Here is a 72,089-nt window from a genome sequence, read left to right as displayed (position 1 = left end):
GTGCGCAGTAAACCACCAGACAAGATACGCAGATTGCGACGAAGGTGTAATTTATCATTTCCCTGTCGCATGCGGTAAATGTTATATTGGACAGACAGGCAGGTGCGTCAATGAAAGAGCTAGAGAACACGCAAATTCATTAGGAGCAACTGCCACATCAAGTTTCCTGGCTCTTCATTGCCGCCAGCCTAAGCACCCATGCATGGCCAACCTCGACAACATCTCGATCCTTGGAAGAAAAAAAGATAGGCTGGCCAGGGAAATCATCGAAGCTGTAGCCATCCACAAGAAAGGAAAGGACTGCGTAAGCACCCCGTCAATTGCACTTTCAACCAAAGAAAAAACGTTCCTCCATGAAGTTTTGCCCTGTCCCATGAACCGGCCAAATTATACGCCCGTCCTGTTCGGCACCGTGTTTGTGCTTTTTGTTTTTTTATCTCCCACATCATGTTTTAGGTTTTTAGCCCTGTTTTAGTCGTGTTATTGTTGGCATTTTGGTTTTAATTCAACTTTAGGTTTTTAGCCCTGTTTTAGCCGTGTTAGTGTTGGCATTTTTTGGTTTTTATTCAACTCTCGTCTCACCTGAAGGCGAAGGAGCTTTTCATGATTTCGCAGCCTCATGGCCATCTTCATGTTAAGCTTCTAGCTTTGTTTTGGCGTGATTTCTTGCCGTTTTTTTATTCATATATTCTTTCAGTTGTTTCGTGTTTTGTTTTTATGACGCGGCTTTTGCTCTTTCACTTATCCTGTGACTACTGTTAGAACTGATTCTCGATCATGCTTTGGTTCCCATCACGTGCGCACAGTTTTGCAACGCGGCCTAAGATTGTGGGGGGCTCAGTGATTTCGCTTTCCCGGTAACGGCTGTTTCGTCATCTGTTCTAAGGATTGTTGTTACATTTGCTTTTGGTGCGGCCTTATTTGGCCATGCGCTTTGCCTTCTCTCCATCCTTCTCTCCACTTTTACTACTGTATATATTTCCGCGCGTTCCGCGCCTTTTCATTAAAGTTGTTGGTCAGCAGTGTGTTCCGTGTTCCACATGTTTCTGCTGGCCCAAATCATGGATTCATACCAACTGGCCCAGAAAAATGCCATTTTGCAAACACATACTTCTCGTCAAACCGGGAATTTTACCGACAAGTGAAAGGAACACCAATGGGAGCATCCATCTCTGTCGTTATGGCCAATTTAACAATGGAACACGTCGAACAACGAGCCCTCAACTCTTTCCACCCAAAACGAAAGATTTTCCTCAGGTATGTCGACGACTGTTTCGCCATCATCAAAAAATCTGAGACTCACAATTTCCTTCGTCATTTAAACTCCGTAGAACCTGACATTCAGTTCACACTAGAGGTGGAACAAGAAAACTCCCTGCCGTTTTTGGACGTCCTCGTGTCCCGAAACGACAATACCCTTCAATTCTCCGTATACCGCAAACCAAACCACTCAGGCCGGTATCTCCACTTCTCTTCGAACCACCCGACAGTCCATAAAGCATCTCATGGTGAAGACGCTGTTTAGAAGAGTTGAGACACACTGCAGCACAGAACTTGACAGAAAAAAGAACAACGTACGATATTCAAAGAACTCGTCATTAACGGCTACCCAAAAGACTTTATTCAAAAAAACCATTCGACGTCAAACACACAACATTCGTCAAGAAATCAACGCACAAATACAAACGTCACCATTAAAATACGTCCCTTTACATTATGTCGAAGGTGTCAGCGAAACCATCGCCCGAATCCTAAACAAATCGGGTCTCCAGGTTGGCACAAGCCCACAAACAATGTTGCGCTTTGCCTAACTGTTCCCAAAGACCGGCCGCCGAGATAAAGAGCCCAAGGCATTGTTTACCAAATTCCATTCGCCGACTGCGACGCAAGCTACATCGGCGAAACCAAAAATTTTAAAGAAAGAATTCGGCAACATAAGAACGACGTCCGTGAATTCGCAAGAGAGCGCAATCCAGTAGCCGAACATTCCGGGGACCCCGCCCAAAGAATCAACTTGGAAGAACCCCGCTTCCTCGGAACCGTAACAAATTACCACAAGAGGCTCCTTCTGGAATCCTGGCATATTCAAACCACCCCGAACTATATTAACCGCACAAAAGGAAACCGGCCCCCAGTATATGCCCAGGGAACTTCGCTCTTCAACGCAATGGATAAAAGTCGCCATTCAGCACCTCCCTGCAGTGCGCCAGCGTGACTAACAGCCTAAACCCCCTCCCCCTCCCCCGCGCCTTTCGCGACACAGCTGTCGTTCTTTTCACCCCCTCCCTTCCATACTTAAAAGACGCTAGCTACTGCCCTCAGTCACTCCTGATGTAGGAGCCGAGTCGGCTTCGAAACGTGGGGTTAAAGTTAAAACTTTGGTTGGAGATGTGCAGTTTATTATAAGTCTTCAAACCAAACCAGACAGGCAAATCTGTCAAAATGTTTAGTTTTCAATCTATCCGTGCGGACTTCGGGCTAGAAGCTATGCAGCTTGCCAAAAAGAACACCAAGACCATGCAAGGCATCTCGGTGTCCAAGACACACCTGGAATTCGCCAAGAAATGCAAGGAAACCAAGGTTGTACCCCAGAGCCTACGACTACGACGCCTGGTTCCCACACCAGAAGGACGAAACATCATCAACAAGGCAGAACAGCCCCTAGTGACGGCACGGATACATGAGTGCCGTAGCGTGATTAGGAAGAAAGAAATCGACGCCTTCTTCGCCCGCCGACAACTCGAGCGCAAGGTGCCCAACCTAGTGACGTCTATCGAGGCATTTGCCACAGAAACCGCATCATCAGAAGAAGGCAAACACCGCACCAAGCAGACAGAGTAGTTGTCGAAACTTCAATGCCGGCCCGAACAACCCCCACCGGACCATTCTGACCTGGTCGCCAACTTCTCTTCCAGGAAGTTCACAACCGCCGAAACGTCAATTCTAGCCAAGGGACTCAAATTCAACCTCCAGGTTAACAGACCTCTCCTTCCAGCAATCGTATCTGCGCTTGAAGTCGGTATCCGGCAACTACAACCTGGTGTACGAGATGAGGTCAGGCTCAAAACAATAGGTATACTCAATTCAGTGCAAGCACACCGAAAAGAATCAAACCTAAACCCGGACGAAAGGCAAGCCCTGCAAGACCTCAAGACAGACACCAACATAGTGATCCTTCCAGCGGACAATGGCAACACAACAGTCTTTCTGGACAGACGGGACTACGCACAGAAAATATCCACCTTACTCAGCAGTCAAGAATACGCAAAATTGAAGAAGGACCCCACAACCACTACCCAAGCAAGGCTATACAAAACATTGAAAGAAGTATTCGAAAAATACCCCACCTTCCGAAACCTCTACCTTCAGTTATTGAGCACCAACGGATCGGCTCCAGCATTCTACGGCTTGCCCAAAGTCCACAAACCGGGGATCCATTTGCGCCCGATTGTCGACTTCCGGTGTTCCCCTCTCCGCTCGTGGTCAGAATACCTTCACAAACTAATATCCCCAATCGCAGGAAAAACAGCCACCCATATCCGTCATTCCAGTCACTTCATCGAACTGGTGACCCAAGCCACCCTTGAGGCCTACGAATGCCTTGTCTCCTTCGACTTGGTGCCCCTTTTCACAAACCTCCCCGTGAAGCTTGCGGTGGCCGCTACCCGTGACGTCCTACAACTCGACGACACACTCAGCGCACGAAACCCGCTGAGTGTAAATGATGTGTGCCGCCTCCTGGAGTTGTGCCTATCAAACACATACTTCTCGTCGAACGGGGAATTTTACCGACAAGTGAAAGGAGCACCAATGGGAGCATCCATCCCTGTCGTCATGGCCAATTTAACAATGGAACACGTCGAGCAACGAGCCCTCAACTCATTCCACCCGAAACCAAAGATTTTCCTCAGGTATGTCGACGACTGTTTCGCCATCACCAAAAAATCTGAGACTCAAAATTTCCTTCGTCATTTAAACTCCGTAGAACCTGACATTCAGTTCACGCTAGAGGTGAAACAAGAAAACTCCCTGCCGTTTTTGGACGTCCTCGTGTCCCGAAACGACAATACCCTTCAATTCTCCTTATACCGCAAACCAACCCACTCAGGCCGGTATCTCCACTTCTCTTCGAACCACCCGACAGTCCATAAAGCATCTCATGGTGAAGACGCTGTTTAGAAGAGTTGAGACACACTGCAGCACAGAACTTGACAGAAAAAAGAACAACGCACGATATTCAAAGAACTCGTCTTGAACGGCTACCCAAAATATTTTATTCAAAAAACCATTCGACGTCAAAAACACCACATTCGTCAAGGAATCAACGCACAAAGACCAACGCCACCACCAAAATACGTCACTTTACCTTATGTCGAAGGCGTCAGCGAAACCACCGCCCGAATCCTGAAAAAAATCGGGTCTCCAGTTTGGGCACAAGCCCACAAACACTGTTGCGCTTTGCCTACCTGTTCCCAAAGACCGGCCGCCGAGATAAAGAGCCCAAGGCATTGTCTACCAAGTTCCATGCGCCGACTGCGACGCAAGCTACATCGGCGAAACCGAAAATTTCAAAGATAGAATTCGGCAACATAAGAACGACGTCCGCAAATTCGCAAGAGAGCGCAATCCAGTAGCCGAACATTCCGGGGACTCCGCCCATAGAATCAACTTGGAAGAAACCCGCATCCTCGGAACCGAAACAAATTACCACAAGAGGCTCCTTCTGGAATCCTGGCATATCCAAACCACCCCGAACAATATTAACCGCACAAAAGAAAACCTGCCCTCAGTATATGCCCAGGGACTTCGCTCTTCAACTCAACGAATAAAAGTCGCCATTCAGCACCTCCCTGCAGTGCGCCAGCGTGACTAACAGCCTAAATCCCCCTCCCCCTCCCCGGCGCCTTTCGCTACACAGCTGTTGTTCTTTTCACCCCCTTCCCCTCTCCCTTCCATACGCTAGCTACTGCCCTCAGTCACCCCTGACGAAGGAGCCGAGTCGGCTTCGAAACGTTGGGTTAAAGTTAAAATTTTTGTTGGAGATGTGCAGTTTATTATAAGTCTTCAAACCCAACCAGACAGGCAAATCTGTCAAAATGTTTAGTTTTCTGAGTAGAGGCTCATGCAGGTTGAGCGGTCACGGACATGGTGAGCAGCGAAACACTAAATCGACTTGTCGAGGACACTGGAAACGGTCCTGATCTACAGTCGGTTATACGATACATAACAGCCGACGGTAACCTAGCCGGCAGCATGAAACCATTTGCTCCTGAATTTTCCCTGGTTGAAGGCATTGTGTTAAAAGGCACTAAAGTAGTCATCCTAAAAAGTATGCGGGCGGAAATGCTTCAACGAATTCATGAGGGACATTTGGGCTTGAATAAGTGTAAAGCAAGAGCTCGCCGGCTAGTGTTTTGGCCTGGGCTGAACTCCGATATCGAAACGATATTAAAAGGTTGTACTGTCTGCCGGAAATATGCGTACCAACTACAACGCGAGCCATTTCTGATGCGCCCAGCACCACATTATGCCTGGTACAGAGTCGGCGTCGATATCTTCCAGCACGGCGGTAGTTCCTACTTGTGTGTGTATGATGCCCTATCGAACTTTCAGAAGTTGAAATACCAAGTGACACAACAACTCGCACTGTCATTGACAAACTGAATGGAATTTTTTCCAGTTACGGGATCCCTGTGAAAGTTTGCAGCGACAACGGTCCCCAGTTCTCCTTTCATGAATTTGCTGTTTTTGCATCCAGGTACGAGTTCAAGCACATTACGTCGAGGCCTGTATTTCCACAGTCTAATGGACTTTCCGAGAAAGGTGTTCAAACCATTAACAAAATTTTGGAAGAAACGCAAGAGACACGGGAAGACTTCTCGCTGGGACTGCTTTCCTACCGTTTGGACTGCGTTGGAGGACGGCCGTTCGCTGGGTGCGCTCCTGCAAGGAAAGAGACTTCAGCCAACAGCCAAAAACAATGGTCTGCAAACGCAAGCCGCTGGATACCGGTGCAAAATCTCTACCGTGCCTCCGGAAAAGAGAAGTGGTTGGGTTTCGTGACGAACAGTGGACTCGCAAAGCGCAAGTGTTGGGGCCGGTAGCGCTACGGTCATACCTGGTCCTTACCGAAGAAAAGCTGGTTCGCTGCAACCGCAAGCATCTAAATACGACGTTGGAACCCTCCGAGGGCAACACACTCGGAAGGGACGAATCCGAGAGTGAGTGCGAGACGTCGACGAGCAGGCGTCCAGTGTTTTTATTTCCTTCGTTCCGAGCCATTGTTGTCTCAAGAAAAGCGAGTCTGTAAGCAGCTCTTCTCACTTTCCTGCCATTTCTTGTTTCTTTTTCGTTTTATGACTTTTTTTCATTTAAAGATAATAAAATGATACAATGCAGGCTTCTGAAAAGATTATCGGGCTAGCAAAAGGCGTTTCCGATGTTGAAGGGAGAGTTTCTGCGTGTCCTTGGCTGACTCCTGAGGCTCGTTTGACTACACACTTCTTGTCTCTAGATCTGCCTCATTTACTCCAGTGGAGCGTCAGCGGACGGCGTATGCAATCATTGTTGACTACGCTCTAGGGACAGACACGTCGCCTGTACGTACCGCAACATAACTGAACCTGGATCATAAGAGAACCGCGTAAAATCGACACTGAACATAGAAGTAATGTCACTGAAGAGAGGATGGGCGCTGTGGGGTCGATTTTGCGCTGCCCCCGTATGATTCAAATATGAACCAACCGGCTCAAACAGTTATTTTAGTCAATAAGTCAACCTTTTATTTCGTTCGCTTGAGGCGTGTGTACCTGATGGCGCTAGTGAAAGCGAACGATGAGCGGTCATTTGCGTATCGTCTTCTTGAAGGCGTAAATGAGGCGCATTCACGATGCTCCAGTTCGCCACGATATTTTCTCCAACTAGAATTTGATGACTCTAGACAAAGGTGGTAAATATTGAAACAGCGCGCTTCGTTTGCTTCTTAAGGACTATTAGGAATTGACTCCAGCTGGTATTAGGATTGGCACCAGAAGGTCTCGAGGATTGCCACCAAGACAGAATCTCTCGCCAGGTGTCTGCGGAGAGCATTTAACGCGCTCGCCCGGTCGTTGCTGTGTGGGACAAGCGGGGAGCAGGGTTCTCCGAAAATACATTTAAAAAGTCGCTGTCGCCGGCAGCCAAGTGGTTCCGGCTGTCTTCCGATTTTCCCCGACGTCTCCACCGACCCGAGTACTACTGGTTTCACAGGCACAGCACCAGCATGGGAACGGATCGCCACAGTGGCTCGTCTGCAGGCTTCGCCGGCCATCGCTAATGGCAGAACCACTGGGGATTATCTCCCGACTGGAGGTTCCGGCTTTGCGCCTCGGCTTCTTCGAAGTTCACCGACCGGCGGAGAGCGGGCCGTCCAGCTGAAGTCTCCGGCCAGCCCGGCGGGGTCCTGGCCGCATACCCCTCTCCCTAGTGCTCACCTTATGCCAGGGCCGTGTCGATGTGTGAGGAGGTATCTCTTTGTGTGTGATAGTGAAAGCTTTGTCCACACCCACCATGGCGAGGGCGTCCCCAACCTGGGGAACTTAGGGAAGACGCAGTGTATAAAACTGGACTGCAGATGCAGCTGAAGCAGCTCACTTCTGAACTCAAAAGCTTGTAAATATGTAAAATAAACCAAGTCTCCTTTCTCCTCTAACGAACTCTTCACTCAGCGGCAGTCCTGTCCGGGACGGAGCGGGCGTCATCTTGACAGAGGTTGTATCGAGAAGCGACTCCGATCCCCACCTTCAACAACTGGTGGCAGCGGTGGGATTGATAAGGTGACATCGTTCTACACGTACGGGTGAGCGCTTTGTCTTTGTTTTATGATTCACCAGGCTTTAAACTCTGGGTAAAATGTTTGAACTGCTGGTAATCGGGTGTCTAGTAGCACAGTGTAGTTTGCACAGAACCATAGAACTATAGTGAGTGGGAAAAGCCACCACTTGCGGCAGCGATCATGGATTTCAGTAAGGTTGATAAGGAAGAGCTGTTGCTGATGTGTGAAGAGTTGGATGTGGAAGTGGAGAAAGGGATGAGGAAAGGGGCAATTATAACAGCAATCAATAATAGCGATGCGGAGGAAGAAGGGATGCAAATTGCGTGGGAAATGGCAAAAAAAGAGCCAGAACGGCGAAAAAAGAGAGGATGAAAAAAAAAGAAAAGCAAGCTGCAGAACAGGTACAACTGAAAATGATGGAGCTCTAATTCGAAAGCCAGAGTCTGGCAGCCCAAAACGGGGGAGAAAGCATTAGTGATAAATTAAACAGGGTAGAGTCTCACCGTACAGGCAATTGGATGTATCCCTACAAGATGGGCGAAGACATCGGTCTGTACCTAATTAACTATGAAACGGCGTGCCAAAAGATCAAAATCGCAGAAAATTTGTGGTCACAACGCCTGCTAGGTCTTTTACCCTGTGAGGCGGCTAACGTGATCGCCAGGCTTAGCGAACAGAATGCGGAAAATTACGAAAAAGTGATATCAGCTCTACTGAAGAAATACCGCCTTTCAGATGAGGCATTTCATCAGCGTTTTAGGTAGGCAACAAAAAAGAAAGCAATTAAGATTATGCGGAGTTTGCGTACATATTGAAAAGCAACCTTGTAGAATGGCTTAAGGGGGCAGGCGTGTACGAAAGCAAGGACAAGATAGTTGAGTGCGTCTGTCTTGAGCAGTTTTTCCTCAGCATTCCACCATCCGTAAACCTCTGGGTGCAGGACAAAGAAAATGTAGAGACAGTCGAGCGAGCAACTCAACTCGCAGACGAATTCTCGACGCGGAGAAAGGCGAATGCGGAGGAAAGCCAGTCAGAAAGAGGAACTACCTCAAGAAAGTATTTATCTTCTAGATGGCCGTCTCTGAATGGAAACGTGGGGCTGGGTGTAACACAAAAAAAAGGTCACCGAAAAACCTCCAGGGAAGAGCGGCAGTCAAACGAAGGACGAAGGGGTAGAAAATGCGCGGAAAAAGGAGTTCGAGGCCAGGCAACCGTTGTGGTGTTATAACTGCCAAGAAACAGGGCACATCGCTGCAAGATGTAGAAACCAGCGAATGGTGTTCTCGTACGTAAACGGTAGTGATGAAAACCTAGAACTGCTTCGCCCCTACCTTCATGATAGGGGTAAATGGCAAGCCTTATAAGGTGCTCAGGGACAGTGCGGCTTCGTTGGATGTAGTGCACCCATCCTATGGTACGTCTGAGGATTTCACGGGAGAAGTAACGTGGATTAAACAGGTGCTGGAGGAGCACAGTGTTTGCTTACCTATGGCAAGGGTTAAGATTTCAGGTCCGTTTGGAAAACTGGTGACGGAGACAGTCGTCTCGAAGACAATTGCGCTTGAATATCCTTAACAGTTCTCAAACCGATCTGACCGGCTGTTGCGTGAGCGAGGACAGCTCTTTGGAAAAGGAAAAGTGCAGGCAATAACTCGCTCTAAAACCCGCCAGCTCACCGCACAGTTTACACAGGACCTGGGACAGGGAGAGCCGGAAATCGTAGCAGAACCTGAAGTCATGGAGCCAAACCTAGTGGCTGAACAAGGGGTCGAGGTTGTCCCTAGACCAGGCGACATCAACGCAGCTGCGGCGCTAAGAAAAGCGCAGGAAATACAGAACGCGGGAGCGTCAGTATTGGTCCCCACTTCGCGCAGTTTTGAGCGGCTTTTGGAAATAGACAGAGAGATGCTGAAGACAGAGCAAAAGAACGACCCTAGTTTGAGGCGCCTGCATGCTATCGCGGAAGAGGGCATAGCGAGGCGTAACATCACGATACTCGAAAAAGGCGGACTGGTGTACAGGCACTACAGAGATCGCAAAGGCAAGACGTTTGATCAGCTATTAATTCCGGAAAAATATCGGGCGGACCTTCTGAGCTTGTGTCATGGGAACAGCTGGTCGGGACACTTGGGGATGAACAAAACAAAAGAGCGACTTTTCATTTCACTTGTTTCATTCCATTGCATTTCATTTCATATATTAATACCATCAGGGCCGTTTGGCATTACAGAGGAGGGTGATTAAAATGATAAAAGATTAAACAAAAGCAAGCAACGCAACAAAAAATAAAAAAAATACAAGTAGATTGGGCTCTTAATTATACAATGTTAGCTAGTGCATTTTTAAAGTGATGATTGTCTTCAATGCCGGCGATAAGTCCGGGAAGGCGGTTCCAATCCTGTGATGAGTGGGGAATGAAACTGTGGGAACAGGCATTAGTACGGCAAGAAATAATACCAACTTTGTGAAAGTGGTCAACGCGGGCAGAATGATAGGACGGATTAGAGATCAGTTCATTGCGCAGGTGGGTGTTATGAAATTATATTTTGTGAAAAAGACAGAGGCGAGGATTATAGCGGCGAGAGGCAAGTGACGGTAGACTTAAGGTTTGTTTCATAATAGAGATACTGGCAGTCCGAATGTAGTTATGAAGAATGAATCGAGTAGAATTATTCTGAACAAGTTCGAGTGAGTTAGCGTACCACAGCCGGATCCCATACAGAGGAGGCATACTCAAGTTTAGGGTGGACTAATGTTTTGTAAAGCAGCAATTTTACTGATACTGGGGCAGAAGAAAAATTACGTCGCAGATATCCGAGCATTCGATTGGCTTTAGATATTATATGGTTAATATAAAGGGACCGTGTTGGATCTGACGTAATATGTACGCCAAGGTAGCGGTAAGATGTTACTGACTAAATGATAGTGTTATTAAGAAGGTAAGCAGCTGGACTTGAATCTCTACGGGATACGCGCAAGACTACATTTATTGATATTAAGTGACACGAGCCAGTGTTTGCACCAATCCAAAATAGCGTTGAGATCAGCTTGTAACATATTGACATCCTGGTCACTAGTAATTTCTCTGAGCACAATGGGGTACTACTGGCCAGCCTGCTTCAAAGACGTTGAGCAGTATGTGAAGTCGTGTGACGCATTTCGACGAGTCGGGAAACCAGGAGACAAATGAAAAGATCCCCTGAAGTTGGCTCCACTGATCACCGAGCCTTTTCGACGGTTAGTGATAGACACGGTAGGGCCCCTACCACAGTCTAAATCGGGATACAGATATCTCCTTACCATGTTGTGTCCAGCAACAAAATTCCCGAAGCAGTCCCCCTCAAAGAACTAAACCCTTAAGAGATAGTGGACGCTTTACTCAGCACCTTTGCACGAATCGGTTTTCCCGCGGAGATTCAGGCGGATCAGGGAACCGTGTTCACCAGCGCCTTAACAACCACCTTTTTGAAGAGGTGTGGAATCAAGCTAATACACAGTTCAGCATATCACCCCCAGTCGAACAGTGTCGAGAGAATGCACTCCGTGCTCAAAAGGGCTCTACGCGCGTTGTGCTATGAACGGAAAAAAAGACTGGGAGAGCTGTTTGCCGGCAGCACTGTTCGCGCTCAGAACAGCTCCCCATGAAGCGACCGGATTCACCCCGGCTGAACTTGTGTATGGGAGAGCCCTACGTTCTCCTCTCCGGATTTTGCGAGAATTCTGGGAGGGAACAGGAGAAAGCAAAACTGTAGTGAGCTATGTGTTGGAATAGCTCGACCGACTAAATTCTACGCGTACTCTAGTAGAGAAAAACTTGAAAGCGGCAGAGCACGGGGCAAAAGTCTACTATGATTTAAACGTAAGGCAACGAACATTTCAAACGGGCGATAAGGTTATGATTTTGCGATCATCCAGGAAAAACAAAATGGAAGTGCAGTGAGAGGGGCCGGTGGAAGTTCGGCAAAGGCTGTCAGAAACAAAATACGTCCTGAAAAAACCCGGCAAGAGAATTGAGGTTACCATCTACCACTGCAATTTGATCAAACCTTATGTAGGCAAGGAGGAGGTGGTAAACATTATGTTAAACGTAACCGAGCAAGTACAGGCTGATCTACCTGAATTAGGAATATACAGCGATGCGGATTGCAGCATCCAGGACATTCTTAATTACGCGCTCTGCGAGGACTGATGTTCTGAAAGAAGAACAGGTAGATGGAACTTAAGGGTCTTTTGGGGGAATTAAAAGCGATGTTTAGCAGTCGGCCAGGGAAAACTGACCTGATCACTCATGAGATCGAGCTGACCTCCTCCGAACCAATAAGGTCAAAAGCTTATCGAGTGTCACCACGTCAACGGCAGATCATGGAGGCAGAGATTAAGCGAATGCTCGAAATCTGGGTAATCGAACCAACTGGAAGTGATTACACTTCCCCTATGATCCTCGTCGAAGTGCCAGGTAAAGAGCCTCGTCCATGCTTGGACTATCGAAAACTCAACGCAATCACCAGAGACCGGCTCTATCCGATTCTAAATATTGAAGAGAGAGTGGAGCGCGTAAGTGGAGCACAGTTCATCTCTACGTTAGATCTGGTGAGGGGATATTGGCAGGTCCCTCTCTCAGTCGCCTCGAGCCGCTATGCCGCCTTCATTTCACCCATTGGGACGTTCAGACCACTCGTTTTAAGTTTCGGCCTCAAGAACGCACCATATAGCTTCTCAAAATTATTGGATATTGTACTTAAAGAAATGCATAGCTATGCAGTCCCCTACTTAGACGATATAGCCATTTTTTTCAAATAGCTGGGAAGAGCATATCGTGCACCTGAGGAGCATGTTGGCAATGTTGCTGGACGCTGGCCTTACAATAAAGTCGGAAAAGTGTAATTTTTTTGTTCACAGGTGACCTACCTGGTACATATTGTAGGCCGTGGAAGTAGGCAGCCATCGGAACTAAAAATTAAGCTCATAGCTGACTTTCCAACGCCTGGAACAAAGAAAGACATCCGCTCTTTTCTGGGGCTCGTTGGGTATCGTCGGAGGTATTATCAGAGGTACATTCCTCGCTGTTCTCAACGAGCGAGTCCATTGACAGATGCGCTCCGAAAGGGAGAGCCCGAAAAGGTTTTTTGGTGTTGAGGCGAAGGTGAGCGCCTTTCAAGAGCTAAAGAGAGTACTCATTTCAGGGCCCGCATTGCGGACGCCTGACTACAAAAAAGAGTTTGTAGTTCAGTGCGATGCTAGTTATACGGGGATGGGCGTTGTATTGAGTCAGGTCGGAAAAGACAACGAACAGCATCCCATCCTGTACGCAAGCCGGAAACTGACGCTAAGGGAGGAAGCTTACAGCGCCTCAGAAAATGAATGCGCATGCTTAGTCTGGGCAGCACAAAAACTGTCATGCTACCTATACGGATCGAAATTGGTTTTTGAGACGGATCACTGCCCACTCACGTGGCTGCGGCAGATGTCTCAAAAGAACGGACGCTTGCTGCGGTGGAGCCTCATCCTTCAGGAATACAACTTCTCTGTGAGGTGTAAGAAAGGTAAAATGAATGGCAATGCCGATGGTTTAAGCAGGCTATTCTGAAGTGCTTAAGGTAAAACGGTCCTCCAGCTTTTATTAGTGTGTGTATTACGTTTTCTTTTTTTTAATGTAGTTGTCTACTCTGATCTATTTCATGCACTGCTCTGACTTGGTTGTTGCCCAAAGGTCCATGATACGTTGACTTAGATGGCGGAACCACTCGGAGGCAAAATTGGATATTTAATTACCTTATCTGTTGGGATAAGCCTGGTGGATCAGGAGCAGAGACTGAGTGATTGCGCGTCGTGTGGAGCCTTGTTGCTGGGGCCGAACCGGCCTCTGCTTGCCATTGTGGGAGGTTTGGGGGTTGTTTTTGGGCTCGCAGAAGTTAGCCTGTCCTCCCATTCCCAAGACCAGCCCATCTCTCCTCGGCAAGAGATTGCTACCACTGGCCGCTCGAGATTTTCCTGGCCGCGGAGGAGTTATTAGGAATTGACGCCAGCTGGTATTAGGATTGGCGCCAGCAGGTCTCGATGATTGCCACCAAGACAGAATCTCTTGCCAGGTGTCTGCGGGGTGCATTTACCGCGCTCGCCCGGTCGTTGCTGTGTGGGACAAGCAGGGAGCAGGGTTCTGAGAAAACCCCTTTAAGAGGTCGCTTTCGCCTGCAGCGAAGTGGTTCCGGCTGTCTTCCGATTTTCCCCATCCTCTCCACCGACCCGACTAATCCTGGCTTCACGGGCACAGCACCAGCGTGGGAACAGATCGCCACAGTGGCTCGTCTGCAGGCTTCGACGGCCATCGCTAATGGCAGAACTACTGGGGATTATCTCCCGACGGGACGCTCCGGCTTTGCGCCTCGGCTTCTTCAAAGTTCACCAACCGGCGGAGAGCGGACCGACCACCTGACGTCTCCAGCCAGCCCGGCGGGGTCCTGGCCGCATACCCCTCTCCCTAGGGCTCAACTTATGCCAGGGGCGTGTCCATGTGTGTGGAGGTGTCTGTTGGTGTGTGATAGTGAAAGTTTTGTCCACATGAACCACGGCGAGGGCGTCCCCTACCTGGGGAATTTAGGGAAGACGCAGTGTATAAAACTGGACTGCAGATGCAGCTGAAGCAGCCCACTTCTGAACTCAAAAGCTTGTAAATATGTAAAATAAACCAAGTCTTCTTTCTCCTCTAACGAACTCTTCACTCAGCGGCAGTCCTGCCCGGGACGGAGCGGGCGTCATCTTGATAGAGGTTGTGTCGAGAAGCGACTCCGAACCCCACTTTCAACAGGACGTAAAGGTACGATTAAATGTTCTGGGCAGTTAACACTGGGCCACGATCCGCGGCGTACTGTATTACTCCGCTAGCCAGTCGCAAAAGTGAACGAAATCAGCTTTTTAATGTTTCACTTTATTAAACAAGCCAGATATCAGAATTCTAGAGCTTATAACTTTTTCTCGAGGTCAGCTTCTTGTTTAGGTGACTAGAGAAGTTTTAACAACGGACTACTTTTCTTGTCGTGAAGGGATTCTGTTCGCCGGTCCTTAATGTGGACGGAGCTTCACTGCAGACTTAAGTTGTATCCGACTCTAGTAATCTTCATTAGCTGTCGAGACTTAAGCCAGTATCTCCGTCTGGTCTGCTAACTTCCTCAACTTGGCGGCAAACGACGGCTCACAGTTTGGAAGTCTCACAGCGCACCCTGTCAAGCAGTCTGCGTGGCAGTTCTCCTGGATCCGTTCGCACCATGGTGAGACAAGAATGCGACAAACGCGTCAAGATGAAGCAGAAGCAAGCAGGCGGCGTTGTTTTCCTGAGCACACCGTTTAGACGGCGCTTTTCGTTGCCCTGGTGGGAACCACGATGCGCACTCTTTACACTGCAGCGGCTCGTGGGTGCCGCTCGCTCATCAGCCCCGCGGCCGCGCGCGCTTTCGCGAGTTTCCGCAATGCAGAGTTACGTATGGCGACAGTCAGAGCATGACAAGTCATCTCTTTCTCAAAGCGCGCGCGAAATGAATCCGAGTACGCTCGATAGAAGACAAAGAGTAGACTAAAAGAACAAAAAAAAAGAAAAGACAGAAGGAAAGATGTGCACGTGAGTGAGAGAGCGAGAAAGAGAAAAATAGAAAGACAAAAAGCCTGCATGTGTTCATTTGGCCACCGGCCGCGCCGTGCTGAATTAATAATAATAATAATCATTGGTTTTTGGGGGAAAGGAAATTACGCAGTATCTGTCTCATATATCGTTGGACACCTGAACCGCGCCGTAAGGGAAGAGATAGAGGAGGGGGTGAAAGAAGAAAGGAAGAAGAGGTGCCGTAGTGGAGGGCTCCGGAATAATTTCGACCACCTGGGGATCTTTAACGTGCGCTGACATCGCACAGCACACGGGCGCCTTAGCGTTTTTCCTCCATAAAAACGCAGCCGCCGTGGTCGGGTTCGAACCCGGGAACTCCGGATCAGTAGTCGAGTGCCCTAACCACTGAGCCACCGCACTAATAGCGCTTGCGACGCTTGCAACTTGCGAGCGCTTGCGACGCGAGTGACCACTCAGCGGCCGCCATAAATCTGGACGACCGCCTGCGCCCCGCTCCTGGGAGCCCCGAGACGGCGGAAACAAAGGCTTGTTCCCCATGCAAATAAAGAACACGCCGCGGACAAAATAAAGGAAGCGAGCGAGGAGTAAGGAACGGCGTCGCACTCTGCTACGCGAAGGCTTCCGCACATGCGGCGCCGGTCGTATATTTGGCGCCGCCTCGCTGCAGTGCGGGCCTGCATTGTCGCCCTCATCGGAATTTAATTGGTTTTTTGGGGAAAGGAAATGGCGCAGTATCTGTCTCATATATCGTTGGACACCTGAACCGCGCCGTAAGGGAAGGGTAAAGGAGGGAGTGAAAGAAGAAAGGAAAAGAGAGGTGCCGTTGTGGAGGGCTCCGGAATAATTTCGACCACCTGGGGATCTTTAACGTGCACTGACATCGCACAGCACACGGGCGCCTTAGCGTTTTTCCTCCATAAAAACGTAGCCGCCGCGGTCGGGTTCGAACCTGGGAACTCCGGATCAGTAGTCGAGCGCCTTAACCACTGAGCCACCGCGGCGGGGCCCCCCTCGTCGGAAGGACTGATCGTTTGGGGCAAGTAAAGCCCCGCGCTTAGCTGAAACGGCCGCCGCGGGAGGGCGTATTACTCTCGGAAGATCCCTGCGGCTCGGTGCGCCAGAGCCGCGCGGCTGCTTCGCTCACGCTGGGGACCCAGCTCTCGGCTGCAGATCTGGGGGTCTCGCAGTCGATTCCCGACCGCCAAGAAGGGGACCCCGCACTTCGTTCGGGAACTGTGCAGCGATGCTGGTCACTGCCCTTAATCGTGGATTTAAACTATACGCATAGAAATGCAGCGGGCTCGTGACCGGGGGAGTTGTCTACACCTGCTATATGGGCCTTAATAAAGTATCTGAAACCAGGAGCGGTTAGCGAGCGCTCTAAATTAAAGTAGAGTGCTGTAACCCGTGTCCCAAACGGTTCGCGTTATACAGTTTTGCACTAATAAAAAATCTGAGGGAGGAATGCGAAAGCATGTGTTTTGAGGAAAGGACGCAGTAGCTCTCAGATCTCGACATCTCGGGAGACACCTTACCTCGCCTTAAAGCATGCACTTGAAGGTGCGTATGTCATTGGTACGAACCTCTGCCGCTATCTAGCCTCGAACTTGACTAAAACATGTAAGCTATATGCAAAAAGAAATGCTATGACACCACCCAGAATTCTGTACGACGAACGGTTGATAAAAATTTTGGTGCATGTATTCGGGAATCCTGTCACCACATTGGAGTCCACCAGTGATGATATGGCGGGGATTTCATCTGCTCCTGCGATATACGTTGTTCAGTTCGGTGTTGGTTTTGTCAGACGGACGCAATTTTGCTCTGCGCGTAGCTCTCCATCATTAAATAGTGATGATGTTACCATTTTTGATTTTGTGAAACTGCACTAATTAAGTTCTAACTGCTTTTACTAATTAACGGTGTGACGGCATCATTCTTCACCATGGTACATAACACCATTAATTTATTGCTCGTTATCACTAAACTTTTACACATCATTGTGTGGACACATTTAATAATAATAATTGTTTTTTTGGGGGGGAAAGGAAATGGCGCAGTATCTGTCTCGTATATCGTTGGACACCTGGACCGCGCCGTAAGGGAAGGGATAAAGGAGGGAGTGAAAGAAGAGAGGAAGAATGAGGTCCCGTTGTGGAGGGCTCCGGAATAATTTCGACCACCTGGGGATCTTTAACGTGCACTGACATCGCACAGCACACGGGCGCCTTAGCGTTTTTCCTCCATAAAAACGCAGCCGCCGCGGTCGGGTTCGAACCCGGAAACTCCGGATCAGTAGTCGAGCGCTCTAACCACTGAGCCACCGCGGCGGGGCAGGACACATTTGGCGGGCAAATTTTGCGTACACAACTGAGCCATATAGTGCTTTCCAAGGAACTCTTTACTGCACGCGGAGGCGGAGTGGTTATGGCGCTCGGCTGCGGGCCCGAAAGACGCGTGTTCGATTCCGGCCGCGGCGGTGAAATTTTGATGCAGGCGAAATTCTAGAGGCCCGTGTATTGTGCGATGTCAGTGCACGTTAAAGAACCCCAGGCGGTCGAAATTTCAGCAGCCTTTCACTACGGCATCCCACGTAGCCTGAGTCGCTTTGGGACGTTAAACACCCATAAACCTAAAATCTTTACTGCACGATTTTTTGTTTCATAATAAAATTGCTTCAGGAGACGCAGGCCGACGAAACAATCACCATGTGCACATGTAAAATTGATACAGTGGTTATGTCAAGTTTTTATTGACCCAAAATAGGTATGTTGCAAATTTGCAATAACATGCAATAAAAAAAGCACATTACAAAATGAACGCCGCTGTAGATTAGAATGAAATACAAAAAATGAGTATTGAATCAGACACAACAAAAGCGTCATTTCGCCGTGTGGTACAAAAGAAAACAATTCCTCTTGTTTGTCGATGAGAGGTAAGTACCACATTTCGAGCAGTAGCTCACAGAGATTCCTGTGCATATGGGAAACTTGCAAAGCTGCCTCTTCTGGCTCCAAAGGAGCAAGTGATTAACCTGAAAACAGAAATACAATTGTTAGCACTGAAATGAGGCATGGTGATTCAGAAATTATACCTGATCAACCTTGACATCCTGTGTTGGAGTGGGTGCTTGCTGGGTCATGTTCAGAAGTGATACCTACGAACATGAGATATATGGTTATGTTTATAGGTTTTACCACTCCAAAGCAACTTAGGCTATGAGGAACGCCATAGTAAAGGGCTCCGGATAATTTCCATCACATGGGGTTATTTAACATTGCACTGACATCGTACAATACGCGGATCTCTATAATTTCACCTCCATAAGATTTATGACAGCATCACCAAACCGTATAAAAGCAGTCCAGTGCGTTCACACGAAGCAAACACGGGTTCCAAAAGGAAATAAATAATTTTCAGAGAAATAACAGCGCGTATGCAAACCAGGCTTTCAGGTGCGCAGGTTTTTTTTTAAGGGTTGGGTGACGGTTTCATAATAAAAATAATAGTAATAATGATAATTGGTTTTGGGGTAAAGGAAATGACGGAGTATCTGTCTCATATATCGTTGGACACCTGAACCGCGCCGTAAGGGAAGGGATAAAGGAGGGAGTGAAAGACGAAAGGAAGAAGAGGTGCCGTAGTGGAGGGCTCCGGAATAATTTCGACCACCTGGGTATCTTTAACGTGCGCTGACATAGGATACCCAGGTGGTCGAAATTATTCCGGAGCCCTCCACTACGGCACCTCTTCTTCCTTTCATGATGCCTCTGAAATTTGCACTCTATTTTTGTGTCCTTAGGCCTTCAGAGAAAAATATCTTGATGTGATTGGTGGCTGGGAGGGATAAATTTGTTTGCTTTGGTCTCAAAAATATTCGAGTGGCACTACGGTGCGTTATCTTTACGTCTTTCTTCCTCTACTGTGTGTTTTCGCTCTGGTTTCTTCGAACTCTTGATGTGCGCTCCTCCTGTCCGAGACATCAGCTGCTAATGCCCCGCGAAAATTATTCAGGGCATGCAGCTGTCGTGGTAGTCACCGCGCCTGTTTCAGCGCTTTCGGTATGCATCCTTGTTAATGCAGGCCAAAATAAGAAATTGGAGGGTTCTTCGGTGAGCAGATAAGAATCCAGCAGATGGCACGAGGCTGGTCGAATCTATGCAGGTAACATTGTCTTTATCCAGGCTTACTTAATACTACATATCGATGCGGGTTGTTGTCATGTACATGAGCGCCGTTCATTACCGTACTGGCATGCTGTCTTCGGACGGTGAAGCGTACAGTGGCTTCTTCGTGTCATCAGTAATGGTAATATGTGCGATGATATGACAAGAGACAGCGCAGTATGATCTACCCGGGTGAATGCCACCACATTCCTCCCCTGGCTTATTCTGAAGCCCCTGGCCGATTAGCCTAAGCTTTCCTGCACACGTATGTCAGCTTTGTATGCATTGGTTGGCTCGCGAAGTTACGGGGAAGGTGCCAAATTATATCTGAATGGATGTGTTAACCAAGCGGAAGCCGAGCCACTTTGCGCCATGCCTTCGCATTTCTTCGGCCCGAGAGTGTCGGCCACATGCTCGGTTTGTAGGAAGGGTGGAGGAGCGCACCTGTTGTCTTGGACACGTGGTAGGCGACTGCACCCAACGGCGGCATATCAACCTGGAAGACCAGCTCGTTCGTGGCAATGCTCTTCTTGAGCGGAAGGTCCATAGCCGTGTTCGCCATGGGGACAACCTGAAGGAACACAGTAGAATACAAACCACAGAAAGGAGGCCGAATGAAGGCATTCATATTTTATGGTTGGTAACCAGAGTGTCAGGAAAAGTGGGCATTCATGTAGAAGAAGTACTTGCTGTTGGTTGGGCTAGTTGGTGCATTATAAATTCGAATGGCGCAAGGGAACGAACACAGGAAGACACAGAGACAGAAAGAGCGCCTACTTCGTTGGTGAAACTCAGCGGCCGGAAACTGGATTTTTTAGATGGTCATATGTAGACCCTGACATCCAATTTTGTTATCATGTTAGTGAATGTTTCACGTCTTATTCTGTGAGTGGCAGTTCTCTGCCTTTTATGCTTAAATGTAATCTTTTTCTGTACATATATTTTCTTATTAGCTTGTCCTGGCTATGATAACGCACTGATGTTGATAATGTACTAGCGTATAAAGGTGGTGTTTTCCGCAATAAACTCAGTTGGTAGTAGGCGTTCTTTCCGTCTCTGTGTCTTCCTGTGTTTTTTCCCTTGCGCCATTCAACTTTATACGAGCAGACAGAGCCTCTGTCAAGGACAGTAGCAGCAACGTGGGCGGCAGGAACAGCTTTAAGGTGTTTGCTCGCATAATGAACTCATGGTGTTTTTCTTTATAGAGAAGTAAAACTTTACTAACTCCATGACCCCCCCCCCCCCCCCTCCGAGGCGGGATTTTCCCAAGAAATACATTAAATTTCTAGGCCTTGTATAGATTACGCGCTATGATAAGTTCGAAAAATTTTAAAATCGTCGAAGCGTGCTTAACACGAGCTGCTGGGAGGTAAAAAAACGCATCCACAAGCGAAGACTAGCGGTCATGTTTTTATTTCCACATATATTGATTTTTATGCATCAAGACATTTACTAAAAAAAAGACGAGTTAGGAAATAACCACAGTGAACGTATACCTTCGCAATCCGAGGCATGACCACCACTCCCACTGGTTATACACGTAGACAGCAGAGCCGGCAGAAAACAAAAAGAGCAGCTCTTTTTCGCTCACGAACTTACCTGAAAACTCAGAATTTTTACGTTTGTTTTATTCTGCTTGTGGCTTCATCCCTGTATTTGAGCAGAGCGCTCATCATGTCAAACACAGGGCAGCTTCAATGTCTTCTAAGAACAACGCGAAAAGAGCAGGACAACGCAGAAACACATAATGAAGGGACAGGCGCTGACAGGACAGCATTCAGTCTGCAGTGCACGCCATGGTCCTCCAGGCACATGCTTGACATTATAATGATGTTTTTTTAAAGGGATGCTGAACAGGAATTGAAGTCGGCTTGTGCTGATAGATTACCACATTCTAATGGAAGAGTAAAAACTTTCTCTAAAACACAATTTTTATAAGCTGGAAAGCGCAAAAACAAGACAAAATACCGGCACTGACTCCAGTGACTAATCTCATAAGCAAAGTGCAATTATAGCAATGTGCTTGCCGATATCTAAGGCTGTCACAGCGCTATTCACTTCAAGTCTTCGATGACTGAGTGGTTTTCATCACTGGATTCGACGAAAATTTGTCTGGTCAGACAAAGAAGTGAATTTTTTTTTTTTGCAGTCGCTGACAAAGTTAAACAATGATGAAAGACGTTCCGGAACACTTACGGGTTCCTTGCTCACAATGAGGCGGACAAAGCAAGTAGGCGCATTTTAGGCGGAAATTTTGGGACGTAATGACTGGTAATAGATTGTTGGTATGCTTCCTGCAGTGCGGTTCATGGTCCCCGTTGTCGATTGGATGAACGATGATTCAAGAAGCTGCGTTGTCAGGTTCCGTTCTTTGGCTAAAATATCTTCCGTTCTTTAACTAAAGCGCTAGCGCGGGCAAGGGCGGAAGATTGGGCAATGGGCGAGACGCCGTCGAAAAGGCCACTAGGAATGGAAAAGGTTCATGCAGAGAAACACCACATTGATAAGATTGAATGGGGCGGCATGCTATCGGCAGAAGAGTATCATATTAGTCAAGGCTTCCTCAAGTGTTATCAGTAGTTGTTCAACAAACATGCGGTTGACATGAACGCTTTCAAAGAACAGTTTCTTATAGCTATGGCACGACTAGACGAAATGCCAACCACAGAACTCGACGTTTAAAAAGCAATCGATAGTTTAAATATGGGAAAGCCGGGGCAAGGCGGCGAAGGTTTCTATATAGGTTTTCAGAACGAAATAGTACCAATATCCACTGCGCTGTTCCAAGAAGCTTATGAAATAAATAGATTGTCCCTGTCTTACGTGTTATCTCACACAATTCTAATTAAAAAATTCAAATAACGAGGAAGAGCTGCAGCAGGTCGCAGCATGCAGGCTAATTTCTTTGACTAATGTCGATTATAAAATAATAATGAAAGTGTTAGCAAGAAGACTGCAGTCAGTAATTCAGCATATTTTTGGGCGTCACCAAACGTGTGGTATAAATGGGAGGCCACTTATGACTAACATACACACGGCAAGATCGGTGCTCGAGTGTTGTGATCTAACAAATGAATGTGTATCCATCCTCCAACAAGACCTCGAAAAAGCATTTGACTGAGTAGCCCACAAAGTTTTCCTTTGTGTTCTAGACCACGCGAGTGTCGGTTCAGTAATCCTAGAGAGCGTGGCCACGGCGTACCGCGGCTGCCCTACCAGATTAATTATAAACAAGAGTCTGGGGGCCCCCATTAGGGCGCAACTTTCGGTACGCCAGGGCTGCCCCCTGAGCCTCATTTTGTTTGCCATTTACATAGAGGCACTATGACTGAACATTAATAAAAAACGAGGCTGTTCAAGATTTTAGGTTTCAGGCAACTGAAGTCAGGTTGGTTGCGTGCGCGGATGACTTAGCGGTCCTTTCTGTATAAGAGAATAACATACGCGAGGCTGTTGAGCGTGTTGACAGTTTCAGAAAAGCAACCGGAAGTAAAGTGAACTGTGCAAAGTGCCAGGGACTTTGGCATGGGGGTTGGCCATCGAACCAGATCATTTTGCAAATGTGTTCTGGGTAACATCCTCCACAAAATACTTAGGAGTTCCACTTAACTGCTACCGGGACAATGAGGCATACTGGAAAGAACAAGTGAACGAAGAACGGGAAAAGGCAGATAGATGAAATGGGGCACATTTATCAATCTTTGTGAGAGCGATGTTGCGCAAGTTGCTCTTTTAAAGCAAGCTCTGCTTCGTCATGCAAGTGCTGCACTCTTCCCAGGCAAATGTGCAGAAGATACATCGCATTTTAGCTGTTTATGTTTGGTCATAGAGCTGGGAGCGGTGAAGACGGACGAATTTGTTCAGAAATATGAAAGACGGTGGCCTCGAGCTAGGACATCTATTTCTACACCAGCTTGTGAACAGGCTTTCTTCTCTCGAGATGTTCCTGATCCTTTCTTGAGAACTGTGTGTCAACTGAGGTTGAGCCGTGCTTTGCCTGATTTTGTTGTGGGAACAAGGAGTTTTCCGGGGAGAACTTAAGGTTACTTCAGAGAAGTTGCTCTCAGTGCTTAATTTCTTGTAGTGCATTTTTCGAAACATCACTTAAGTGACATGAAGCAGAAAATGCTATACGGAGATCAGTATGATGTTGGTTTTCCAGTGCCAATGTACAGAGCCTTGTACATGTCGAAAGTCTGCACAAATGGGGTGGTCGAGGTGGTTGAGATTATATTATTATTACTAGAGCCACAGTACGTAGCCTATTTCTAGTGGCCAAGGTGTGGTATGCGCTTCATGCACCGTGCATGTCACGAACCAGCGTTCAAAGATTGCAACAACTGAGTGTGCAGCGTTTAGTCGGGGGTCGAGTTGGGAGAGGACAAGCCGCACAAATCTTTTTCTGTCTGTGTGTAGCGGTTGCCTGGGCTTGGCTCATTTGTTCATTAGACAACTTGTGCCAAGATTTATGTTCCTCCGAGACCTAAAAAGACGCGTTCTTGCGAGCGATAAAGCAAGTATGGTTCAGTGATGCACTCTCAGACTTTGTTGTGCCATCCAGTCGTGTTAGATATACAAGGAAGAGGGGGCTTTTTTGGGAGGTTGTTCGCGCATTTAAGTTGTTTAAAGTTCTCCTTTATCTTCAGTATCCTGCTGTTGTCAAAGGAAAAAGCTTAACAAAGTTCTCATTGGCATTATGTTGCCTGTACCTGTGTACCGTTCCATGTAATGTGTAGGCCAGGGAAAAAATGTACAGAAGAGATTTAAAAAGATGCCTGTGCGGGCCTGAGTGAAATCCTTTTTTCAGCTACACAGTGACATATTGCCAGTGAAGGCATGGCTACGAGAAAAGGTAATATTTGTCCCATGGTCCACAAACTGTTCAATCTGCACAACCCCACAGACAGTAGATCACTTGTTCCTCGACTCTATATCACACTGGGACATCTTGCAACGAACAATAAGAAAGCCACTTCCGATATCGACTTACGGCATACGATTTCTACCTGTCGAGAGCGGGGACAGTATCTCATACGACATGTTCATGCTTCTCAGCATACACAGTATATGGAAAAATCGAATGGCATTCAGGCAAGCAGATGAAACAGTGCTTCCCGTCAGAGATTACATTGTAGAGAGCGTCTCCTATATAAGCGACGTGTTTAAGAACCAAAACGAGCCACCACAGTGGCTTTCAGTAATAGACGACCTTGTACTGCTACACCTAATTTGATCGTCTGGCGTGAGCGAAGCAGATTTCCGCTCGCGATTTTTACTTGTCAAGTGATGTAGACGCAGTACATATGTATGGGTGTTTTTGTTACGTTCAAAGAAGATAAAACAAAAATTGTACAACACACTTAAGCTCCGCCTTAAGGCTATGACGCCACAATGTTGTAGGTAAGGCTTTCCATTCTGAGCAGTTTGACACCTTTGAACGCATTTTTCTTTCTTCAATTGTTTCCATTAACTAATTGATCAATTACACACTTCATTTTTTTAAATAGCATCACCAAGCATTAGTTTTTCATTCTGAGCATTGTGACACCTTTGAACCCCCTATTTCCGAATTTTCACGTTTAATTTTTAACTAATTACAATGATGTCATTAACTCGTGATCGCCTATCACGCATCACTAATTAGAACCACAAATTACCATACGATTTTTTTACGACTCCCTCGATTATTTCCGACACCTGGTGCCGACTACAACTACGCCGATGTCTTTTCGACCGAACGAGCTGTATACGCTATCTCGTAAAAAGCGGTCACATGTTGAGGATTCTACTTCCAGTCACCGAGTGTGACGGATGCATGTAGGATGGGCTCCGTTGGAGCAGTTATAGCGGCCCGTGCCGGCCGCGGAAACAAGATTACTGCAGATAACCAGTACCAAGTCCTTTTGCCAACTTTGCCTACCGGGCGCGTGGTGTTAAACACTTTTTCTTAATGGCGATGTGCGTTTTCGGCCCTTCAAAGTCGAGGACTTCCATGATGCCCTCGCCAAGACCGCAAGACGACCGGAATAGGTTAACCCCTTGAGGGCGGAGACCCTGAGCACTTCTGAGGCAACCAAGTGACTGCTCGCCGTGAAGAAAATGCAAGTAAAAGGGGGCGGTGCGTGATCATCGACCCCGAGGACCAGGATGTCAAACTGCGGCTGCATTGGATGCTCCCGGCGTTAATGACGTAGACATAAGAAGGGCATTTGCAGCTTTCGGAAGGATCACCGCAGTGACTCGTGAGCGGTGGCGAGTTCAAGGCATGACGGAAAAAGCCTCTACTACAAGGGCTGTTTTACTCAAGATGAAGCCAGGTGTTACAGTTGAAGACTTCCCTCATCAGCTAAGTGTTAGCGGGAGAGCTGGCACCTGTGGTTGTGCCTGGTAGGCCTATGCAATGCCTGCGCTGTCGCGGCACAGGGCACGTGCGGCGAGAATGTAGAATTCCTCGCTGTACGAAATGCAAACGTTTCGGTCATGGCGACGCTGATTGCGTTCGCACCTACGCATAGTCAACGGGAGCTGCGTTCGACGTCGAAAAAGCGGATTTGCAAATGGATGTCGCTGAAGCTGAGGAGGCGGCTAAGTGTGCAGGCGAAGCGGATAAGGCAGCACCAGCCACGGTTTCCTCACCGTCTTCGGCGGAGGACACCGGGACGTCCAGTGACCAAGAGGAGGAGCCTGAACTTCCAGGATCTATGGCAACCAAAATGGCAGAGGACGGCGGACCTGCAAGCGCTTCCAAAACCGAGGTGCCCCAACCTGTGTGTGAGGACGGCATGGATGAAAGCGACGGCCGCTTGGCGACCATTAGTGCGCCCGTCAAGCGTCCTCATGAAGCGACTCGCAACGAAGAGGCCAACGAGACTACAACCAGTGGACAGGAGCCTCCAGCGAAAGCCACTCAGGCCAGAAGGCCTGCTTACAAGTCGCGCCCGAACGTATCAGCTGAGAGGCGAGTCGCCGCAAGTTCACCTTTGCGGAAAAGCCACGAAGATCGACCTGATGGCCCGGGCGTTAAACAAAGCGTCTAGCAATACGCTGGACGTGACAGGTAAGCGCCATGCTCTCGGTCTCTTCACCTATTTGTCGACTTGGCTTCTCTACTTCGCCTGAAAAAAGCCACTCTTAATGTAAGGTGATTGGCGGAAAAAAAAAACAAAGCCAAGTGTATCGACTTATAACTGACTACGACATTGATCTGTTGGCGGTATAAGAAACTAAAGTAGACAGGGAGGAAGAGACCGGGAGCTTGGTGGAGCGTTTCACTTCTAGGTATTACGCGATAGTTGCTCATGCAGTTGGAGCGTCGGCTGACTGCTTGCTCTTCTGTAAAAAGCTACCGGGCCTGGTTGCCCAGGCTTACGCGACATGTTCCTATGGATGATTTATTGTGCTTGATTATGCTTACTTGGATGTGGAGTGTAGAATAATCTGCCTTTATGCACCTAACAAGGTCGAGGAGAGGGTAGCATTTTATGGAAGCATCAAACAGTACGGTACTGTCGAAATGCAATTGATCGTCATAGGTGATTTCAACTGTGCCTTCGCTGCGGGCGACAAAACAAACGATAGCATATCCAGAGACAGAAGTACCGAAATACTGTCCGCGTTAGTAGATAAATGGAATATTGAAGATGAGGCCGACTGTTTAGAAGGCGAGCGAGCTGTGCAATTCACGCAGTTTCAGCGGTCAAGTCACGCATGTCTAGACCGTATTTAAATGGCGGTTGACCTGCTTCCAAGATGTAACAATTACAAGGTTGTACCTCTGTCGTTTTCGGACCACTGTTTGGTATAGTTTAGGCTAGGCACAGGAAAACGAGACAATGCGTTGAATTGGAACTTGTGGAAATTTAATGATAAGTTTTTAAAGTGCGAACGTTTTTATGACAAAATAAATGAAAAAAATTTGCAAAGTAGTGTCTAATTCAAGAGAAAAGGTATGGGAGCTATGTAAGCAGCTAATAACATGAAAGCAATTGAAAAGGCTTGCTGCATGAAAAAAGTGTAAAAAATTAAGGAAATGAATAAAAGAACTGCTGCGGAAACTAACCGAGCAAAATAGTAAAGCTCCTGATCTGTGAATTAATGACGTAAAGAAAATTAAACAAAAAATAGAAGTTATGGAAGAAGAGCATTATCGCGGTGCGCTGGTGCTTGCGAAAGCTGAAGAGGCGGTTTTCGGTTAAGAATCAACAAAACGAGCATAGCGCTGGAAAAAAACCGGGCTGAGCGCAATCAGGTTGATAAGATTGAATGGGGAGGTGTCATAGCAGGACGATTTCATTCACGAACGTGGACTACAAATTATTTATGAAGGTCTTAGCAAGGCGGTTACAAAGGGTAATGAATGTGATAGTAGGTGCTCACCACACGTGTGGCATCAAATACCGTTCTATTATGTCTAATATTCATAAAGCAAGATGTGTGCTTGAGTGTTGCAATATTACAGACAGTCGTGTTGCTATTATTCAGTAAGACCTGGAAAAGGCTTTTGATTGCGTGGCACATGAACTTTTGTTTTATTGCGAAAGCAATACTGCTCGAGGTTTCCGCTCTTGGCCGCCGTCCCGGAGAATCCACCATTGACCTTTAGCGTGACCTATGTGTGTCGTCATACCAGCTGTGGAAAAGCGGGGCCTCAACTCGGCTCGTCGCGATCGTCCCAGCGAATCTTCCATGCTGCAGCTGCGCGCCGCTGCCGCGAGGGGCGCTCGCTGTACGTGACGTCAAATATCTGGACAGCAGTAGGGGGGCAAATCAGCAGTTATCAGTTAAGAACAAGGTTAAAAAAAACAGAGAAATCTTTGTGGAAAACAGGGATGCTGGCCAAAACAGCACTGGGAACATACAGGATTTTTAAGCAGGAAATTGCCAAAGATAATATCTATGATAATTGTAGGGGAAGCGCTTTGTTGTTTGAGGCCAGGACGGGAGTTTTGCGGACTAAGACATATAGAGTCAGGTAACTTGAGATAGACATGTTGTGCGTTGCGTGCGGAGAGGAGGAGGTAACGGCTGAACACTTGTTACTTTTCTGTAAAGGGCTTCGCTCTACAGTGGAGAGCAGAGGGGCTCATTTACCCAAGGCATTGAGGTTTAAGGACAGTGAAGGTAAAGTAGATTTTAAGCGGGTAGAAGTAACCAAGCGAAGGTTATCTGATTGGTGGCTAAAATCAAGAGAAGAGTAAAATTTAATAAGTCATGGCGAGGTAGCCTGAGTCACCGCCCGATTTCAAGTGTTCAGCCGTATCCATCCACTCATCCATCCATCATCATGCCAGCTGTGGAAAAGCGGCTCCTCAACTCGGCTCGTCGCGACCGTCCCAGCGAATCCTCCACGCGCCGCTGCCGTGGGGGAGGCGCTCGCTCTACGTGACGTCATGCCAGCTGTGGAAAAGGGGCTCCCAACTCAGCTCGTCGCAGTCGTCCCAGCGAATCCTCCACGGTATGTCGGATGATGTGTATAAGGTGAAGCTGCCACGATGTGCTGCAGCTAAGAAGCGGCGGCGTGCGGAAGAAACAGATGAAGAGCGGGAACAACGTTTAGCTAAACGGCGTGCATATTGTAGTCGTTATGGAGAGCGCGAAAGAGGCGAAACAACGACAGAACGAAGCGAGCAAGAGACAACGCGCTCAAGAGACGCTGGAAGAACGCTCCTCAAGACTCGAGAAGCGTCGTAACGCAGATGCGGCTAGAAGGAGTGACACCTCCCTTAGTGACTCTTCAACTGCGGAAGCGACCGCTTTGAATTCTCGAGAGCGTCGGAATGAGACGCTGCGTAGACGACGTGCCGAGGAAACGAAGCTTTCGCAATTCGACTTGGGTTAACCAGAGCTAAACCACAGAGAATTTTTTTTTTCATTTTAGATCACAGTGAATGTTGGATTAGTCATCAGGGAGGGAGTGGCCATGGGATATTGCAACTGCACAACTAGACTAAAAATAAGTGAGTTTGGGGGCCCACATAAGCGTGAAGCGTTCGGTGCGCCAGGGCTGCCCCCTATGCCCTCTTTTGTTTGGTGTACACATAGAAGCCCTATGTTTGAGCATAATACAGATAGACGGTATTCATGGTTTTAGGTTACAAGCGACAGAAAAATAAGTTGCTGGCTTATGCGGTCGATGTAGCCATTTTCGTGGTTGAGAGCATAAAAAAAAGCCATCGATTGTGTTCGGCAATTTAGCAAATCGACAGGAAGTCGAGTAAATTGGGCAAAATGTGTTTGCTACTGGCATGGTGAATGGCCAGCGACTCCAGTTAACTTAGCGAATGTGTCTTGGGTGACGACTTCGATGAAGTGTTAGAGGTCCCACTAGAGTGTTATCGAGACAGAGAACCGTATCGGAAAGGCCAGTTGGAAGACACACGTCCAAAAGCTGACAGCTAGGTAGAGAGGCGCTCAGTTATCGACTTTTGCGAGGGCTACAGTGTGCAACTTATTCAACAGCAAGCTGTGCTACTTGATACAGGTACTGCACTGTTTACGAACCAACGTGCAGAAACTGCACCGCATTTTTTCAGTGTTTGTATGAGCCTCGAGCTGGGAACGATGGAGCCGCACAAATTTGTTTAGAAGTGGAAAAGATGGAGGCCTAGGCCTGAGCCATCTGTTCTTGCGCCATATCATGAGAAGGTTTTATTTTTTCGTGCCGCGAGTGATCCCTTCTTTCGCGCAACCTCTTTAGTAAGGCTGGGCCGTGCGTCACCAGAATCGATTGTAGGAACAGGTAACATTCAAGGTCGGGTTTATGGATACAGCAGAGAAGTGGTAATGAGTGTTAGATTTCTAGGTGCTCGTTTTTCGCAGCAGTACCTCTCTACTGTAAAAAGGAAAACATTCTATCTGGATTTACGTGATGTTGTTCTGCCTTAACCCTTGTACAGGGCCTTGTACCGTGCATGGAGGCCAGGGCGGATATGTGTTGTAGCGGGTGAAGAAAATGCTGGTACCACCGGCCGCTAAATCATTTTTTAAGTTACACATAGAAACACTGGCCGTGGAAGCATCTATAGAGAAAAAGATAATGTTTCTGCCTTGGGGCTCAGATTGTTCGATTTGCAAGAAGCAAGAGACAATCGATCATGTATTCTTGCACTGCTGGGAAGGCGTCTACTTCTGGGATGTCTTGCAAAGAACGCTCAAGAGAGACTTGCCTGTAGACACGTATAGAATACGGTATCTCCCTCTACAAAACGAAGAGGGCGTACCAATTATGACACAATATTGCTTTTGGGCCTCCACGCTAATTGGCACTCGCGAATGGCTCGATACTACTGTGAACCGGATGCGAGGCGTGCCCGAATTTACTTTCATGAGAGTGTGCTCTCGTTTATTGAAATACAAAAAACGGCCGATCAAGTTCCTGAATGGCGCTCGAGGGTAGAACCCTTGGTGTCCCTGAGGGACTTTTAACATGACGACGCCAGCAGCAGCGGCTGGATGAGTGTCAGATTCCCTCCTGAAAGGGGTATCATGTGAATTTGTTTGTATACTCTGTCGAAGCCCGGCAATAAAGAAAAAAAAGAGGTCGCATGGTGTAATGGTTAGCACTCTGGACTCTGAGTCCAGCGATCCGAGTTCAAATCTCGGTGAGACCTGCGCTTTTTTTCTTTTTCCCTCTTAAACTTCCTTGGACGTTTCTTGTGCACCCGCTTGCACCGCTTCTCCTCGTTTCGGTGTGGTCTAGTGGCAACGATACCTGGCTTCCTCCCAGGAGGCCCGGGTTCGATTCCCGGCGCCAGAAGGTGCGGTCTCATGGCGCCATGATTAGCACTCTGCACTCTAAATCCAGCCATCCGAGTTCAAATCTCGGTGAAACCTACGCTTTTTTCTTTTTCCCTCTTAAACTTCCTTGGACGTTTCTTGTGCACCCGCTTGCACCGCTTCTCCTCGTTCCGGCGTGGTCTAGTGGCTAGGATACTTGGCTCTCATTCAGGAGGCCCGGGTTCGATCATTCTACTTCCGGCGACCATTCGGTGCGGACACAGAATCTTGAGCTCTGGTGGAGTGGCGATAGCGGCCGCTGCTGGCCGCGGAAACAGGTTTGCTGCCGACGCAGATAACGAGTACGAGATTGTTTTGTCTACTCTGCCAACCGGACGGGTTGTTCTTAACACGGTGACGTGCGAGCGAGGCCCTACAGGGTGGAAGATATTCAGGACGCCGTCGCCAATGCTGGCGTCCTTCCTTTCGGCCGCTGCCAATCACTTCGGCGGCGCGCAACACGGCGGAAACACCGCGTTTGCGGCCGTGAAGACCGCCCTGTGCTAACGCACTCAGGATCAATCCACAGTTGTGAGGTAAGCGCCATGCCCCCGTTTTTTTCCCCGCCTTGCTATGATGACTATGGATAAATCAATTCCCGCGGCAACTTTAAATGTCCGTGGGCTTGCATCAAGGAGGAAGCAGAGTCAACTGTACCGCCTGTTAAGCGACATTGACATTCTATCAGTGCAGGAGACGAAAGTCGAGGGCGACATGGAAACCGGGGGCATGGTGCAGCAATTCGTTGCGCGATGCTGTGTTATTATAAGCCATTCCATGGGAAATTCTTCAGGCTGCGCATTGTTTGTCCGGCAGAGTCTGGGAGCCAATATAGAAGCCGTTACGTCATGCACGTCAGGGCGGTTTATTGTGTGTGTTTTCTTGTTGTCGTCTTTGGAGTGGCGTTTAATCTGTTTGTATGCGCCGACTGTTGCTGGGGAAAGACGCAGGTTTTTTTTTTTCGTTAAAATTTAAGCAGCGCTAACATTTAGGACGAATACACAGAAGAAAGAAAAGTGACCAAGGCCGGTATGAGGAAATTGCGATGAATATTTTAGAACAATTTGTACAACATGGAAAAGGGCTCTCTTTTACCTACGAGTTACCTTACTTAACCGCCTCCAGTTTTTGGACTTGAACATCATGCTCGGAGAAAAGTGTGTATGCTGGTGCTACCGCCCTAGAGCCAAGAAAGATTTTTTGCCTTTTGATTCGGCCCAGTCAAAAACTGTTAAGAGGGCTATTGCGACCCTTTCTCTAGAATCCGCACTTGCTAAGTCGTGCCCTCACATGATGCAAGAGAGCTTTCGGGGCGAGGTAGAAAGACTGCGAAAAGCAGGGTTCCCTGATCACGTGTTGACAGCTGTGACCGAAGCACTCCTACAGAAATTCAAGGGAAGGCAGAAAAAGACACGTAGAAAAGAAAGACCCGGGAATGCCAAACCAGTGGTTATGCCATACATCCACAAGGTGTCCCATAACCTAAAAAGGGTGGGCAACAAGTACGGCGTCCCGATGGTGTTCTCTGCGCCTTGTAAACTGGCTAAGATGTGCCCTAAGGTCAGCAGCAGTGGCCCTGCAACATCCGGCTGTGGAACAAAACACGCCAAGCCCTTTGTCCGGTGTGCCACGGGTGTGGTCTATGAGATCCCCCTTTCTTGTGGCAAAGTGTACGTTGGCCAGACAGGGCGTTGTGTTAACGACCGTGCCAGGGAACATGAACGAAGTTTGGGAAACGCATCAGACTCATGCCTGAATCTACCCGCTCATTGCCTTTCTTGCAAGGACCAAAACGATGAGAACTGTGAGCCACGGCTTGACAAAATCAAAATTCTAACCAGGAGCAAAGATAGATTAGCTCGGGAATTATCCGAAGCATTTTTCATCAAGGCAAAAGGCGACACGTGTGTCAGCACCACTTCTGTCTCCCTGCATGCCAGCGAATTCAGATTGCATAAAAATATGGGACGAAATGCGTGCCGCCCTCATTAATCTACCTTAGCTGTCATCGTTGTCATCTTGGCCTTTTCTTTTTGTGGTCTGTCGCAGATGCGCATGCGCTCACGGTTCGTTTTGTCTTATATGTTCTACGAAAAAACGTGTTCAATAAACATAGTTGGAGTCAGCGCCCGTCCTGTCATGTCTTCTGTGTATTCGTCCTAAAAGTTAGCGCTGCTTAAATTTTAACGAAAGAATATGCATAACCAACTAGCCCCGCAACGTGTTTTACTAAGTGCAGGTTTTTGAGAACGGCTAAAACAGTATACCCAGTGTTATAGGTTGGTTATTCTTATTGGTGATTTCAACTGCGTTCTTTAGCCCGGGACAAAACTAGCGCCCGACCGTACAAGGTTGCAAGCACCACTACCCTAAATGGAATAATAGGGAACAGTAGTTTGGCGGATATGGCTGGATGCCTTGGTGGTGAAAGAAATACACAGTACATCCTTCTTCAGGCTTCGAGCCACGGTCGTTTGGATAGAGCATACGTAAGCCTTGATTTGATACCCGTTTGCAAGGAGTACCGAGTGAGCGCTATTTCATTTACTGATCACTGCTTAGTCCGTGTTTTAGTAGGAAGCACGAAAGAAAGGAAAATAAGCTTCGAGTGGCAGGTATGAAAATTTAATTCAAAATTACTGGATGATGAAATTTTTATAGCGGACGTGACAGCGCAAGTTGAAGCAATGAATCATACGGGTAACACGGCGTGCAGAGAAAAATGGAACTGCTAGCAGACAGTTAAAATCAAAGCATTAGAGCGGGCGAGTGTTATATGCAGACAAGAAAGGGCAGAGGAAAAAACGATGCGCAGAAACTTGGAAAAATTGATCAGTGAAGTGTAGTAGACCTGGCATGTTCATGGACGACATTCGCGCACTAAAGCATAAAATAGACGAGTTCGACATCGAAAGATACCGTGGGCGAGAGCTGAAAATATGATAGCGGGGAAGTTCCGTCAAAAATAGCGTTGGGCTCGGAAAAGTGGCACGCGCGGCGCAATCAGATAGCGGAAATTGAAGTTGGTGGAAAAGTTAGTCACACAGCAGAAGATATTGAGCGCGCTTTGTTCGAGCACTACAGTGGGTTATTTGCCGACTACTCAGTTGACATTGATCGTCTCAAGTAGCACTTCCTTTTGTTGATGACAAGCCTAGACGACAGTACGAAGGAAATATTGGAGGAAGCTTTTTGAGTAGAGGAAATGAAAACCACTATTCAAAAGCATGCAGCCGGGGCAGTCTCCGGGCCCGGATCGCCTGACCTCAGCTTTTTAAAAACGTCTAAAAGGAATAGTTTCACCAGTCTTAGCTGCTCTCTATAATGGGGCATTGGATCTCAATGTACTGCCGCCGTCCTTCACATCCTCCCACACTGTTCCTATACCGAAATCAGAAGACACCGTTATATTGCGCCGAGTGACTTCTTACCGTCCAAATTGCCTCACAAATGGAGACTAAGATATTGATGAAAATTTTGACTAAGCGATTGCAGACAGTCATTACCGACCTGGTGGGGCCGCATCAAACGTGCGGTATTAAAGGCCGATCTATCTTCTCAAATATACATGTAGCGCGTAGCATCCTCGAATTATGCGACGCAATGGGCACACAAGTGGCAATGAACCAAATTGATCTGGAGAAAGCTTTCGATAGGGTGCCTCATGAAATTCTTCTTTGCATTCTAGATCATGTGAATGTGGGTAGAATTATTCGATACGGGGTCGCCATAGCGTACCAGGATTTCTCGACATGTCTAATTGTCAACAAGGTGGTGGGTTCACGCATTACAGTCAAGCGCTCGGTGCGCCAGGGTTGCCGCCTTTCGCCACTGTTGTTTTGTTTGTATATAGAGTCATTTTGTTCGACCGTCATACAGAGCGATGTTATACCCGGTTTTAAACTGCATCAGTTAGAAGTCCGACTGTTGGCTTATGCGGATGATATAGCCATGTTTTGTAATGGTTACGGCAGTGTAACAGAGACTGTTCAATGTGTTAAATGTTTTTGTGCGGCCAGTGGCAGCGCGGTAAACTGGAGTAAGTGCCTAGGATTCTAGCATGGGGATTGGCCGGAGGCCCCAGACACTTTTGCCAACATGAGTTCTACTACGACTCCTGTTAAATACTTGGGAGTTCCCCTTGAGTGTTAGAGAGACAGCGAAGCCTACTGGAGGAGTGAAGTGGATAAACTGAGGGAAAGAGTAAATAAATGGAATGGGTGGAATTGGTCAATGATCTCGAGAGCCACAATTTGCAATATATTTTTAGTGAGCAAACTTTGGTATGTCCTCCAAGTCTTGCATTACTCCAGGGTTCATATCCAAAAAAATCGAATGTTTGCAATGTTCGTGTGGGAATCTTCTTAGGAAAGATCAAGCCGCACCAATTTATTTCTACAAGTTGGAAATGGAGTACTCAGTTTGTCAAATTTGTTATTGAGACAGGTTGTCAATCGTTTTTTATTTCTTCGGGACGTTAAGCACCCGTTCCTACAGACTGTCTGTCAACTTCGCCTGGGGAAGCACTTGCCTAATATGGTTTTCTCTGCTGGCAGTATGCCCGGTGGAGTGTATGGTTTTCTACGTTATGTTGTGGTTTGATGTAGGTTTTTGACGGCGCGGTCTTCACTCGAATACCTGAGCGAACTGCATAAGGACATTTGTAGTATGGTTCTCCCCGTGCTTTTATATCGGTCCCTTTACAGGGAAGGTATAGGTAACAGGGTACTAAAGCGTGTTAAGGCAATGCTAGTCCCACCTGGTGTTAAGACTTTCTTTTTTAAACTACACACTGGAACTATGACTGTCAAACCGTGGATGGCTGAAAGAGGTTTTTTCGTTCCCTGGGGAACTAATTGTATAATATGCAGAAAGGAGGAGATAATTGAGCATGTGCTCCTTCAATGCTGGGATGCTGTGTTGCTTTGGGATGTGCTAAAGCGCAAATTAAAAAAGAATTTCTTCTCGATGGGTATGGAATTCGCTACTTGCCAATTTAAAGTGATGAAGGTACCCCATTTGATTCGATCATGCTAATTGCCCTACACAGCATTTGGAAATGCAGAATGGCAGTAAGGCACGCCAACCTCGATGCAAGTCCGGCACGTGAATAATTTAAAGAAAGCATAAGGAATTTTGTTCAGGAGAAAAAGATGCTGTAATATTTTCCAGAGTGGCTGTCACGTGTTGAATTTTTATTGGCGATGAAGGATGTTTGGCATGAGCGTGCCCGCACAACTTGGGCGGCCGTTTTTTTTAACAAAGATGTTGGTTGTGTTGTAGCGCTTATGTATGAATGTGTTTTTTTCATTTGGGCCAAAATACCGGCAATAAAGCAAAAAAAAAAGATCTCATGGTGTAATGGCTAGCACTCTGGACTCTGAATCCAGCGATCCCAGTTCAAATCTCAATGAGACCTGCCCCTTTTTTTTTCACCACTTAAACTGCCTTCGGCGTTTCTTGAGCACCCGCTTGCACCGCTTTTCCTCGTTCCGGCGTGGTCTAGTGGCTAGGATACTTGGCTCTCACCCAAGACGCCCGGGTTCGATTTCCGGCGTCGGAAAGTGCGGTCTCATGGTGTAATGGTTAGCACTCTGGACTCTGATTCCAGCGATCCGATTTCAAATCTCGGTGAGACCTTCGCTTTTTCTTGTTTTCTTTTTCCCAACTTAAACTGCCTTGGACGTTTCTTGTGCACCCGCTTGCACCGCTTCGCCTCGTTCCGGTGTGGTCTGGTGGCTTGGCTACCTCTTTCTCACCCAGGAGGCCCGGGTTCGATTCTCGGCGTCGGTAGGTGTGGGCTCATGGTGTAATGGTTAGCACTTTGGACTCTGAATCCAGCGATCCGAGTTCAAATCTCGGTGAGACCTGAGCTTACCTTTCTTTTTTCTTTTCTCCACTTAAACGGCCTTGGACGTTTCTTCTGCACCCGCTTCGCCTCGTTCCGGCGTGGTCTAGTGGCTGGATGAAGTAGTGAAGTGATACCATGATCTCACGGGCAGTTTAATTAACTGTGGTAAATGCCTGGGATTCTGGCATGGAGAATGGCCGACAACCCCGGACACATTTGCTGGCTTGACGTGGGTGAACACCAGAGCGAAGTACTTGGGTGTGCCTCTGGAATGCTACAAAAACAATGACGACCTCTTGTTAAGCCAGCTGAACGAAACGCGAGTAAAAGTAGACAGGTGGAAGGGGTTCACCTTTCGTTCTTCGGCAGGGCCACAGTGTGTATTCTTTTTTTTTTGTGAGTATGTAATGGTATTTGATGCAGGTACTGCACTGCTTGTGGCTGAATGTGCAAAGGCTACACAGAGCGTCCGCCACCTTTATATGGGCATCGCAATGAGGAAAATGTAGGCAAAAGAATTTGTTCAGAAGGGTGAAGGATGGCAGTCTCAGCCTGTCGCATCTCTTTGTGCGATAGCTCATTTGTTTTTTCGTGACACAAGCGGTCCTTTTTACGAACGGTGTGCCAAGTTAGATTAAGAAGCGCGCTGCCTAGTTTTGTTGTTGGCACAAATTTGATGCCTGGATCCATTTCAGGCTTTTTGAAGGAGGTGGTGACTAGTGTACGATTTTTATCTGTGCGTTTTTCGAATGATTATCTCTCTTCAGTGGAAAGAGCAACACTGGGCAAAGATCTCGTGTGACAGCATTTTTCCGGAACCATTGTACCGAGCCTTGCATAGTGGAGAACCCGGTCAGAATGTTTTAAAAAGGGTAAAGAGAATGCAGGTGACGCCTGACATGAAATCTTTTTTCTTCAAGCTACATACTGAAGCACTACCATTAAAGAAATTCTAAGAGCAACGGGGCTTTCTCTTACGTGGGGAGCTGACTGTATGATATGCAAGCAGCCCGAAACTACAGATCATGTTTTTCTACATTGCTGGGAAGGGGTGTACTTTTGGAATGTTCGCAAAGAACGGTCAAAAAAGATTTCCTACTGGACCCACACGGCATTAGATACCTAGCAATAAATAATGCAAACTGGATTCCATTCGACGTCACAATTCTGACCGGACTCCACTCTCTATGGCGCTCCCACATGGCCGGTTTCCATTGTGATCCCGATGCGAGGCCCGCACGGATGTATTTTCGCGAGAGTATATCCAAATTTGTTGAAGTGCAGAAATCCCTTGAGTGTGTACCACGGTGGCTGCCGAGAGTAGAAGCCTTCACAGCGCTGAAGGAATTTTAAAGTTACAACGTCACCCAAAGCTAACTGCTACTGCATTTTTTTCCTATTTGTGATTGCTGTTTCTGTGTATCGCCCTGTATTAGTGCACACTGTCGAAGACCATTAATAATAAAAAAGGCGTGGTCTAGTGGCAGAGGATTCGACTTCCGGCCACCGACCATGACGGACGTGCGATCATGGGCTCCGTTGGAGCGGCTGATGCTGCCATGTCCGGCCGCGGAAACCAGGTGCCTGCTACGGAAGAATATCAGGTGATTTTGCCTACTTTGCCAACCGGTCGTTTAGCTTTAAATACTGTTTTTCTGCACACTGATGCCCAGGCTCGCCCTTACCGAGTCGAAGATTTCCGAGATATGCTTGCGCGTCAGTCGATGCTCGCTGACGTTCTGGCGCTAGGGGCGTATCGAATGAGTCACGTATGGGCGGTGACCTTCAAGGATGCGGAAGCGACTAAAAAAATGGTGAGCCTCGGCGAAGTGAAGGTGAAGCAAGGCCGCTGCGTTATTATTGATCCAGCCATCCAAGGAATACGCACAAAGGTGCACTGGCTCCTTCAGACGGTCCCAGACGAAACTGTGCGGATGGCTTTCGCTCCGTATGGCAAGGTCACCGAAGTGAGCAAGGCGCGATGGCGAGTGCAAGGAATTGCCGACAAGGGATCAACGACACGCTTGGTCACGTTGATTCTGAAGGCTGGAACCAAGCTGGAGGACCTTCCGCATCAAATGAGCATCGCGGGTGAGCTGGCACTCGTCATCGTGGCAGGCACACAACCACTGTGCTTTCGTTGTCGCAGTCAGGGCCACATGCGCCGTGACTGCCGTATGCCACGGTGCAACACCTGTCGCCGCTGTGGGCACATCGAGGAGCAGCGCGTACGTTCGTACGCCAATGCCGTAGGAGTGGTGAGCGGTGAGGATACATCCGAGCTGTTCATGGATGAAGCGGATGCCGAAGAAGTCGCGATGACTGCAGGGAACAAGGCCTCGAAAGTGGTATCGCCAGCTCCGCCTCTCGAGCCTACCACGGAGTTGAAGGAGAAGCTAGTCGAGGCGCCGAGGGCACAGCCTCAAATTCTGCCAGCTCAAAGGAGACTGTAAGCGATACCAATAATGTGCCGGTGATCACCTAGAGCCAACAGCACCACAACATGGAAGTAGGCGAGGATGTCGTGAGCACCCAGACTGCCAATCGCCCTTGGGATGACACCGAAGGGGCGAAAGGGACGACGGAAGACTGCTCAACCGAGGAGCTACCTTCAAAGGCGACCGCGGTTAGGCGGCCGTCGTTCAAACCGCGGCCGAATAATCCCGCCAAACCACGGCCAGCTCCTAAACCGCCTTCGTAGTGCCCTGCTTGTGTCCGGCAAGGTGGTACGACACGGCATCAGAATTTGTGTCTGTGATTCATGTGTGTGGTGCTGTGCCGATGACAGAACGATTCTTCCCAAAAGATGGCAGAAGGAAGGACACGCACGTAAATGTTCATATTGTCATCGAGTCGTCTGTACGAGGTGGGCCCGGTTTTTTTTTTCTGGCGGCTAACTTCAACTGATGGCTTTTAAACTACGATCTCCTCTGCGGATTGTCACACTGAACGTGCGGCGACTGGGCGCGAGGAGAAGGCAGTGCCAACTCAGCCACCTCTTCCTTGAAAATGACCTTGATTTGGTGGCAGTCCAGGAAGCAAAGTTGGAAAGCGAGGAGCAAACGGACAGAATGGGGGAAACATTCCGAGCTCAGTATGATGTACGCGTATGCCACTCCAGCGGTTTGTCTGGTGGATGTGCTATCTTCATAAGAAATAATTTGGGAATAATCATAGAGTCTGTCACTGTCTGTCAAAGCGGGTGGCTACTTGTTGTTGATTTCTCTTTTTCTGACAAGTGCTGGCGTATGGTATGTGTTAATGCTCCGAATGTTGAACGCGAGCGTAAAATTTTTTCGAAGAGCTTGACATGTATTTGGGCTTGAAAAAATGATTATTTTGTTAGGGGAACCTAACTGTGTTTGCAAGGCGGAAGACAGAGCGAACTGTCACATTGTGCGTGACAAACGTGCTGAAGTGTTGAACATATTTGTTTCAGAAAGTAACCTAGAGGATCTAGGTAGTGTTATGACGGACGGTGTGCGCCCACAGTTCACACACTTCCAGCGGGGAAGTAACGCTAGACTGGATGGGGATATGTTTCTTTGGAGGTAGCGGCTCTGTGCACCGGCTGCGACGTTAAGCCAGTACATTTTAGTGACCACTGCTTCGTAATAACCACATTAGGGAATAAGCACAGGAAGGCACGCTTTAACTGGCAGACCTGGAAACTGAATACAAAAATCCTGGACGACGAAGCTTTCGAAATGTTCGTGTAAAGGAAATTGAAAAGTTGCTGGCCGCCACGTCAAATTACAGCAAGGAATGGGGAGAATTTAAACAAAAATAAAAATAAAAAGCTATTGAGATAAGCTCTGTAGCCAAGTGCAACCAAAGGAAACAAGAAAAAAAATTATGTGATGAGCTTGATTACCTGAGTGGACTGGAATCTGATCAACCAGGCTGCTTCACGAAAGAAATACGGGAAGTCAAAAGCAAGCTCGACCATATCAGCAATGACAAGTATAGAGCTGCAGTGATTAGAGCGAGGGCCGAAACGCTCTGGGCATGCGAAGCGCCGAAAAAACAGGCCTTAGCCGACGAAAAAAGGCACGCATGTAGCAAAGAAATGAACCTGATCATGTAAAATAATGAGGTAACAAATGAAAAAGAAAAACCCATGAAGCCTTTAAAGAGTATTTCCAGGAGTTGTTTGCTCTTAAAAGCGTAACAAAAAAATGACTGAGCCAAATTGTTTGCGATTGCTGCCGAGGCTTGAAGATGTTGAGAAGCGCCTCGAAGAAGCTATCACTATTGGGGAGGTCGAATGCGCAATCGATGACCTGGCAGTTGGAAAATCACCCGGGCCTGATTGCCTTGGCGCGGCTTATTACAAAGCCTATAAGAGCACGATTGGTCAATTTCTGCTGAAGGTATTCGCTGAGGTATGAAACGAGGCGCGCTCCTCCTTCGTTCCGCACGTCTCACACTGTGCTCATCAGAAAAACAGACGACACAGAGATGAGATTGGCGGTGGGGTCTTATCGTCTGATAAGCCTCACCAACGTCGATTACTAAATTCTCATGAAGGTACTGGCGAAACGATTGCAAACTGTTGTAAAACTTGTTGTCGGACCTCAAAAAAGCTGCGGAATTAAGGGACGGACGATTACCACCAATATTCATGTCACTCGAAATGTGAGAGTGCTGTGACGCTTCTTCAGGCCGCATTGCCATGATTGAGCTTGACCTGGCGAAAGCGTTTGATCGCGTATCGCATTAAAAGTCTTCTGTATACTTTAACACTTAAATGTCGGTGAAGATGCATGCTGAAAGCGTGAAGATGCATGCTGACTACCACACGTGTCATGGTGAACGGTGACCTCACGGAACCTGTGAACCTGTGAAGTAACACGTTCAGTGGTACGTGTGGTACGTGTGTTACCAGGCAGAACGGTTCAAGATAAAGGGCAAAAAGTAGTGGTGAGAGCGGACACCTCTGTCGCACTGAAGAATGTATATGCACAGGTTCCGTGAGGTCACCGTTCACCATGACATGTGTGGTACAGTCAGCATGCATCTTCACGCCTTCGGCTATTACATAACTGACATTTAAGTGTTAAAGTGTACAGAAGAGTATGTCATGCGATACGCGATCAAAATTTTACGCTTGCGTTCAACATTCGGAGCATAAACACATACCATACGCCAGCACTTATCAGAAAAAGAGAAATCAACAAGTAGCCGCCCGCTTTGACAGACAGTGACAGACTCTATGATTATTCCCAAATTATTTCTTATGAAGATAGCACATCCACCAGACAAACCGCTGGAGTGGCATACGCGTACATCATACTGAGCTCGGAATGTTTCCACCATTCTGTCCGTTTGCTCCTCGCTTTCCAACTTTGCTTCCTGGACTGCCACGAAATCAAGGTCATTTTCAAGGAAGAGGCGGCTGAGTTGGCACTGCCTTCTCCTCGCGCCCAGTCGCCGCACGTTCAGTGTGACAATCCGCAGAGGAGATCGTAGTTTAAAAGCCATCAGTTGAAGTTAGCCGCCAGAAAAAAAAACCGGGCCCACCTCGTACTGACGACTCGATAACAATGTGAACATTTACGTGCGTGTCCTTCCTTCTGCCATCTTTTGGGAAGAATCGATCTGTCGTCGGCACAGCACCACACACATAAACCACAGACAAATTCTGATGCTGTGTCGTACCACCTTTCCGGACACAAGCAGGGCACTATGAAGGCGGTTTAGGCGCTGGCCGTTGTTCGGCCGGTATATTCGGCCGCGGTTTGAACGACGGCCGCCTAACCGCGGTCGCCTTTGAAGGTAGCTCCTCGGTTGAGCAGTCTTCCGTCGTCCCTTTCGCCCCTTCGGTGTCATCCCAAGGGCGATTGGCAGTCTGGGTGCTCACGACATCCTCGCCTACTTCCATGTTGTGGTGCTGTTGGCTCTAGGTGATCACCGGCACATTATTGGTATCGCTTACAGTCTCCTTTGAGCTGGCAGAATTTGAGGCTGTGCCCTCGGCGCCTCGACTAGCTTCTCCTTCAACTCCGTGGTAGGCTCGAGAGGCGGAGCTGGCGATACCACTTTCGAGGCCTTGTTCCCTGCAGTCATCGCGACTTCTTCGGCATCCGCTTCATCCATGAACAGCTCGGATGTATCCTCACCGCTCACCACTCCTACGGCATTGGCGTACGAACGTACGCGCTGCTCCTCGATGTGCCCACAGCGGCGACAGGTGTTGCACCGTGGCATACGGCAGTCACGCGCATGTGGCCCTGACTGCGACAACGAAAGCACAGTGGTTGTGTGCCTGCCACGACGACGAGTGCCAGCTCACCCGCGATGCTCATTTGATGCGGAAGGCCCTCCAGCTTGATTCCAGCCTTCAGAATCAACGTGACCAAGCGTGTCGTTGATCCCTTGTCGGCAATTCCTTGCACTCGCCATCGCTCCTTGCTCACTTCGGTGACCTTTCCATACGGAGCGAAAGCCACCCGCACAGTTTCGTCTGGGACCGTCTGAAGGAGCCAGTGCACCTTTGTGCGTATTCCTTGGATGGCTGGATCAATAATAACGCAGCGGCCTTACTTCACCTTCACTTCGCCGAGGCTCACCATTTTTTTAGTCGCTTCCGCATCCTTGAAGGTCACCGCCCATACGTGACTCATTCGATACGCCCCTAGCGCCAGAACGTCAGCGAGCATCGACTGACGCGCAAGCATATCTCGGAAATCTTCGACTCGGTAAGGGCGAGCCTGGGCATCAGCGTGCAGAAAAACAGTATTTAAAGCTAAACGACCGGTTGGCAAAGTAGGCAAAATCACCTGATATTCTTCCGTAGCAGGCACCTGGTTTCCGCGGCCGGACATGGCAGCATCAGCCGTTCCAACGGAGCCCATGATCGCACGTCCGTCACGGTCGGCGGCCGGAAGTCGAATCCTCTGCCACTAGACCACGCCTTTTTTAATATTTATGGTCTTCGACAGTGTGCACTAATAAAGGGTGATACACAAAAACAGCAATCTCGAAATACGAAAAAAATGCAGGAGCAGTTATCTTTGGGTGACGTTGTCACTTTAAAATTCCTTCAGCGCTGTGAAGGCTTCTACTCTCGGCAGCCACCATAGTACACACTCAAGCGATTTCTGCACTTCAACAAATCTGGATATACTCTCGCGAAAATGCATCCGTGCGGGCCTCGCATCGGGATGACAATGGAAACCGGCCATGCGGGAGCGCCATATAGAGTGGAGTCCGGTCAGCATTGTGACGTGGAATGGAATCCCGTCTTCATTATTTATTGCTAGGTATCTAATGCCGTGTGGGTCCAGTAGGAAATCTTTTTTGACCGTTCTCTGCGAACATTCCAAAAGTACACCCCTTCCCAGCAATGTTGAAAAACATGATCTGTAGTTTCGGGCTGCTTGCATATCATACAGTCAGCTCCCCACGTAAGAGAAAGCCCCGTTGCTCTTAGAATTTCTTTAATGGTAGTTCTTCAGTATGTAGCTCGAAGAAAAAAGATTTCATGTCAGGCGTCACCTGCATTCTCTTTACCCTTTTTAAAACATTCTGACCGGGTTCTCCACTATGCAAGGCTCGGTACAATGGTTCCGGAAAAATGCTGTCACACGAGATCTTTGCACAGTGTTGTTCTTTCCACTGAAGAAAGATAATCATTCGAAAAACGCACAGACAAAAATCGTACACAAGTCACCACCTCCTTCAAAAAGCCTGAAATGGATCCAGGCATCAAATTTGTGCCAACAACAAAACTAGGCAGCGCGCTTCTTAATCTAACTTGGCACACCGTTCATAAAAATGATCGCTTGTGTCATGAAAAAACAAATGAGCTGTCGCACAAAGAGATGCGACAGGCTGAGACTGCCATCCTTCACCCTTCTGAACAAATTCTTTTGCCTACATTTTCCTCATTGCGATGCCCATATAAAGGTGGCGGACGCTCTGTGTAGCCTTTGCACATTCAGCCACAAGCAGTGCAGTACCTGCATCAAATACCATTACATACTCACAAAAAAAAAGAATACACACTGTGGCCCTGCCGAAGAACGAAAGGTGAACCCCTTCCACCTGTCTACTTTTACTCGCGTTTCGTGCAGCTGGCTTAACAAGAGGTCATCATTGTTTTTGTAGCATTCCAGAGGCACACCCAAGTACTTCGCTCTGGTGTTCACCCACGTCAAGCCAGCAAATGTGTCCGGGGTTGTCGGCCATTCTCCATGCCAGAATCCCAGGCATTTACCACAGTTAATTAAACTGCCCGTGAGATCATGGTATCACTTCACTACTTCATCCAGCCACTAGACCACGCCGGAACGAGGCGAAGCGGGTGCAGAAGAAACGTCCAAGGCCGTTTAAGTGCAGAAAAGAAAAAAACAAAGGTAAGCGCAGGTCTCACCGAGATTTGAACTCGGATCACTGGATTCAGATTCCAAAGTGCTAACCATTACATCATGAGCCACACCTTGCGACGCCGGGAATCGAACCCGGGCCTCCTGGGTGAGAAACAGGTATCCAAGCCAGTAGACCACGCCGGAACGAGGCGAAGCGGTGCAAGCGGGTGCTCAACAAACGTCCAAGGCAGTTTAAGTTGGGAAGAAGAAAACAACAAGAAAAAGCGCAGGTCTCAACGAGATTTGAATTGGGATCGCTGGAATCAGAGTCCAGAGTGCTAACCATTACACCATGAGACCGCACTTTCCGACGCCGAAAATCGAACCCGGGCGTCTTGGGTGAGAGCCAGGTATCCTAGCCACTAAACCACGCCGGAACGAGGAGAAGCGGTGCAAGCGGGTGCTCAAGAAACGCCGAAGGCAGTTTAAGTGGTGAACAAAAAAGGGGGGAGGGGGGCAGGTCTCATTGAGATTTGAACTGGGATCGCTGGATTCAGAGTCCAGAGTGCTAGCCATTACACCACGAGATTTTTTTTGCTTTATGGCCGGTATTTTGGCCCACATGAAAAAAACACATTCATACATAAGCGCTACAACCCAACTAACATCTTTGTTAAAAAAAAAACGGCCGCCCAAGTTGTGCGGGCACGCTCATGCCAAAATTCCTTCATCGCCAATAAACATTCAACACGTGACAGCCACTCTGGAAAATATTCCAGCATCTTTTTCTCCTGAACAAAATTCCTTATGCTTTCTTTAAATTATTCACGTGCCGGACTTGCATCGAGGTTGGCGTGCCTTACCGCCATTCTGCATTTCCAAATGCTGTGTAGGGCAATTAGCATGATCGAATCAAATGGGGTACCTTCATCACTTTAAATTGGCAAGTAGCGAATTCCATACCCATCGAGAAGAAATTCTTTTTTAATTTGCGCTTTAGCACATCCCAAAGCAACACAGCATCCCAGCATTGAAGGAGCACATGCTCAATTATCTCCTCCTTTCTGCATATTATACAATGAGTTCCCCAGGGAACGAAAAAACCTCTTTCAGCCATCCACGGTTTGACAGTCATAGTTCCAGTGTGTAATTTAAAAAAGAAAGTCTTAACACCAGGCGGGACTAGCATTGCCTTAACACGCTTTAGTACCCTGTTACCTATACCTTCCCTGTAAAGGGACCGATATAAAAGCACGGGGAGAACCATTATACAAATGTCCTTATACAGTTCGCTCAGGTATTCGAGTGAAGACCGCGCCGTCAAAAACCTACATCAAACCACAACATAACGTGGAAAACCATACACTCCACCGGGCATACTGCCAGCAGAGAAAACCATATTAGGCAAGTGCTTCCCCAGGCGAAGTTGACAGTCTGTAGGAACGGGTGCTTAACGTCCCGAAGAAATAAAAAACGATTGACAACCGGTCTCAATAACAAATTTGACAAACTGAGTCCTCCATTTCCAACTGGTAGAAATAAATTGGTGCGGCTTGATCTTTCCTAAGAAGATGCCCACACGAACACTGCAAACATCCGATGATTTTTTTGGATATGAACCCTGGAGTAATGCAAGACTTGGAGGACATACCAAAGTTTGCTCACTAAAAATATGTTGCAAATTGTGGCTCTCGAGATCATTGAGCAATTCCACCCATTCCATTTATTTACTCTTTCCCTCAGTTTATCCACTACACTCCTCCAGTAGGCTTCGCTGTCTCTCTAACACTCAAGGGGAACTCCCAAGTATTTAACAGGAGTCGTAGTAAAACTCATGTTGGCAAAAGTGTCTGGGGCCTCCGGCCAATCCCCATGCCAGAATCCTAGGCCCTTACTCCAGTTTACCGCGCTGCCACTGGCCGCACAAAAACTTTTAACACATTGAACAGTCTCTGTTACACTGCCTTAACCATTACAAAACATGGCTATATCATCCGCATAAGCCAACAGTCGGACTTCTAACTGATGCAGTTTAAAAAATGCATAACATCGCTCTGTATGACGGTCGAAGAAAATGAATCTATATACAAACAAAACAACAGTGGCGAAAGGCGGCAACCCTGGCGCACCGAGCGCTTGACTGTAATGCGTGAACCCACCACCTTGTTGACAAGTAGACTTGTCGAGCAATCCTGGTACGCTATGGCGACCCCGTCTCGAATAATTCTACCCACATTCACATGATCTAGAATGCTAAGAAGAATTTCATGAGGCACCCTATCGAACGCTTTCTCCAGATCAATTTGGTTCATTGCCACTTGTGTGCCCATTGCGTCGCATAATTCGAGGATGCTACGCGCTACATGTATATTTGAGAAGATAGATCGGCCTTTAATACCGCACGTTTGATGCGGCCCCACCAGGTCGGTAATGACTGCCTGCAATCACTTAGTCAAAATTTTCATCAATATCTTATAGTCTCCATTTGTGAGGCAATTTGGACGGTAAGAAGTCACTCGGCGCAATATAACGGTGTCTTCTGATTTCGGTATAGGAACAGTGTGGGAGGATGTGAAGGACGGCGGCAGTACGTTGAGATCGAATGCCCCATTATTGAGAGCAGCTAAGACTGGTGAAACTATTCCTTTTAGACGTTTTTAAAAAGCTGAGGTCAGGCGATCCGGGCCCGGAGACTGCCCTGGCTGCATGCTTTTGAATAGTGGTTTTCATTTCCTCTACTGAAATAGCTTCCTCCAATATTTCCTTCGTACTGTCGTCTAGGCTTGTCATCAACAAAAGGAATTGCTACTTGAGACGATCAATTTCAACTAAGTAGTCGGCAAATAACTCACTGCAGTGCTCGAACAAAGCGCGCTCAATATCTTCTGCTGTGTGACCAACTTTTCCACCAACTTCAATTTCCGCTATCTGATTGCGACGCGCGTGCCACTTTTCCGAGCCCAACGCTATTTTTGACGGAACTTCCCCGCTATCATATTTTATGCTCTCGCCCACGTTATCTTTCGATGTCGAACTGGTCTATTTTATGCTTTAGTGCGCGACTGTCGTCCATGAACATGCCAGGTCTACTACTCTTCACTGATCAATTTTTCCATTTTTCTCCGCATCGTTTTTTCTTCTGCCCTTTCTTGTCTGCATATAACACTCGCCCGCTCTAATGCTTTGATTTTAATTGTCTGCTTGCAGTTCTATTTTTCTCTGCACGCCGTTTTACCAGTATGATTCATTGCTTCAACTTGCGCCGTCACGTCCGCCATAAAAATTTCATCATCCAGTAATTTTGAATTCAATTTCCATACCTGCCACTCGAAGCTTATTTTCCTTTCTTTCGAGCTTCCTACTAAAACACGGACTAAGCAGTGATCAGTAAATGAAATAGCACTCACTCGGTACTCCTTGCAAACGGGTATCAAATCAAGGCTTACGTATGCTCTATCCAAACGACCGTGGCTCGAAGCCTGAAGAAGGGTGTACTGTGTATTTCTTCCACCACGAAGGCATCCAGCCATATCCGCCAAACTACTGTTCCCTATTATTCCATTTAGCGTAGTGGTGCTTGCATCCTTGTACGGTCGGGCGCTAGTTTTGTCCCGGGCTAAAGAACGCAGTTGAAATCACCAATAAGAATAACCAACCTATAACACTGGGTATACTGTTTTAGCCGTTCTCAAAAACCTGCGTCTTTCCCCAGCAACAGTCGGCGCATACAAACAGATTACACGCCACTCCAAAGACGACAACAAGAAAACACACACAATAAACCGCCCTGACGTGCATGACGTAACGGCTTCTATATTGGCTCCCAGACTCTGCCGGACAAACAATGCGCAGCCTGAAGAATTTCCCATGGAATGGCTTACAATAACACAGCATCGCGCAACGAATTGCTGCACCATGCCCCCGGTTTCCATGTCGCCCTCGACTTTCGTCTCCTGCACTGATAGAATGTCAATGTCGCTTAACAGGCGGTACAGTTGACTCTGCTTCCTCCTTGATGCAAGCCCACGGACATTTAAAGTTGCCGCGGGAATTGATTTATCCATAGTCATCATAGCAAGGCGGGGAAAAAAACGGGGGCATGGCGCTTACCTCACAACTGTGGATTGATCCTGAGTGCGTTAGCACAGGGCGGTCTTCACGGCCGCAAACGCGGCGTTTCCGCCGTGTTGCGCGCCGCCGAAGTGATTGGCAGCGGCCGAAAGGAAGGACGCCAGCATTGGCGACGGCGTCCTGAAGATCTTCCACCCTGTAGGGCCTCGCTCGCACGTCACCGTGTTAAGAACAACCCGTCCGGTTGGCAGAGTAGACAAAACAATCTCGTACTCGTTATCTGCGTCGGCAGCAAACCTGTTTCCGCGGCCAGCAGCGGCCGCTATCGCCACTCCACCAGAGCTCATGATTCTGCGTCCGCACCGAATGGTCCCCTGAAGTAGAATGATCGAACCCGGGCCTCCTGAATGAGAGCCAGGTATCCTAGCCACTAGACCACGCCGGAACGAGGAGAAACGGTGCAAGCGGGTGCACAACGGCCAAGGCAGTTTAAGTGGGAAAAAGAGAAAAAAGGAAAAAAATGAGCAGGTCTCACCGAGATTTGAACTCGGATGGCTGGATTCAGAGTCCAGAGTGCAAATCATGGCGCCATGAGACCGCACCTTCTGACGCCGGGAATCGAACCCGGGCCTCCTGGGAGAAAGCCAGGTATCGTTGCCACTAGACCACACCGAAACGAGGAGAAGCGGTGCAAGCGGGTGCACAAGAAACGTCCAAGGAAGTTTAAGAGGGAAAAAGAAAAAAAAGCGTAGGTCTCACCGATATTTGAACTCGGATCGCTGGATTCAGAGTCCAGAGTGCTAACCATTACACCATGCGATATCTTTTTTTTCTTTATTGCCGGGCTTCGACAGAGTATACAAACAAATTTACATGATACCCCTTTCAGGAGGGAATCTGACACTCATCCAGCCGCTGCTGCTGGCTTCGTCATGTTAAAAGTCCCTCATGGACATCAAGGGTTCTACCCTCGAGAGCCATTCAGGAACTTGATCGGCCGTTTTTTGCATTTCAATAAACGAGAGCACACTCTCATGAAAGTAAATTCGGGCACGCCTCGCATCCGGTTCACAGTAGTATCGAGCCATTCGCGAGCGCCAAATAGCGTGGAGGCCCAAAAGCAATATTGTGTCATAATTGGTACGCCCTCTTCGTTTTGTAGAGGGAGATATCGTATTCTATACGTGTCTACAGGCAAGTCTCTCTTGAGCGTTCTTTGCAAGACAAACCAGAAATAGACGCCTTCCCAGCAGTGCAAGAATACATGATTGATTGTCTCTTGCTTCTTGCAAATCGAACAATCTGAGCCCCAAGGCAGAAACATTCCCTTTTTCTCTATAGATGCTTTCACGGCCAGTGTTTCTATGTGTAACTTAAAAGATGATTTAGCGGCCGGTGGTACCTGCATTTTCTTCACCCGCTACAACACATATCCGCCCTGGCCTCCATGCACGGTACAAGGCCCTGTACAAGGGTTAAGGCAGAACAACATCACGTAAATCCAGATAGAATGTTTTCCTTTTTACAGTAGAGAGGTACTGCTGCGAAAAACGAGCACCTAGACATCTAACACTCTTTACCACTTCTCTGTTGTATCCATAAACCCGACCTTGAATGTTACCTGTTCCTACAATCGATTCTGGTGACGCGCGGCCCAGCCTTACTAAAGAGATTGCGCGAAAGAAGGAATCACTCGCGGCACGAAAAAATAAAACCTTCCCATGATATGGCGCAAGAACAGATGGCTCAGGCCTAGGCCTCCATCTTTTCCACTTCTAAACAAATTTGTGCGGCTGCATCGTTCCCAACTCGAGGCTCATACAAACACTGAAAAAATGCGGTGCAGTTTCTGCACGTTGGTTCGTAAACAGTGCAGTACCTGCATCACGTAGCACAGCTTGCTTTTGAATAAGTTGCACACTGTAGCCCTCGCAAAAGTCGATAACTGAGCGCCTCTCTACCTAGCTGTCAGCTTTTGGACGTGTGTCTTCCAACTGGCCTTTCCGATACGGTTCTCTGTCTCGATAACACTCTAGTGGGACCTCTAACACTTCATCGAAGTCGTCACCCAAGACACATTCGCTAAGTTAACTGGAGTCGCTGGCCATTCACCATACCAGTAGCAAACACATTTTGCCCAATTTACTCGACTTCGTGTCGATTTGCTAAATTGCCGAACAAAATCGATGGCTTTTTTTTATGCTCTCAACCACGAAAATGGCTACGTCGACCGCATAAGCCAGCAACTTAATTTCTGTCGCTTGTAACCTAAAACCATGAATACCGTCTATCTGTATTATGCTCAAACATAGGGCTTCTATGTGTACACAAAACAAAAGAGGGCAAAGGGGGCAGCCCTGGCGCACCGAACGCTTCACGCTTATGTGGGCCCCCAAACTTACTTATTTTTAGTCTAGTTGTGCAGTTGCGGTATCCCATGGCCACTCCCTCCCTGATGACTAATCCAACATTCACTGTGATCTAAAATGAAAAAAAAATTCTCTGTGGTTTAGCTCTGGTTAACCCAAGTCGAATTGCGAAAGCTTCGTTTCCTCGGCACGTCGTCTACGCAGCGTCTCATTCCGACGCTCTCGAGAATTCAAAGCGGTCGCTTCCGCAGTTGAAGAGTCACTAAGGGAGGTGTCACTCCTTCTAGCCGCATCTGCGTTACGACGCTTCTCGAGTCTTGAGGAGCGTTCTTCCGGCGTCTCTTGAGCGCGTTGTCTCTTGCTCGCTTCGTTCTGTCGTTGTTGCGTCTCTTTCGCGCTCTCCATAACGACTACAATATGCACGCCGTTTAGCTAAACGTTGTTCCCGCTCTTCATCTGTTTCTTCCGCACGCCGCCGCGCTTCTTAGCTGCAGCACATCGTTGCAGCTTCACCTTATGCACATCATCCGACATACAGTGGAGGATTCGCTGGGACGACTGCTACGAGCTGAGTTGGGAGCCCCTTTTCCACAGCTGGCATGACGTCACGTAGAGCGAGCGCCTCCCCCACGGCAGCGGCGCGTGGAGGATTCGCTGGGGCGGTCGCGACGAGCCGAGTTGGGGAGCCGCTTTTCTACAGCTGGCATGATGATGGATGGATGAGTGGATGGATACGGCTGAACCCTTGAAATCGGGCGGTGACTCAAGCCACCTAGCCATGACTTATGAAATTTTACTCTTCTCTTGATTTTAGCCACCAATCAGATAACCTTCGCTTGGTTACTTCTACCCGCTTAAAATCTACTTTACCTTCACTGTCCTTAAACCTCAATGCCTTGGGTAAATCAGCCCCTCTGCTCTCCACTGTAGAGCGAAGCCCTTTACAGAAAAGTAACAAGTGTTCAGCCGTTACCTCCTCCTCTCCGCACGCAACGCACAACATGTCTATCTCAAGTTACCTGACTCTATATGTCTTAGTCCGCAAAACTCCCGTCCTGGCCTCAAACAACAAAGCGCTTCCCCTACAATTATCATAGATATTATCTTTGGCAATTTCCTGCTTAAAAATCCTGTATGTTCCCAGTGCTGTTTTGGCCAGCATCCCTGTTTTCCACATAGATTTCTCTGTTTTTTTTTACCTTTTTCTTAACTGATGACTGCTGATTTGCCCCCCTACCGCTGTCCAGATATTTGACGGATGGATGGATGGATGGATGGATACGGCTGAACCCTTTACATCGGGCGGTGGCTCAAGCCACCTAGCCATGACGTCACGTACAGCGAGCGCCCCTCGCGGCAGCGGCGCGCAGCTGCAGCATGGAAGATTCGCTGGGACGATCGCGACGAGCCGAGTTGGGGCCCCGCTTTTCCACAGCTGGTATGACGACACACATAGGTCACGCTAAAGGTCAATGGTGGATTCTCCGGGACGGCGGCCAAGAGCGGAAACCTCGAGCAGTATTGCTTTCGCAATAAAACAAAAGTTCATGTGCCACGCAATCAAAAGCCTTTTCCAGGTCTTACTGAATAATAGCAACACGACTGTCTGTAATATTGCAACACTCAAGCACACATCTTGCTTTATGAATATTAGACATAATAGAACGGTATTTGATGCCACACGTGTGGTGAGCACCTACTATCACATTCATTACCCTTTGTAACCGCCTTGCTAAGACCTTCATAAATAATTTGTAGTCCACGTTCGTGAATGAAATCGTCCTGCTATGACACCTCCCCATTCAATCTTATCAACCTGATTGCGCTCAGCCCGGTTTTTTTCCAGCGCTATGCTCGTTTTGTTGATTCTTAACCGAAAACCGCCTCTTCAGCTTTCGCAAGCACCAGCGCACCGCGATAATGCTCTTCTTCCATAACTTCTATTTTTTGTTTAATTTTCTTTACGTCATTAATTCACAGATCAGGAGCTTTACTATTTTGCTCGGTTAGTTTCCGCAGCAGTTCTTTTATTTTTTCCTTAATTTTTACACTTTTTTCATGCAGCAAGCCTTTTCAATTGCTTTCATGTTATTAGCTGCTTACATAGCTCCCATAACTTTTCTCTTGAATTAGACACTACTTTGCAAATTTTTTTCATTTATTTTGTTATAAAAACGTTCGCACTTTAAAAACTTATCATTAAATTTCCACAAGTTCCAATTCAACGCATTGTCTCGTTTTCCTGTGCCTAGCCTAAACTATACCAAACAGTGGTCCGAAAACGACAGAGGTACAACCTTGTAATTGTTACATCTTGGAAGCAGGTCAACCGCCATTTAAATACGGTCTAGACATGCGTGACTTGACCGCTGAAACTGCGTGAATTGCACAGCTCGCTCGCCTTCTAAACAGTCGGCCTCATCTTCAATATTCCATTTATCTACTATCGCGGACAGTATTTCGGTACTTCTGTCTCTGGATATGCTATCGTTTGTTTTCTCGCCCGCAGCGAAGGCACAGTTGAAATCACCTATGACGATCAATTGCATTTCGACAGTACAGTACTGTTTGATGCTTCCAAAAAATGCTACCCTCTCCTCGACCTTGTTAGGTGCATAAAGGCAGATTATTCTACACTCCACATCCAAGTAACCATAATCAAGCACAATAAATCATCCATAGGAACATGTCGCGTAAGCCTGGGCAACCAGGCCCGGTAGGTTTTTTCAGAAGAGCAAGCAGCCAGCCGACGCTCCAACTGCATGAGCAACTATCGCGTAATACCTAGAAGTGAAACGCTCCACCAAGCTCCCGGTCTCTTCCTCCCTGTCTACTTTAGTTTCTTATACCGCCAACAGATCAATGTCGTAGTCAGTTATAAGTCGATACACTTGGCTTTGTTTTCTTTTCCCCGCCAATCACCTTACATTAAGAGTGGCTATTTTCAGGCGAAGTATTGAAGCCAAGTCGACAAATAGGTGAAGAGACCGAGAGCATGGCGCTTACCTGTCATGTCCAGCGTATTGCTAGACGCTTTGTTTAACGCCCGGGCCATCAGGTCGATATTCGTGGCTTTGCCGCAAAGGTGAACTTGCGGCGACTCGCCTCTCAGCTGATACGTTCGGGCGCGACTTGTAAGCAGGCCTCCTGGCCTGAGTGGCTTTCGCTGGAGGCTCCTGTCCACTGGTTGTAGTCTCGTTGGCCTCTTCGATGCGAGTCGCTTCATGAGGACGCTTGACGGGCGCACTAATGGTCGCCAAGCGGCCGTCGCTTTCATCCATGCCGTCCTCACACACAGGTTGGGGCACCTCGGTTTTTGAAGCGCTTGCAGGTCCGCCGTCCTCCGCCATTTTGGTTGCCATAGATCCTGGAAGTTCAGGCTCCTCCTCTTGGTCACTGGACGTCCCGGTGTCTTCCGCCGAAGACGGTGAGGAAACCGTGGCTGGTGCTGCCTTATCCGCTTCGCCTGCACACTTAGCCGCCTCCTCAGCTTCAGCGACATCCATTTGCAAATCCGCTTTTTCGACGTCGAACGCAGCTCTTGTTGACGATGCGTAGGTGCGAACGCAATCAGCGTCGCCATGACCGAAACGTTTGCATTTCGTACAGCGAGGAATTCTACATTCTCGCCGCACGTGCCCTGTGCCGCGACAGCGCAGGCATTGCATAGGCCTACCAGGCACAACCACAGGTGCCAGCTCTCCCGCTAACACTTAGCTGATGAGGGAAGTCTTCAACTGTAACACCTGGCTTCATCTTGAGTAAAACAGGCCTTGTAGTAGAAGCTTTTTCCGTCATGCCTTGAACTCGCCACCGCTCACGAGTCACTGCGGTGATCCTTCCGAAATCTGCAAATTCCCTTCTTATGTCTACGTCATTAACGCCGGGAGCATCCAATGCAGCCGCAGTTTGACATCCTAATCCTCGGGGTCGATGCTCACGCACCGCCCCCTTTTACTTGCATTTTCTTCGCGGCGAGCAGTCACTTGGTTGCCTCAGAAGTGCTCAGGGTCACCGCCCTCAAGGGGTTAACCTATTCCGGTCCAGTCTTGCGGTCTTGGCGAGGGCATCATGGAAGTCCTCGACTTTGAAGGGCCGAAAACGCACATCGCCATTAAGAAAAAGTGTTTAGCACCACGCGCCCGGTAGGCAAAGTTGGCAAAAGGACTTGGTACTGGTTATCTGCAGTAATCTTGTTTCCGCGGCCGGCACGGGCCGCTATAACTGCTCCAACGGAGCCCATCCTACATGCATCCGTCACACTCGGTGACTGGAAGTAGAATCCTCAACATGTGACCGCTTTTTACGAGATAGCGTATACAGCTCGTTCGGTCGAAAAGACATCGGCGTAGTTGTAGTGGGCACCAGGTGTCGGAAATAATCGAGGGCGTCGTAAAAAATCGTATGGTAATATGTGGTTCTAATAAGTGATGCGTGATAGGCGATCACGAGTTAATGACATCATTGTAATTAGTTAAAAATTAAACGTGAAAATTCGGAAATAGGGGGTTCAAAGGTGTCGCAATGCTCAGAATGAAAAACTAATGCTTGGTGATGCTATTTAAAAAAATGAAGTGTGTAATTGATCAATTAGTTAATGGAAACAATTGAAGAAAGAAAAAATGCGTTCAAAGGTGTCAAACTGCTCAGAATGGAAAGCCTTACCTACAACATTGTGGCGTCATAGCCTTAAGGCGGAGCTTAAGTGTGTTGTACAATTTTTGTTTTATTATCTTATATGAATGTAACAAAAACACCCATACATATGTACTGCGTCTACATCACTTGACAAGTAAAAAGCGCGAGCGGAAATCTGCTTCGCTCACGCCAGACGATCAAATGAGGTGTAGCGGTACAAGGTCGTCTATTACTGAAAGCCACTGTGGTGGCTCGTTTTGGTTCTTAAACACGTCGCTTATATAGGAGACGCTCTCTACAATGTAATCTCTGACGGGAAGCACTGTTTCATCTGCATGCCTGAATGCCATTCGAGTTTTCCATATACTGTGTATGCTGAGAAGCATGAACATGTCGTATGAGATACTGTCCCCGCTCTCGACAGGTAGAAATCGTATGCCGCAAGTCGATATCGGAAGTGGCTTTCTTATTGTTCGTTGCAAGATGTCCCAGTGTGATATAGAGTCGAGGAACAAGTGATCTACTGTCTGTGGGGTTGTGCAGATTGAACAGTTTGTGGACCATGGGACAAATATTACCTTTTCTCGTAGCCATGCCTTCACTGGCAATATGTCACTGTGTAGCTGAAAAAAGTATTTCACTCAGGCCCGCAAAGGCATCTTTTTTAAATCTCTTCTGTACATTTTTTCCCTGGCCTACACATTACATGGAACGGTACACAGGTACAGGTAACATAATGCCAATGAGAACTTTGTTAAGCTCTTTCCTTATGACAACAGGAGGATACTGAAGATAAAGGCGAACTTTAAACAACTTAAATGCGCGAACAACCTCCCAAAAAAGCCCCCTCTTCCTTGTATATCTAACATGACTGTATGACACAACAAAGCCTGAGAGTGCATCACTGAACCATACTTCCTTTATCGCTCGTGAGAACGCGTCTTTTTTGGTCTCGGAGGAACATAAATCTTGGCACAAGTTGTCTAATGAACAAATGAGCCAAGCCCAGGCAACCGCTACACACAGACAGAAAAAGATTTGTGCGGCTTGTCCTCTCCCGACTCGACCCCCGACTAAACACTGCCCACTCAGCTGTTGCAATCTTTGAACGCTGGTTCGTGACATGCACGGTGCATGAAGCGCATATCACACCTTGGCCACTAGAAATAGGCTACGTACTGTGGCTCTAGTAACAATAATATAATCTCAACCACCTCGACCACCCCATTTGTGCGGACTTTCGACATGTACAAGGCTCTGTACATTGGCACTGGAAAAACAACATCATACAGATCTCCGTATAGCATTTTCTGCTTCATGTCACTTAAGTGTTGTTTCGAAAAATGCACTACAAGAAATTTAGCACTGAGAGCAACTTCTCTGAAGTAACTAAGTTCTCCCCGGAAAACTCCTTGTTCCCACAACAAAATCAGACAAAGCACGGCTCAACCTCAGTTGACACACAGTTCTCAAGAAAGAATCAGGAACATCTCGAGAGAAGAAAGCCTGTTCACAAGCTGGTGTAGAAATAGATGTCCTAGCTCGAGGCCACCGTCTTTCATATTTCTGAACGAATTCGTCCGTCTGCACCGCTCCCAGCTCTATGACCAAACATAAACAGCTAAAATGCGATGTATCTTCTGCACATTTGCCTGGGAAGAGTGCAGCACTTGCATGACGAAGCAGAGCTTGCTTTAAAAGAGCAACTTGCGCAACATCGCTCTCACAAAGATTGATAAATGTGCCGCATTTCATCTATCGGCCTTTTCCCGTACTTCGTTCACTTGTTCTTTCCAGTATGCCTCATTGTCCCGGTAGCAGTTAAGTGGAACTCCTAAGTATTTGGTGGAGGTTGTTACCCAGAACACATTTGCAAAATGATCTGGTTCGATGGCCAACCCCCATGCCAATGTCCCTGGCACTTTGCACAGTTCACTTTACTTCCGGTTGCTTTTCTGAAACTGTCAACACGCTCAACAGCCTCGCGTATGTTATTCTCTTATACAGAAAGGACCGCTAAGTCATCCGCGCACGCAACCAACCTGACTTCAGTTGCCTGAAACCTAAAATCTTGAACAGCCTCGTTTTTTATTAATGTTCAGTCATAGTGCCTCTATGTAAATGGCAAACAAAAGGAGGCTCAGGGGGCAGCCCTGGCGTACCGAAAGTTGCGCCCTAATGGGGGCCCCCAGACTCTTGTTTATAATTAATCTGGTAGGGCAGCCGCGGTACGCCGTGGCCACGCTCTCTAGGATTACTGAACCGACACTCGCGTGGTCTAGAACACAAAGGAAAACTTTGTGGGCTACTCAGTCAAATGCTTTTTCGAGGTCTTGTTGGAGGATGGATACACATTCATTTGTTAGATCACAACACTCGAGCACCGATCTTGCCGTGTGTATGTTAGTCATAAGTGGCCTCCCATTTATACCACACGTTTGGTGACGCCCAACAATATGCTGAATTACTGACTGCAGTCTTCTTGCTAACACTTTCATTAATATTTTATAATCGACATTAGTCAAGGAAATTAGCCTGCATGCTGCGACCTGCTGCAGCTCTTCCTCGTAATTTTATTTTTTTAATTAGAATTGTGTGAGATAACACGTAAGACAGGGGCAATCTATTTATTTCATAAGCTTCTTGAAACAGCGCAGTCGTAATTGGTACTATTTCGTTCTTAAAACCTATATAGAAACCTTCGCCGCCTTGCCCCGGCTTTCCCATATTTAAACTATCGATTGCTTTTTAAACGTCGAGTTCTGTGGTTGGCATTTCTTTTAGTCGTGACATAGCTATAAGAAACTGTTCTTTGAAAGCGTTCATGTCAACCGCATGTTTGTTGAACAGCTACTGATAACACTTGTGGAAGCCTTGACTAATATGATACTCTTCTGCCGATAGCATGCCGCCCCATTCAATCTTATCAATGTGGTGTTTCTCTGCATGAACCTTTTCCATTCCTAGTGGCCTTTTCGACGGCGTCTCGCCCATTGCCCAATTTTCCGCCCTTGCCCGCGCTAGCGCTTTAGTTAAAGAACGGAAGAAATTTTAGCCAAAGAACGGAACCTGACAACGCAGCTTCTCCTTGAATCATCGTTCATCCAATCGACAACGGGGACCATGAACCGCACTGCAGGAAGCATACCAACAATCTATTACCAGTCATTACGTCACAAAATTTCCTCCTAAAATGCGCCTACTTGCTTTGTCCGCCTCATTGTGAGCAAGGAACCCGTAAGTGTTCCGGAACGTCTTTCGTCATTGTTTAACTTGGTCAGCGACTGCAACAAAACAAAATTCACTTCTTTGTCTGACCAGACAAATTTTCGTCGAATCCAGTGATGAAAACCACTCAGTCATCGAAGACTTGAAGTGAATAGCGCTTTGACAGCCTTAGATATCGGCAAGCACAAAAAAACATTGCTATAATTGTTCTTTGCTTGTGAGATTGGTCACTGGAGTCAGTGCCTGTATTTTGTCTTGTTTTTGCGCTTTGCAGCTTATGAAAATTGTGTTTTAGAGAAAGTTTTTACTCTTCCGTTAGAATGTGGTAATCTATCAGCACAAGCCGACTTCAATTCCTGTTCAGCATCCCTTTAAAAAAACATCATTATAATGTCAAGCATGTGCCTGGAGGACCATGGCGTGCACTGCAGACTCTGAATGCTGTCCTGTCAGCGCCTGCCCTTTCATTATGTGTTTCTGCGTTGTCCTGCTCTTTTCGCGTTGTTCTTAGAAGACATTGAAGCTGCCCTGTGTTTGACATGATGAGCGCTCTGCTCAAATACAGGGATGAAGCCACAAGCAGAATAAAACAAACGTAAAAATTCTGAGTTTTCAGGTAAGTTCTTGAGCGAAAAAGAGCTGCTGTTTTTGTTTTCTGCCGGCTCTGCTGTCTACGTGTATAACCAGCGGGAGTGGTGGTCATGCCACGGATTGCGAAGGTATACTTAACTCTTGTCTTTTTTTAGTAAATATCTTGATGCATAAAAATCGATATATGTGGAAATAAAAACATGACTGCTAGTCCTCGCTTGTGGATGCGTTTTTTACCTCCCAGCAGCACGTGTTAAGCACGTTTCGACGATTTCAAAATTTTTCGAACTTATCATACCGCGTAATCTATACAAGGCCTGGAAATTTAATGTATTTCTTGGGAAAATCCCGCCTCGGAGGGGGTGGGGGTCATGGAGTTAGTAAAGTTTTACTTCTCTATAGAAAAACATCATGAGTTCATTATGCGAGCAAACACCTTAAAGCTGTTCCTGCCGCCCACGTTGCTGCTACTGTCCTTGACAGAGGCTCCGTCTGCTCGTATAAAGTTGAATGGCGCAAGGGAAAAAACACAGGAAGACACAGAGACGGAAAGAACGCCTACTCCCAACTGAGTTTATTGCGGAAAACACCACCTTTATACGCCAGTACATTATCAACATCAGTGCGTTATCATAGCCAGGACAAGCTAACAAGAAAATATATGTACAGAAAAAGTTTACATTTAAGCATAAAAGGGAAAGAACAGCCACTCACAGAATAATACGTGAAACATTTACTAACATGATAACAAGATTGGATGTCAGGGTCTACATATGACCATCTAAAAAATCCAGTTTCCGGCCGCTGAGTTTCACCAACGAAGTAGGCGCTCTTTCTGTCTCTGTGTCTTCCTGTGTTCGTTCCCTTGCGCCATTCAAATGTATGACGAACCAACTAGCCCAACCAACAGCAAGTACTTCTTCTACATGCATGCCCACTTTTCCTGACACTCTGGTTACCAACCATAAAATATGAATGCCTTCATTCGGCCTCCTTTCTGTGGTTTGTATTCTACTGTGTTCCTTCAGGTTGTCCGCATGGCGAACACGGCTATGGACCTTCCGCTCAAGAAGAGCATTGCCACGAACGAGCTGGTGTTCCAGGTTGATATGCCGCCGCTGGATGCAGTCGCCTACCACGTGTCCAAGACAACAGGTGCGCTCCTCCACCCTTCCTACAAGCCGAGCATGTGGCCGACACTCTCGGGTCGAAGAAACGCGAAGGCATGGCGCAAAGTTGCTCGGCTTCCGCTTGGTTAACGCATCCATTCAGATATAATTTGGCACCTTTCCCGTAACTTTGCGAGCCAACCAATGCATACAAAGCTGACATACGTGTGCAGGAAAGCTTAGGATAATCGGCCAGGGGCTTCAGAATAAGCCAGGGGAGGAGTGTGGTGGCGTTCACCCGGGTAGATCATATTACGCTGTCTCTTGTCATATCATCGCACATATTACCATTACTGACGACACGAAGAAGCCACTGTACGCTTCCCCGTCCGAAGACAGCATGCCAGTACGGTAATGAACGGCGCTCATGTACATGACAACAAACCGCGTCGATATTTAGTATTAAGTAAGCCTGGATAAAGACAATGTTACCTGCATAGATTCGACCAGCCTCGTGCCATCTGCTGGATTCTTGTCTGCTCACCGAAGAACCCTCCAATTTCTTATTTTGGCCTGCATTAACAAGGATGCATACCGAAAGCGCTGAAACAGGCGCGGTGACTACCACGACAGCTGCATGCCCTGAATAATTTTCGCGGGGCATTAGCAGCTGATCTCTCGGACAGGAGGAGCGCACATCAAGAGTTCGAAGAAACCAGAGCGAAAACTCACAGTAGAGGAAGAAAGACGTAAAGATAACGCACCGTAGTGCCACTCGAATATTTTTGAGACCAAAGCAATCAAATTTATCCCTCCCAGCCACCAATAATAATAATAATAATTGGTTTTTGGTGGAAAGGAAATGGCGCAGTATCTGTCTCATATATCGTTGGACACTTGAACCAGCCATAAGGGAAGGGATAAAGGAGGGAGTGAAAGAAGAGAGGAACAAATAGGTCCGTAGTGGAGGGCTCCGGAATAATTTCGACCACCTGGGGATCTTTAACGTGCACTGACATCGCACAGCACACGGGCACCTTAGCGTTTTTCCTCCATAAAAACGCAGCCGCCGCGGTCGGGTTCGAACCCGGGAACTCCGGATCAGTAGTCGAGCGCCCTAACCACTGAGCCACCGCGGCGGGGCCCAGCCACCAATCACATCAAGATATTTTTCTCTGAAGGCCTAAGGACACAAAAATAGAGTGCAAATTTCAGAGTCATCATGAAAGGAAGAAGAGGTGCCGTAGTGGAGGGCTCCGGAATAATTTCGACCACCTGGGTATCTTTTATGTCAGTGCACGTTAAAGATACCCAGGTGGTCGAAATTATTCCGGAGCCCTCCACTACGGCACCTCTTCTTCCTTTCGTCTTTCACTCCCTCCTTTATCCCTTCCCTTACGGCGCGGTTCAGGTGTCCAACGATATATGAGACATATACTGCGCCATTTCCTTTCCCCCAAAACTAATAATTATTATTACTATTATTAATATTATGAAACCGTCACCCAACCCTTAAATAAAAAACCTGCGCACCTGAAAGCCTGGTTTGCATACGCGCTGTTATTTCTCTGAAAATTATTTGTTATTTCCTTTTGGAACCCGTGTTTGCTTCGTGTGAACGCACTGGACTGCTTTTATACGGTTTGGTGATGCTGTCATAAATGTTATGGAGGTGAAATTATAGAGATCCGCGTATTGTACGATGTCAGTGCATGTTAAATAACCCCATGTGATGGAAATTATCCGGAGCCCTTTACTATGGCGTTCCTCATAGCCTAAGTTGCTTTGGAGCGGTAAAACGTATAAACATAACCATAAATCTCATGTTCGTAGGTTATCTCTTCTGAACATGACCCAGCAAGCACCCACTCCAACACAGGATGTCAAGGTAGATCAGGTATAATTTCTGAATCATCATGCCTCATTTCAGTGCTAACAATTGTATTTCTGTTTTCAGGTTAATCACTTGGTCCTTTGGAGCCAGAAGAGGCAGCTTTGCAAGTTTCCCACATGCACAGGAATCTCTGTGAGCTACTGCTCGAAATGTGGTACTTACCTCTCATCGACAAACAAGAGGAATTGTTTTCTTTTGTACCACACGGCGAAATGACGCTTTTGTTGTGTCTGATTCAATACTCATTATTTGTATTTCATTCTAATCAACAGCGGCGTTCATTTTGTAATGTGCTTTTTTTATTGCATGTGTAATGGGACCGACAGGCGCAGCGCAGCGAAGAAGCGGACGAGTTCAAGCGGGACAACGAAGAAGCAGACGAAGTGCAGTTGGGTTTTTCGAACGACGCCTGTGAGTGTGCCCGCCGTGTCGCCGGTCAACCAAGACCAACCGACCTGTGCTTCAAATAAACGCCTTGACACTTGGTGGAGGTGCCTCGGTTCCCGTCCCGGTCCTCATCCTGGAACTTCGAAGTGGAACGCCTACCCTAGCAGCCCGGCATTTTATGCTCCACCGCCGTCTATACCCCCACCGCAGGTCCCGGTTCGTCGACCCCGCCGAAACCCTACGAACCCCTGGCGTACCGAGGACAATCGACCGATATGCTATTCCTGCGGTCTTCCGGGCCATGTCGCACGCTTTTGCCGTCAGCGATCTCCTCGTTCTGCCGATGTCATGCGCAATTTCCGCTACGATTCCGGGCCGCCCTTGCCTAATGTCTCTTCTGCCTCCTCTACACATCGCTCCCAGTAACCTACTCGCCGCTCGCCTTCCCCTCGTCGACGTTCCATTTCTCCGATGCTCCGCCGCCCGGACCCTCTCCCAGAGGAAAACTGACTGCCGCAGTTCAGGAGGCAAGAACTGCGTGTTTTGCCAACTTTTTAAGTCCTCCGTGTTCTCCTGCTAACGTGATTGAGGTGTCTGTTGAAGGCGTCCCCGTTCTCGCGCTCGTCGACACGGGTGCTGCAGTGTCAGTAATTAGTGATTCTCTTCGCCGCAAACTTCGTAAGGTGACAACGCCGCTGTCTAACTTTTCACTACGTACGGCCACCTATCAGCGCATCCACCCCATCGCAGCCTGCACGGTCCGCGTTTCTATCAACGACGTCGCCTATACCATCGAGTTTGTTGTGTTGACCGCCTGCTCTCACGATGTCATCCTCGGCTACGATTTCCTCTCCACCCACCGTGCAGTGATTGATTGTGCTCGTGCGGAACTTGAGCTTTCTCCCCTGTGTGATGTTTCGTTGTGTGACCTACCTGTGCGCTCCGCTAAGCTTCTTGTAGCTGCCGACACCGACATACCTCCCTCCTCTTCAGCCCTCGTTCCGCTCCGCCCCGACTCTTTCCTCAGCGGCCCTGTTCTTTTCACACCTACCGCAGCAGCCACTCGCCATCAGCGCCTCCTCATTCTATTCGCCGTTGTCTCGATTTCCGATGGCCACTGCGCCATCTATGTCACCAACCCATTTTCTTGCCCGTCGTATGTTCTTCGCGGTGAATGCCTCGGCTCTATTGAAGAACTGGACCCTGCTCTTGCTTCCGAGTTCTCCGATACCCGTGCCTGCTCCCCAGTTACTGCCTTAGCCTGTTGTGCGACAGCGCCCGATCCGATTTCCATCGACGTTTTTCGTCGTAACATCGCTCCCGACCTTCCGTCCGCTTACCGTGACCAAATCTTGGAACTTCTCTGCCGCTTCCGCAACTCTTTCGACCTTTCCCAGCCCTCCTTGGGGCGCGCATTGGCCGTCTCTCACACAATTGACACTGGTACCCACGCTCCCTTGCGTCAGCGATCGTACCGAGTCTCACCGAGCGAGCGCCGCGTCATCCGTGACAATGTTGACGACATGCTTCGGCGCGGCATAATACAGCCTTCTCACAGCCCTTGGGCCTCTCCTGTTGTCTTGGTGACGAAAAAAGATGGCTCCATCAGGTTCTGTGTGGACTACCGCCGTCTCAACAAGATCACACGCAAGGATGTTTATCCTCTACCCCGAATCGACGACGCACTGGATTGCTTGCAGGGAGCGGAGTATTTTTCATCCTTCGACTTACGCTCCGGCTACTGGCAGGTCCCGATGGCAGCGAACGACAGGCCGAAAACCGCTTTCGTCACCCCAGACGGCTTGTATGAGTTCAATGTGATGCCATTCGGCCTCTGCAATGCTCCAGCCACATTCGAAAGGTTGATGGACACTATTCTCAGTGGCCTCAAATGGGAAACTTGTCTGTGTTACTTAGATGACATTGTCGTTTTTTCCAAAGATTTTCCTTCCCATCTGCACCGCCTTCAGCGCGTACTCACTAGCCTTACTGACGCCGGCCTCCAACTAAACTTGAAAAAATGTTACTTCGGTGCAACGCAGCTCACAATATTAGGCCATGTCATCTCCAAAGACGGCGTTCTTCCTGACCCTGCCAAACTTCGCGCCGTCGCTGACTTCCCCAAACCAACCACCTTAAAAGAACTTCGCAGTTTTATAGGCTTATGCTCATATTTTCGCCGCTTCATCCGAAATTTCGCCAGTATCATCGCCCCTTTAACGCAGCTTCTTGCCGGCAGCCCGAACCTTTCGTCTTGGTCCCCCGCCTGCAATACCGCGTTCAGCACTTTACGCCGCCTGCTGGTCTCTCCCCCCATCCTTCGCCATTTTGATCCCGCCTGTCCGACAGAAGTTCACACTGACGCGAGCGGTGTGGGCTTGGGCGCAGTTCTTGCCCAGCGAAAGCCTGGGTATCCGGAATACGTCGTCGCTTACGCCAGCCGCGCCCTCACCAAGGCGGAATCAAACTATTCTGTCACAGAAAAAGAATGCCTCGCCATCATTTGGGCAATTGCCAAGTTCCGCCCTTACATTAACGGCCGGCCCTTCTATGTCGTCACAGACCACCACGCCCTATGCTGGCTATCCTCCCTCAAAGATCCTTCTGGCCGACTCGCCCGCTGGGCTTTACGTCTCCAGGAGTTTGATATACACGTCATTTATCGCTCCGGCCGCATGCACTCGCACGCCGACGCCCTTTCTCGTTCACCACTCCCATGCGAGTCAACCTCTGCCCTCGTCTGTGCCTACGAATTCTCTTCGTTCAACATCCCTGATATGCTCTCCGAACAACTGAAGGATCCTTGGATCACCTCGCTGCTAAACTTCCTGAACACTCCCTCGCCGCATCATTCGACCCGGACCCTTCGCCGCCAAGCCCACCACTTCGCCGTTCGTGATGGCCTCTTATACCGCCGTAATTACCTCCCCGACGGCCGGAAGTGGCTGTTGGTCATCCCTCGACACCTCCGTGCTACAATCTGTCCCTCTTTTCACGCCGCTGCACAATGCGGCCACGCCGGTGTACTGAAAACATATGCTCGCCTTCGTCAGCGCTTCTACTGGCGAGGTATGTACCGCTACATACGTCAGTACATTCGGTCATGCACCGCCTGCCAACGTCGCAAGAAACCTCCCCACTCCGCCGCCGCTCCTTTGCAGCCGTTACCTTGCCCTGGCCGTCCCTTTGACCGCGTCGGCATTGATCTTTATGGCCCGCTTCCAACTACATCGGCTAATAATCGGTGGATCATCGTTGCCGTTGACCATCTCACCCGTTACGTCGAAACGGCGGCTCTCAAATCTGCTACCGCAAACGATGTCGCACACTTCATTCTACGCAGTCTTGTTTTTCTTCAAGGCGCCCCTAAAGAACTGCTAAGTGACCGCGGCCGTGTTTTTCTCTCGGACGCCGTCGAGGCCCTGCTCAAGCAATGCCAAATCGTTCATCGCTACACCAGCGCCTATCACCCCCAGACCAACGGCATGACTGAGCGGTTCAACCGCACTCTGAGTGACATGCTCGCCATGTACGTTGACACCGCCCACTCCAACTGGGATCAAGTGCTCCCGTTCGTCACGTACGCGTATAACACAGCTACTCAGACAACAACGGGGTTTCCTCCTTTCTTCCTCTTATATGGCCGGGAGCCTACATCCACCATGGACACCATCCTTCTTTATCACCCTGACCCTTCCGAGACCACCTTACTCTCCGAAGCTCACCTGTATGCCGAAGAATGCCGGCAACTTGCCCGCTCTTTCACCACACAGCAACAATGGGATCAGAAGCACCGTCGGGATTCCCCGGACCCTCCAGCGTCATACCCATCTGGCGCCCTCGTTTGGCTCTGGGTGCCTTCCTCCACTCCCGGCCTTGCCACGAAACTACTGTCTCGCTTTCACGGACCTTACCGGGTTGTCCACCAAACTTCTCCGGTGACTTATATCGTTGAGCCGCTCGTTCCCTCTTCGGACCACCGTCGCCGGGGGCGCGAAACTGTGCACGTTGAGCGCCTCAAGCCTTACTATGACCCGCCCATCCTCTCCTCTCCGTAAGTCGCCAGGATGGCTCCTTTTTCGGAGGGAGAGTAATTGTAATGGGACCGACAGGTGCAGCGCAGCGAAGAAGCGGACGAGTTCAAGCGGGACAACGAAGAAGCAGACGAAGTGCAGTTGGGTTTTTCGAACGACGCCTGTGAGTGTGCCCGCCGTGTCGCCGGTCAACCAAGACCAACCGACCTGTGCTTCAAATAAACGCCTTGACACATGTTATTGCAAATTTGCAACATACCTATTTTGGGTCAATAAAAACTGAACAAAACCACTGTATCAATTTTCTATGTGCACATGGTGATTCTTTCGTCGGCCTGCGTCTCCTGAAATAATTTTATTATGAAACAAAAAATCGTGCAGTTGAGATTTTAGGTTTATGGGTGTTTAACGTACCAAAGCGACTCAGGCTAAGTGGGATGCCGTAGTGAAAGGCTGCGGAAATTTCGACCGCCTGGGGTTCTTTAACGTGCACTGACATCGCACACTACACGGGCCTCTAGAATTTCGCCTGCATCGAAATTTGACCGCCGCGGCCGGGATCGAACACGCGTCTTTCGGGCCAGCAGCCGAGCGCCATAACCACGCAGCCACCGCGTGCAGTAAAGAGGTCCTGCGAAATCATTATATGGCTCTGTTGTGTACGGAAAACTTGCCCTCAAAATGTGTCCACTCAATTCTGTAAATGTTAGTGATCACGAGCAATAAATTAATGGTGTTATGTACCATGGTGAAGAATGATGTCGTCACACCGTTATTTAGTAAAAAGCAGTTCGAAATAATTAGTGCAGTTTCACAAAATCAAAAACGGTAACATCATCACTATTTAATGATGGAATGCGACGCGCAGAGCAAAATTGCGTGCGCCGTATAAAACCCCGATCGAACTGAACAACAGATTTCGCAGGGGCAGATGAAATCCCCGCCATATCATCACTGGTGGACTCCAATGTGGTGATAGAATTCCCGAATACATGCACCAAAATTTTTATCAACCGTTCGTCGCACAGCATTCTGGGTGGTGTCATAGCATTTCTCTTGGCATATAGCTTACATGTTTTAGTCAAGTTCGAGGCTAGATAGCGGCAGGGGTACGCACCTTCAAGTGCATGCTTTGAGGCGCGGTAAGGTGTCTACCGATATTTCGAGATCTGAGAGCTACTGCGTCCTTTCCTCAAAACACATGCTTTCGCATTCCTCCCTCAGATTTTTTATTAGTGCAAAACTGTATAACGCGAACCGTTTGGGACACGGTTTACTCCACGCTACTTTAATTTAGAGCGCTCGCTAACCGCTCCTGGTTTCAGATACTTTATTAAGGCCCATATAGCAGGTGTAGACGACAACTCCCCCGGTCACGAGCCCGCTGCATTTCTATGCGTATAGGTTTAAATCCACGATTAAGGGGAGGGACCAGCATCGCTGCACAGTTCCCGAACGAAGTGCGGGGTCCCCTTCTTGGCGGTCGGGAATCGACTGCGGGACCCCCAGATCAGCAGCGGAGAGCTGGGTCCCCAGCGTGAGCGAAGCAGCCCCGCGGCTCTGGCGCACCGAGCCGCAGGGATCTTCCGAGAGTAATACGCACGCCCGCGGCGGCCGTTTCAGCTAAGCGCGGGGCTTTACTTGCCCCAAACGATCAGTCCTTCCGACGAGGGGGGCCCCGCCGCGGTGGCTCAGTGGTTAAGGCGCTCGACTACTGATCCGGAGTTCCCGGGTTCGAACCCGACCGCGGCGGCTGCGTTTTTATGGAGGAAAAACGCTAAGGCGCCCGTGTGCTGTGCGATGTCAGTGCACGTTAAAGATCCCCAGGTGGTCGAAATTATTCCGGAGCCCTCCACAACGGCACCTCTCTTTTCCTTTCTCTTCTTTCACTCCCTCCTTTACCCTTCCCTTACGGCGTGGTTCAGGTGTCCAACGATATATGAGACAGATACTGCGCCATTTCCTTTCCCCAAAAAACCAATTAAATTCCGATGAGGGCGACAATGCAGGCCCGCACCGCAGCGAGGCGGCGCCAAATATACGACCGGCGCCGCATGTGCGGAAGCCTTCGCGTAGCAGAGTGCGACGCCGTTCCTTACTCCTCGCTCGCTTCCTTTATTTTGTCCGCGGCGTGTTCTTTATTTGCATGGGGAACAAGCCTTTGTTTCCGCCGTCTCGGGGCTCCCAGGAGCGGGGCGCAGGCGGTCGTCCAGATTTATGGCGGCCGCTGAGTGGTCAGTTGTGTCGCAAGCGCTCCCCGCGGGCTGCCGAGGCGCGCAGGACAGCTGCCACGACGCGGAACACCGCAAAGACGACGTGCGCCGGCGGCGCGGGCACCGCACTTGTAAATCAATAGCCGAGTAACGCGTCGGTGCTTGAGCCGCCTGGTCTGTGCTCCGCTTGTCTCCCCCCCCCCCCCCTTCTTTCTGTCCAAGGTTATACATGTTCACAGTGGGAGACAAGGGAACGCACACGCGCGCGCGCTCGTGCGAACCAGTGCGCCGGAATTCAGCACGGTGCGGCCGATGGCCGAACGAACACATGCAGGGTTTTTGTCTTTCTATTTCTCCCTTTCTCGCTCTCTCACTCACGTGCATGCTTTCCTTCTGTCTTTTCTTTTCGTTCTTTTATTCTACTCTGTCTTCTATCGAGTGTACTCGGGTTCGTTTCGCGCGCGCTTTGAGAAAGAGAGTACATGTCAAGCTCTGACTGTCGCTGTACGTAACTCTGCATTGCGGAAACCGCGGAAGCGCGCGCGGCCGCGGGGCTGATGAGCGTGCGGCACCCACGAGCCGCTGCAGCTCAAATAGTGGACGTCGTGGTTCCCACCAGGGCAACGACAAGCGCCGTCCAACCAGCGTGCTCAGGGAAAGAACGCCGCCTGTTGCTTCTGCTTCATCGTGACGCGTTCGTCGCATTCTTGTCTCCCCATGGCGCGAACGGCTTCAAGAGAACTGCCACGAAGACTGCTTTGCAGGGTGCACTGTGAGACTTTCAAACTGTGAGGCGTCGTTTGCCGCCAAGGTGAGAAAGTTAGCAGAGCAGACGTAGATACTGCCTTAAGTCTCGACAGTTAATGAAGATTAGTATAGTCGGATACAACTTAAGCCTGCAGTGAAGCTCCGTCCACATTCAGGACCGTCGAACAGAATTCCTCCACGACAAGATAAGTAGTCCATTGTTAAATCTCCTCTAGTCACCTAAACAAGAAGCTGACCACGACAAGAAGTTATAAGCTCTAGAATTTTGATACCTGGCTTGTTTAATAAAGTCAAAAATTAAAAAGCTGATTTCGTTCACTTTTGCGACTGGCTAGCTGAGTAATTCAGTACGCCGCGGACCGTGGCCCTGTGCTAACTGGCCCAGAACATTTAACCGTACTTTTATGTCCTGTTGAAGGTGGGGATCGGAGTCGCTTCTCGACACAACCTCGGTCAAGATGACGCCCGCTCCGTCCCTGACAGGACTGCCGCTGAGTGAAGGGTTCGTTAGAGGAGAAAGAAGACGATTTATTTTACATATTTACAAGCTTTTGAGTTCTGAAGTGAGCTGCTTCAGCTGCATCTGCAGTCCAGTTTTATACACTGCGTCTTCCGTAATTTCCCCAGGTAGGGGACGCCCTCGCCGTGGTGGGTGTGGACAAAACTTTCAATATCACACACAAACAGACACCTCCGCACACATGGACACGCCCCTGGCATAAGTTGAGTCCGAGGGAGAGGCGTATGCGGCAAGGACCCCGCCGGGCTGGCCGGAGACGTCAGGTGGTCGGCCCGCTCTCCGCCGGTCGGTGAACTTCGAAGTAGCCGAGCCGCAAAGCCGGAGCTTCACATCGGGAGATAATCCCCAGTAGATTTGCCATTAGCGATGGCCGGCGAAGCCTGGAGACGAGCCGCTGTGGCGATCCTTTCCCACGCTGGTGCTGTGCCCGTGAAGCCACGAGTAGTCGGGTCGGTGGAGACGTCGGGGAAAATCGGAAGACAGCCGGAACCACTTCGCTGCAGGCGAAAGCGACTCCTTAAAGGTGTTTTCGCAGAACCCTGCTCCCCGCTTGTCCCACACAGCAACGACCGGGCGAGCGCGGTAAATGCACCCCGCAGACACCTGGCGAGATATTCTGTTATGGTGGAAAAACTGGATACCTGCTGCGGCCAATCCTAATACCAGCTGGCATTAATTCCTAATAACTCCTCCGCGGCCAGGAAAATCTCGAGCGGCCAGTGGCAGCAATCTCTT

At 48.4% G+C, this 72,089-nt stretch overlaps 4 non-coding genes across 4 annotated transcripts; all 4 read left to right on the top strand.

Annotated features, from left to right (window-relative positions):
• The first annotated feature begins 31,131 nt into the window (after positions 1 to 31,131).
• TRNAQ-CUG (transfer RNA glutamine (anticodon CUG)) lies at positions 31,132 to 31,203 on the top strand. Its single transcript has one exon. It is a non-coding gene; the product is annotated as a tRNA-Gln (tRNA).
• A 5,657-nt stretch (positions 31,204 to 36,860) lies between these two features.
• On the top strand, positions 36,861 to 36,932 carry TRNAE-CUC (transfer RNA glutamic acid (anticodon CUC)). The gene has a single exon. It is a non-coding gene; the product is annotated as a tRNA-Glu (tRNA).
• A 5-nt stretch (positions 36,933 to 36,937) lies between these two features.
• Positions 36,938 to 37,009, top strand: TRNAQ-CUG (transfer RNA glutamine (anticodon CUG)). The gene has a single exon. It is a non-coding gene; the product is annotated as a tRNA-Gln (tRNA).
• A 158-nt stretch (positions 37,010 to 37,167) lies between these two features.
• On the top strand, positions 37,168 to 37,239 carry TRNAQ-CUG (transfer RNA glutamine (anticodon CUG)). Its single transcript has one exon. It is a non-coding gene; the product is annotated as a tRNA-Gln (tRNA).
• Positions 37,240 to 72,089: the final 34,850 nt, after the last annotated feature.

This window comes from Amblyomma americanum, chromosome 1 (assembly GCF_052857255.1).
Source record: "Amblyomma americanum isolate KBUSLIRL-KWMA chromosome 1, ASM5285725v1, whole genome shotgun sequence".
Classification (NCBI taxonomy): domain Eukaryota; kingdom Metazoa; phylum Arthropoda; class Arachnida; order Ixodida; family Ixodidae; genus Amblyomma; species Amblyomma americanum.
This window is presented reverse-complemented; position numbering and strand designations above follow the sequence as displayed.